This window comes from Cynocephalus volans, chromosome 12 (assembly GCF_027409185.1).
Source record: "Cynocephalus volans isolate mCynVol1 chromosome 12, mCynVol1.pri, whole genome shotgun sequence".
Lineage (NCBI taxonomy): Eukaryota > Metazoa > Chordata > Mammalia > Dermoptera > Cynocephalidae > Cynocephalus > Cynocephalus volans.
Genome location: NC_084471.1, coordinates 9,099,050 through 9,151,592, shown reverse-complemented (window position 1 = coordinate 9,151,592; position 52,543 = coordinate 9,099,050). Strand labels below are relative to the sequence as shown.

The 52,543-nt window shown below is 44.0% G+C and overlaps 2 protein-coding genes across 3 annotated transcripts; one reads left to right on the top strand and one right to left on the bottom strand.

Moving 5' to 3' along the window:
* Positions 1-4,769: 4,769 nt before the first annotated feature.
* Positions 4,770-24,970, bottom strand: DESI1 (desumoylating isopeptidase 1). Its single transcript, XM_063076070.1, has 6 exons — positions 24,627-24,970; positions 12,994-13,015; positions 12,403-12,472; positions 10,034-10,143; positions 9,082-9,204; positions 4,770-7,322 (listed from the first exon to the last, which is right to left on the bottom strand). Exons 1-6 carry the CDS (start codon positions 24,712-24,714, stop codon positions 7,229-7,231), a joined length of 507 nt encoding a protein of 168 aa, XP_062932140.1. The 5' UTR covers positions 24,715-24,970; the 3' UTR covers positions 4,770-7,228.
* Positions 24,971-25,144: 174 nt separating this feature from the next.
* XRCC6 (X-ray repair cross complementing 6) lies at positions 25,145-48,940 on the top strand. Of its 2 annotated transcripts, none has more exons than XM_063075058.1 (13): positions 25,145-25,229; positions 25,819-25,912; positions 26,343-26,455; positions 29,936-30,074; positions 30,352-30,606; positions 31,016-31,199; positions 32,102-32,288; positions 34,007-34,175; positions 34,900-35,061; positions 37,234-37,363; positions 41,669-41,769; positions 45,464-45,577; positions 48,539-48,940. In XM_063075058.1, the coding sequence occupies exons 2-13, from the start codon at positions 25,834-25,836 to the stop codon at positions 48,733-48,735; spliced, it is 1,830 nt and encodes a 609-aa protein (XP_062931128.1). In that variant the 5' UTR covers positions 25,145-25,229; positions 25,819-25,833; the 3' UTR covers positions 48,736-48,940. The 2 variants fall into 2 exon arrangements, with proteins under 2 accessions (XP_062931128.1, XP_062931127.1); XM_063075057.1 differs by lacking the exon at positions 25,145-25,229 and adding an exon at positions 25,249-25,644.
* The last annotated feature ends 3,603 nt before the right edge of the window (positions 48,941-52,543 follow it).

Here is a 52,543-nt window from a genome sequence, read left to right as displayed (position 1 = left end):
ATGCACAACTGGTTTACAAAGAAATGTGTTGCATACCCCCAACTGGACCTGACCAAATTATTGGTCAGGGAGCCTGACCAAATTATTCTATTTTTCCCACATTGCTGAAACCCGAGTGGGGTGGGGGGTGTGACCTGCCCTGAGGCAAGTCACTCGCCTCAGTCTCCTCACCTCTCAAGCCTGGGTGGGGAGAGGAGTCACACTGGGAGGGAACTTAGAGACTACCTGATCCATAGTTTCCATTCTATGGATGAAGAAACAGGCTCAGAGTGGGGAAGGCCTTAAGGCCTCAGAGTTAGGGGTTCACTTTTGTCAGGCCCTGCTATGTAGCGTGCCACGCTGGACCCAGCAGGACCAGGTGAAGGTAGCCCTTGTGGCCACCCCTATGTACCTTTAAGAAGAAGACATCCCTGGCAACTGGTGCTCAGGTGGGACCATGGGGAGGCCCTGGGGAAAGGGAGGAGCAGGGCTAGGAGGAGGGGAGGACTAGCTAGAAGGTGACTTTGAGGGAACCAGAGGAAGCCAAGACTGAAAGCAGAGGGCCTGAGACCCCATCCTGGCAGGATTCTGCTCAAGAAGGCAGGCCCTGGGCTCTTCTGGGCCAGACGTATGGCTGAAGTTTGGAGGTTAGTGACTTTCATGTTGGTTTGGGCAGTGTAGGTCCTATCCTGGCTGTTTCACTTTTTCCAACAGTTCTCTGAGGTTAGTACCCTTATACTCAGTTTCCAGAGGTTGGTACTGACACCAGAGAGGTGCAGTGACTTTCCTAGGGCCACACAGCACAGTCAGGATTCCTACTCAGTTCTGTTCCCCCAAAGCCCATGCTTTTTCCTGGCTCCTGGCTATTGATAGGCCACATGCCAACATGGCCAGTTAATTGACCCTCTTTTTCTCTACCTGGAGTGTGACCTTTTGAGGATGGTCAGTCCCAGCTAGGGGGCAGCCTCTGGTAGTGGGGCTTACAGTCAAACTGACAGTTCTTGGAGCTGCTCTTCCCCCACACAACCCTCACCCCTGTGATCTTGACGTCCCTCCCACTCTCTGAGTCTGTTCCTCACCTCTAAATGGGGCCAACACTGCCAGCCTAGCTGGGTTGTCAGGAAGATGAGGTGAGCAGGGGAGGTGTGGTTAAAGAGGCTCTGCAAAGACCAGGTGCAAGGGCTCACATTGTTTTTACAATAAACACATCCATTGAATTTAGACCAGCTAAAGGGCGCATGCTCAAAGATGGTGTTTACAGGAGGGGTGGAGGCTGTTGCTGGGGTGGCATAGGCCCCCTTGGGGATCCCTCAGCCAAAGTCAGTGGGGACAGAGATGGCGCCGCCCACAGTACTGCCCCAGCTGGGGGTGGGTGCAGGTGTGGCAGCCCCCTGACAGCTGGGGTCAGTGGTCTGTAGGTCAGAGCTCAGCCCCGAGGACTGTGAGAACTTGGGCAGGTCACTCTCCTCACCTCTCAAGCCTGAGCAGGGTGAGGAATCACACTGGGAGGGAACTTAGAGTCTACCTGATCCATAGTTTCCATTCTATGGATGAAGAAACTGAGGCTCAGCAAGAGGAAGGTCTTGATCAAGGTCTCAGAATCAGGGGATCACTCTGTGCCAGGCCCTGCCGTGGAGCGTGCTGGGCTGGTGAGAATGTGCCCAGAGGCACCCACAGCAGGGAGAGGTCAGTTCTGGGGTGGGGAGAGATCAGGCAGGCTTGTAGAGGACATGCTGGTGCTAGTGCGGAGTTAAGGATCGGGAAAGGGGATCCAGGTGGAGCAAATGGTGAACCTCCTGCCTGGAGGTTGTGGGTTGTGAAACCTCCTGGAGGAGGTGTGAAACCACCAGAAGTGACAGGGACTAGGACCAACACTTGGACCAGGAAGGGTGTGGGGGTTGCACTGGTGTGTCCAGGGACGAGCTTGAGAAGAGACTTGATAAATGTGAGGACAAAGAGCTTGGCTGTTACTTCATGGGCTCTTGGAGGGCCACACAGGCGCTAAGGTGTGTGGGGAGCAGGGCAGACTTACTGAGGTGGCCTGGGGGTACCCAAGACAAGCCCTGATTTGGCAGTTGCCTGGGCCAGGTGTGCAAGTCCACAGTGCCACCTGCTCTCCATCTCTCTCACTGCGGTGTGAACTTGCCCAGCTCTTTCTAGCCAGGGAAACAGTGGGGGCAACCTTGTGGGCCAGGACCAGTCCCACAACCACTCTCTGACTCCTTCCAAAGCAGCCAGGCTTTGTGGTCAAGGACTCACATTCAATGGGGTGCCAGACCCTGCTGGACTTCTTGCCTGCCCTCTCATGGTCCAACTCTCACATCAGCCTTGGCAGGCAACCTACACCGTCATTCCACTCCAAAGTAGGTCCTGTCTCCACGCACTTCTAACAGCTCCCTCAGACTTTGGGAAACTTTGCTAGAACATTCTCATCAAGCTTCCTCTATCCTCCCCACCGCCCACTGCCACTGGGGCTGTACAGATCTTCACTGCATGTTGGGAGAACAAAGCAAGGTACCAAAGGACGTGTAGCATGTGTGTCTTCAAATGCACAGAAACATCTGCAAGGATGTTTGCAAGATGCTAGCAGTGGTTTCTTAGGATGATGGAATTTCAGGTGATTTTTTTCCTTTTCATCTTTTTTTTTTTTTTTTGTGGCTGGTCAGTAAGGGGATCCGGACCCTTGACCTTGGTGTTACTAACACTGCACTCTAATCAACTGAGCTAGCAGGCCAGCCCTTCTTTTCATCTTTGTACTTTTATTGGTTGCTTAAATTTTCTAAATACATATTACCTTTATACTCAAATAACAAAAAAAATTTCCATTTTGAAAAAACCAAATTGAGAAATGTAGGCACACCGCAAATCGAAGCTAGAAGGGACCAGCAAATGCTTGTGCGGCAGGGTAAGTGGCTGACTGGCTCCACAGTCCCTACAGCTCGTCATGGCATGTTCCACAGGGGCTGTTCTGTCCCCTGGGCACTCTAAGCTCCTGAAGGGCAGGAGCCGAACTCATTTCCAGGCTTCTCCACAGATGTGGGCACATAGCAGGTATACAGTGTATGCGACCTCTTACCTGGCATCACCAACCCCCTCGCTCGTTTTCTGATGCCCTGGCAGTCTATTTACGACACAGCAGCACATCAGATCCTATCATTCCCCTGCTTCCAGACCCTCCACTGTCTGGCCCCACCAGCCCCTCCGTCTTCTGCTACACCCTTTGCTCTCGCGCTCCAGCCGCTGCGCTCCTTTCAGGCCCTCCAGGGTTCTTTTCCCTTGCTGTGTGGGGTGCTCTCTCTGCAGACCTGTGCTCCTCATCATTGAGGTCTCAGATCAAATATCACCTCCTCAGAGAAGCCTCCCCCCACCTCTTAGCACATATTTCCCCTCACACACTATGCCACCACCTGATTTTATTTCTTCTTTGGCACCATGACCATCTGAGGTCACCTAACTTGTCCCCCTCACCTCCAAGCCTCCTTAGAGTACCATCCCTGCCTGGGCAGGGCCTTACTGGTCCAGTTCACCCGTTTCCCTAGGAACCGGTGGGAGACAGAGCCCAGCGCTGTTTCACACAGTAGGCTCCCAGAGAAACACCTGTGGGGTTGAATGACCTCACCCCAGACTGACTTGCCATGAGTCACAGAAGCAGGTGGATGCAATCTGCAGCACTTAGTTTTGTAAATTGTCTTCAGCAGAGAGGATTGTCCTGGGCCTCCGCATGGGGCTGGCTTGCAGGAGTCCCCAGATAATGGCTGTTGAATGGATTCTGCCCTCTTAGCCTGACAGTCATTGAGCATTTAATCTGTGCCGGGCACTCTTCATCACCACCCTGTGAGGTGGGCCTACTTCTCCCACTTTACAGATAAGAGACAAACTGAAATGGACAGGCCCACAAGGGGCAAAGGTGGGACTTAAGCCCAGGCTGTGTCATCTCAGAGTAGGCACTCTTAAGGACTCCTGCCTCTGAACATGTCAGCTCTCAGGAAGCAAATATGTATGCCAAAGCCACGAGCACTCTGTGTCCTCTGGAGAGAGCCAGAACCTCTTGTTTTAGACTTAAACTAGCACACTGGAAAAACACAGTGCCTCAGTCATGAGGTTTCAGTGATGTGATGGTCAGAAACATGGCCTGGATTCAAGGGTAGGCCCAGCCACTTGCTATCTGGATAACCTAGTTTCTCTGCACCTGTTTCCTCCTCTGTAAAATGGGATCAATACCCATATCTCAAGTCCGTTGTGTGTGAAAGCAACTAGAACAGATCAGGCCCATGGAAGGTGCTCACTCGAAACTGGCCAACTGAGTCTGCAGATACCTCTAGCCAGGCTGGCACATCTGCTAGTACTGGGGGCACTCAGAGAGCTGTCCTCCAACCCCAACTCTTGTTCAGTGAGGTCACTGCAGCAAGGTGGGGAGGGATCCCTAGGGCCATAGACCTAACTTATAGCCAAGTTGAAGCTAGAAGAGGTCAGACACCCCCTGATGTCCAAGGCCCTCTAGGGAAGATCTCAGAATCTGAAGCCACCAGATCAGGCTTCAAGTCTTACTCCACCACAAGCTTGGGCAAGTAGTATTCTCTCTGGGCCCTTTCCCTCACATTTATAAACCAACGGACAAAGTCATACATTCTTCCCTGCTAACATCACCTCTTATCCACAAGGCTGACAATCAACCACAGGGGGCATATCCAGACTCAGCAAGGTTAAGCTCAGAGGGAGACAGATTGAGAAGCCCGGGGCTGCTTCATGTTGGATGCATACCCAGACCTGATTCAAGCACTACACAAATGCAGCAGGCAGAAATGAGTTTATTGCATTAGAAAAAACACCAAAGAAAACCAGCAAACACCCCCATAATGGACACAGTTATCAATTTGACTTTTCAAGGGCATAAAGGAATCTCAAAGGTACAAGCATTACTTCTGGGAGGGAGTAGCGATCTCATTCCTCCCCTTCCCTGTCCCTTTAAACCAGTGGACCTCTGTGGAGGAGTCCACTGTGTGGTACTAGTACACGACTCACTTCCTATCTAGCTTGCCTGTTACACACCCACGTGGAGTTAGCTGGTCACAATGAACATGCTCCTGAGGTTCCAGGATAGACAGAAATATGAGGGTGGGGTTGGGGGGCTCCTGGCCTCAGCTTCCACAGACAGCGATGGCATGGGGGGAGGGAGAGCTTGTCTTGCTGCAGAGCTCTGGACTGCTCACTGAACCCTTCATCTCTCCCCACAGACCCTAGGGCACAGGCATTGGCACAAATTGCTTGCTGGGCATGAAGGGGGTACGGTTCAAGGAACCAAGTGACTCAAACTCTCTCAGGGGAGATACTTAGACTAACTTCTCAGAATAGCCCTGGGTCTGAGGGGGAGGAGCAAAACCAGCTGAGCCTGGAAATGGGAGAGGAGAAAGAAGAGTTGTGATGCCCAACACCCTTGGGAAAGAGATGAGAGGTCCGGGCAGAGAGGTCTGGAGCAGGAGCCTGGAAGAGAGAAAGGGCTGGGCCAGGCAAGCTGGAAAAGGAAAGAACACTGGTGGGAAGCACAGCGATGGCCTCGACCAACTTGCTGCCCTCCCAGAAGAAACCCAGCCTCCAAAACGCATTCTCCTTGGGCCAGTAGATCAACATTAAACAACAGTCCCTGCTATTTTCTGCTCTAATTTATTACTGCCATGCACATTGACAAACCAGTGGGTCTTGAAAAGAACTGAACTGCTCACTCGTTTGGACTCCAATCTTAAAGTCCCAAAATGTCACTGGACATACCAGCTGCACATGCCCCTGGTTAGGTCACAGGCAAACATTAAGGCAGAATGACATCTTTTCCTCTAGCTGAGATCCTGATGATGCCAACTGCCGTGGCTAATGGCAAAGATAGCAGGGGATGGGGCCAGATGTGAGCAGCAGCTTTGTGGAGAAGAAAGGCCCTTGCTGCAAGGCGGACCCCCAGGAAGAAACAACATAATTCAAGTCTGAGAAGTGGCAGGGAACCAAGGCAGGAGGGGCCCACAGCTGTCAGAGCCGAGACGTGGGCACCTGGCAGCTCTTAGTCTTTTCTCCGCACTCACTTCCCCAGAAACTAACTAATGGGAGGCTCGTGTGAAGAAAGGGAATCTGAAAGCCTCTCCAGATCAGAGATTCCAGACTGTTCCCTGACTGTAATCTCCTAGCAGCAGATCAGTAGGAAAATGCCCACTTGTGCCCCAAGCAAGCTTCCTTAAAATGAGAATGACAATGGAAATAATGTGTGCCTTTAAAACACATTTAGGATGATCTAAAACTCCCTATCAGAAACAACTCTAAAATTTTCTTGCCACCCTGATTCTCCACCATTATTCTTTCTACATCAGGGTTATTTTCCTAGAGCAGCAAATCATGTCCCCTTGGTCCTTAGCCAAATACGCATATTGGTCTGGGTGGGTGGTTATAGTGACTGCAAATAACCTTCCCCATTATTTGAAGACAAAAGGCCTGGTTTCTGCCACTCCAGCCCAGACTTCCATCAGTTACGACAGGTCAGCTATGCTGAGAAACAGCAGCAAGGTAGGTTTCCCAAAATTGATGGCAGAGGATTGGCAATCAGTGGAAGGAGGAATGGCTTTATCCTGTTTTCTCTGGCCTGATACTTGCTGTCACTGTCCCTTGATCCTGAGGCTCTGGCTGCTCCAGCCCTGGCCCCCCTGGCCTTGCTTGGGGTAGGGGAGGGAAGGTGAGAAAGGCTGTAGCTAAAGAGTTCACTTAGGTTGGATTAGTCACCCTGAAACTGGTCCTATGTGCACCAAATCCTTTGGTTCATTTAACACTAGAGAGTAACTACTTCCCCGGTCATGGACATTATAAAACTCACCTGGGTCCCACAGGTGGTGGCAACCTGGGTAGAACTGGATATTCTCTGGAAAGAGGTTTTAGGTTGGGGCTCCCCCAAACTGTGCCTTTTGCTTTCTGCTTAAACAACCCCCCTCCGTTTCTCCAGTGTGGAAGACGCTTAGGAAACAGCGTCAAAAGTGAACTCACAGACAAGACAGCCTTAATAAATTAGTGTAATACTATTAGAAGGGGTGGCACTTTGTTCTGTTTCTTAACAGCATTGTCCTACGTACAGCCTGACGATCTCCTTCCCTGGAAAATTTAAAAGGCCGTCCCCTGGTTGTTAGCTCTGATGTAAAATTATAAAATAGAAATCTGGTAGGGTTTGTTTTGTTTAAAAAGGAAAAGCCCTGGTGAGGCAGAGCGGTCCCATGTAGTCCTGTTAGCTCTGGCCGTTGGGTCCGCCCATGGTGCTCCCTCCAGGAGGCTGGATCAGGATGGTGTCCAGGAAGCGCCGAAGTTCCTGTCCAAAGCTCCTGTGGGGAAACAGAGACGTGGGCTGGGTGGGCTCTGGGATGCAGTCTACCTACAGGTAGGGAGGAGGGGTGGACGGTGGTTGCACCAGAACTGTCACACCAGGACAGAGGACCCTGTTGCCTCATTTAATTTTCTCTCCCTGCCCACACAGCAGTCTTTTTAGAGGGCGTATCTGAAACAGTCTGCTCTGCGTTTTCACGCTGGGAGTCTCCCCCTCAGCAGGTGCCACCACCCTACTACCCTTGCCTTGGAAGCCTGGTTAGCTGCGGTTTAACAGGCTGTCTACCTATAGGGAACTAGAGCTTTCTGTACTTTATGCACTAGTATTCTCATGAAAGAGAAGATAAAAAATAAAGTTTAAGTGAGGAAGCTGAGGAAAAGGAAAAAGGATATGAAAATGACAATAAAGTCAGGAGTGAGGATGGCACACAATTGGATTCTTCCAGGAACTGAGGTCTTCGAAGAATACGGGAAATATTCAGGAAAAATGACAAATGCCAGATTGCCATAGGGTGTTAATGCCACTTTCTAAAGGGCTCCCAGTTTGCTCTCACAGTAATTTAGCTGAAAAAAGCACTGCAAATACTGGCATTTAGAGGCTTTCCAAGATTACTACAAGGTTGCCCACACACATCTCAGTCACTGGTGTTTTCTTCAGTAGATACTGCCATTTTTGAAAATCATCCTCAAGTTCAAAGGGAATGAAGTACTCCAAAATGTAAACAGATGCAACCTAGGATTATCAACCCTAATTCAGATAAGTCCAGGAAATCTACCTATCAAATAATAACAGCAAGAACATTCTAGCTACTCAAGGTAGCTCCGGGCCCCATAACCTAGATCCCTCAGTAGGGCTGTGGGGTTTAACACACCCACTAAGGGACAGAAAGGCAGGGCTAGGGCTGGGAGATGGGCTCCTCAGCAGCCTTGTTTCCTATGCAAGTTTTTCCTGTGAGATTACTACGCAGGTATGAAAAACAGCTCACCCTACTGAGCCTGCTAAACCTGCAAGGATTCCTGTTGGACAGGGCCCTAGTTCAGAAGAAACTGAGTGAGAGTCAGCAAATGGACGTGGTCCTAGAGTGGGCAGAGGTTGCCGGAAGGCAATCAACAGCAAAGGGAGTGTGGGGGGTGAGATGGCTTTGGGAGTGTGTGTGTCCTTACAGGTAACAATGCCTGGATGATGGCCCACCAGGCACTTCCAAAGTTTGGACCCCATCAGGGCAGAAGGGGCTACAGAGTATTCTTGGAGAAAACATGTACTGAAGGCTGACTGTGCACTAAAAGGAATGAGGGCAAGTAGAACATTGTCCTTGAAGGAGTCAAAGAGCTCATGGTGCAGTGGAAGAAAGACAAACCAACAGTTATAAAACGAGCCACCCTCCTGTTTCTCTGACCTCCTCTCTGCTTGTCTAACACTGTATTTTAACGGGGAGGGGCATGCCTTGTGCACAATGGAAAAGACAGACGACAGGATTTTGTACAAACACCGAAGCCAGTGTCAAGTGGGTTTCCAAGTTCTGTGGTTGCACTGTGGCCAGGGTAGAGTTGGCCTAACTCCAAGAAATACTACAGGTGCGCATCAGTGGGTGGAGAGAATGGTGGCCTCTGTGTTAGAACTTGCCATCAGGGCAGGCCCACCTGGGAGGTTTCTGGTGCAATTGAGAGGGCAGGTATGGTCCAGAGGAAGGGCACTGACTATGAATGGGGATTTTCAAGGTTGGCCATAGCAGGGGCAGAGATAGAGAACACACTTACGTGGAGAGAACTTCAGAGGGCAGGTCAGTGATGTAAGAAGGAATCTTCCTCCCGGTCAGGAACTGTGCCACTTCGTTGCTGAAGGTGTTACAGTTGTGTTCAAACAGGTTGTAGGCCTCACCTCTGCACATTGCGAGAAATGTTTGGAGGACAGATATGAGAAAGCCAGCGAGCATCTATGTGGAATACTCAAACCAGATGGTAGAATGGTGAGCACAGCTGAATTGAGGACTGTGATTTCCCCCTCTCACATGCCAAAAGGACTGCTTGATTTGTCACTGTGGACCATTAAGAACTGATTTTTAAGGGAAGGATAAAATGAAAATATATGGCTCCCACAGTTTCAGGAGAATCCTTACGCTCACAAAGTCAGAGCTCTAAGACAGAGTTTAGGGCCGAGCCCGTGGCGCACTCGGGAGAGTGCAGCGCTGGGAGTGCAGCTACGCTCCCGCTGCGGGTTCGGATCCTATATAGGAATGGCCGGTGCACTCACTGGCTGAGTGCCGGTCACGAAAAAGACAAAAAAAAAAAAAAAAAAAGATAGAGTTTAAGCCTTATTGAAATTGCCTAAAACTTCTTTAAGAGAAAGTCTGCTCATTTGTATTCCATCCCAACCCCTCTACAAACCCTGTTTTTGCTGTTAAGGACAAAGCACTCGGCCAGTACAGGTTGAGAACAGCATTTGCTGATTTCAATCAGAAGGAATAAATAGTCCCTCTTTCCTCTAAAAGTTTCAGCAGGAAGTATTCTGGGATGGAATACCTGCCTTGGAACAACTCTGAGCACTTTTTTTTAGCATGATAATTGGGTTCTCTTCATATTCATTCAGCAAAACCTGGGCCAGGCCTTGTGCTGAGTGCTCTGGGGGATATGATATAGTGTTGCCCTCTGTGGGTCAATTACCTAGTGGGGGAGACAGACACAACTAACCACCACCCCTGTCTCCACTCACCGGAACAGGGACTCCCTCAGGGAGGACAGGTACTCCCGAAAGATCTCTTCTGTGACTTCTGTGCTCCCCACATCAACCACAGAGTCTGGGGGCCCAAGCAATGTCCCTCCCTACAAGAGCCAACCCAAAGAAAGTCATTAAATCATCATCTGTATTTAATTTTTTAATGTGGCTTCTCACAGAAGACCACAACACTCTTTTCCAACAACATCATTTTTAACTGTCAGAGCACCCTGGTCAGATGAAGAGTGTTATTTCCTGTTTGTATCAAGGTTACAATGAGCTTAGAGCTTCCTGGTGACTTTCCATTGGCACATACTGGCAGGATGGCTAAGAAGTCAGTCTTCTTGTTTTTGGTGGAGTCCTGGGATTCTCTTGCAGGTCTGATTCCTTACACTGTTCACTCATTCAGTTGATAAAAGAAACAAACCCAGAATCTGAGGTCTCCTCTTTTCCCCGACATGCCTGATCATGAAAACAGAACAGATGACTAGAAATGGTTCACACTTGATAGGCCATCTATCCATGCCTGTATTCATAAAGTATGCAGCCAGTTTTTCTTGTGACACACTTGGTTATCTCTTGTGACAATGGGAAAATGTGAAAGACCATGAGAAATCTGGCAGGTTGGCAAATATTTCCCCAATTCAGTTCTTTTTGATAGTGACAGGGCTAGGGTGTTAATGGCCCCTAAAAGGCCTACAGAAAACCCTCAGCCATGGGGTTAGCAGACTGCCACAGGAGACTAACATAGAGACTGAGGTCCAGTGTGGAAACCAGTGGGGAAACAAAAGGATTACCCAGGAGAACACTCCAGAGCAGACCTCTCTGAAAAGATCGTTAACTCATAGCTATTGAGCACCTATTATGTGGATGACATTGTTCTAGGCATTAGGGAAAGCCTGCGGTGCAGGATAGATAATTATGGTACTTGGAGAATAATTATCTCAAAGTTGTAAGAGACAAAAGGTCACTATTTGAGCCCTATTATTCACTCATATAACACTCATATAACAAATATGCATAGAGAACTTACTATATACTGTGCCTTATGCTATGCACGGTGGGTACAATGTGGACAAAACAGATGAGATTCTTACCCTCAAGGAGCTTATAGGCAGAGAAAAAAAATCCCGCAAACCATTGTATAATTACGAGCTGCAATAAAGGTCGTGCTGGAACAGTACGGAATGTCAACAGTGTATATGACGGGGATCTTCCCAGTCTGAGGAGTCAGGGAAGACTTGCCTGAGGAAGTGACATTGAGCTCAAATCTGAAGGCTGGAGAGGCAAAATCATGTGAAGGATCAGGGAGGTATACTGATGTCAGAGTACAGAGTATAAATGTCCAAAGTGTGTTCGAGTAATGAGAAGAGAGTAGTGGTGGGGGAGGGCACCACCTGAGAAGAGGCTGGCCAGAGACCTGATCAGATAGGGCCTAGGAGGCCATGCTGAGCTTTCTGGTTTTACTCCAAGAACCACAGGGAGAATTCTGACTTAAGCAGGGGGAATACAATGATCAGATTTTCATTTTGAAAAGATCACTTTGCCTCCTGTGTGCAGAACTGACTGAAAAGGAAGAGTAGATGCAAGGAGACCAGGAGGCTATTGCTGTGCTCCAGGATAGACAGGAGGGTGGCCTGGACTAAGGTGAAAACTCTGGAGAAATGGGCTGAGATGAAGAGAGCTAGACTGATTTAAGATATGGTTGCAAGGTGGAACTGAATGGGCTTTATGAAGGCTTGTTAGACGAAGTATGGTGGGGGCCGATGAGAGAGGAAGAACTCGAGCATGACTTCCTGTTTATGTGCATCAAACAGCTGCTCGATCTGTGCTTGTGCTCCTCCCATGACAGCCCTTAGATAGTTCTGACAGAAATGTTTTGTAAAAGGACTTGGGCTTTAGAGTCAGAGAGATCTGAATTCCAGTACTAATGCCTCTTATTGGCTGTGTAACTTTGGGCGACTCACTTTACCTCTCATCATCAAGATGAACGTCAGCTGAGTTCCTACTAGGAGCCAGGCACTGCATGGTGATGGGGGTGTAAAAGTAAGACATAGTCTCGGCCTGCAAGGAGCTTACACACAGTTCCCTGTGGAGACTGAGAAACAGCTTGTTTCACTGTAACATGCTCAGTGGGAGACAGAGGGACCCACGGGTGCCCTGGGAGCAGAGAGGAGGGCAACTGGCTGTGGTGTCTGGGAAAGGTTTTCTTGAGCCGAGTCTTAAGGTAGTTATGAGGAACTATGCCACAGGCCTCCATACACTAGGCTAGAAGCCAGAGGTACACAGTAGAAGCAAAGTTCCTGGTCTGCAGGGACCCCCAGGAACTAGAGGCTGCAGGACAGGGTGTGGGAGAAGACACTCACCGGGGGACAGCTGGAGATACCACCACTGCAGAAGAAGAACTCATCCTTGTGCACAACTATGGAGGTATGCCTGCCACACAGAGAGACACCATGAGCCAAAAAACTTAAAGCTTGTCTCAGAAAAAGCAAACACTACACTGCAATGAGAATAATTTCTGCCTAAGGATATGACTGTGGTGACCAGCCTTATAAAACAAAGGTATAAGTAGGAACAGTGCCATAGATCAGGGTTTCTCAGCCTTGGCACTACTGACATTTGGGGCCGGATAATTCTTTGTGATGGGGGCTGTCCTGTGCATTCTAGGATGTTGAGCAGCATCCCTGTCCTCTACCCACTAGATGCCAGTAGCATCTTCTGTCAGTTGTGACAATCTAAAATGTCTCTAGACACTGCCGAATGTCCGGCGGGGGGGGGGGGAGCAAAATAACCCCTAATGGAGAACCAGTGCCTCAGGACTTGAAGATTTACAACACAGAGAGCTAGGTTTCAAGCTGGAAGCCACAGACTAGAACCTGAAATGTGTAGGGTGCTGCTCTGTTTCATAAACTAATCAGTGTAAGGAGTCTCCCCCCTCACCCCCAACAACTTACCAGATGCCTTCCAGTTGTTTCCCTGTGGAGAAAAGAAGAGATTTAGCCACTTGGGACTAGACTAAATTCAGAACATCACTCAAACCCAGAGTAACCTCTTATAACCCTCCTGGGGGACTTTCTAGGGATGCAACTTTCCTCCAATAAGGTCCTCAGGTCGTGAAAAGCATGTGTTGTGTTAAGTTGAAAAGTAATCAGGATCCAAAAAGAAAAAAAAAAGTAATCAGAGTCCTTTATCAGAATGAAAGACAAAAAACACTGGTATAAATGTACCTCAACTTTATGCCTGCTCTTTTTCCTTTATTGACCTTTGGGGTCAATTCAACTTTGCCTTTTTAATTTTTCTGTATCATCTACAGTAAGACTACAGTAAAACAATAAAAGCCATTACCCACTTCTTCACTGAGGTGAAATCCTTCAGAAAATGATAGAACAAAACTTTGCAAATGTCTTTCATTTAAATAGTCAATGCACATTTACTCTACACCTCTGTGTACCAGAAACAGTGTTAGGTGTGGAAATGCAAACATGAACAGATCACTGTCCTGCCTTTAAGGAGTTCAAAGTCAAATGGAAAGACACACACACACACGTAAGTAATTAACTAAAACACAATGTTGATAAGCTCTACAACAGTGATAAAAATAAGGTGCTATATATAATAGAGATAAAGAACTACCTTCATGAACTCCAATTCAGCCAACGAATGAGTGGGGGCAGGGATGGATGTTTCTGCAGAGAACAGTATGAGCACATGCACGGTTGTAAAAGCTGAAGGCCCTGCAGGGCAGAGCTAAGGGTGCAGTGCTGGCTATAAGAGGAAGAGTGGCCAGCAGGGCTGCTGGCAAAGTGGGTGGGTCTGGCCCAAAGGAGGCTGTTAGGCCACAGAGTGCCTGGATCAGATCCACTTTTGTAAAAGATAACTATGGGCACGGTATAGAAGATGAACTGGAGGGAAGACAGTAAAGAGAGCAGACCAGAGGGAGGAGGTCATTGCAATAGTGCAGGGGAGATATTGTACACCAGTGCTTAGGAGCAAAAGATGTAGGAACACTATTAAACATGACTTGCTTACCTTTGGTTATAATTCCACATTTCTGGTTTACTTTTGCTACCTGCTACAGTTTGCCCTGTGACTTTCTATTTTTTTTGGTGGCTGGCTGGTGCAGGAATCCAAACTCTTGACCTTGGTAATATAACATCACGCTGTGACCAACTGAGCTAACCAGCCAGCCCTTGCCCTGTGACTTCTTAAAGGATGAAACTCTCAGCACTGTGTGGAAGGAGGAAGTATGAATGAGCTTCTCCTTTCGCATGCCTTACACTGTTTCCTTTCCTAAGTAGATTATAGGATTCCAAATAAATATCTTGCCCTTTAAGAAGACTTTTATTTTTATTTATTTATTTATTTAAAAAGATGACCAGTAAGGGGATCTTAACCCTTGACTTGGTGTTGTCAGCACCATGCTCTCCCATGTGAGCTAACCGGCCATCCCTATATAAGGATCCGAAACCATGCCCTTGGTGTTATCAGCACCACACTCTCCCAAGTGAGCCACGGCTGGCCCCTTAAGAAGACTTTTATTTTTTATTTTTATTTTTATTTTTATTTATTTTTTTTTCTTTTATCCGAACCCGGGGCCTTGGTGTTATCAGCACCGCACTCTCCCGAGTGAGCCACGGGCCGGCCCTTAAGAAGACTTTTAAATGATATAACATTAACCTAATTTTCTTCTCTGGAAGAGACAGAAGGAATCATCTCCCATTCAAGACAACCTAAGGCTCAGCAGAGGTGTCCGTAGAGGTGGCTAAGAGTATGATTGATGTAGGTTCAGAGATCTTGGGTGAGTTTACCCAATCCCTCTATGCCTCAGTTTCTCCAATGCAGAGTTGTGTGACCAGTAATGATAACGTACATAAAGTGTTGCAGTATGTGGTACATAGAAGTTTGATAAATGGAAGCTATTATCAGGTATAATGACCTCCTTAGGGAAAAGCGTAAAGACATCCAAAAGATAAAATAAATTCTACTTCAGGATTGGTGGGTATCTAAGAACAGATTTCAGCATCCAGCAAATTAACATGAAATGCTGTATTTATTTTATATATAAACTTTCATTCTTTGCTGTTAGTGTTGCCAAGCTGAATGGAATAACAAAGGAAAATGAGGTGTAGCAGAGTTCTGCCTCCCTGCCAATTCCAGAGACCAGTCTGCTTTTCACTAAGAGATCTGCTGCTCTGGCCAGCAAGACCACAAATGGATAGAGGGATTCTGGCCTGGGGTTCCTGGGGTAGTCCCTTAGTGAATGTGGGGCAGGCTATGCCCTTATCCAAACTGAACTAAAATTCCAAAGGGTTGATCTGAACCAGACTGGACGTCAAAGGGGAGTGGTAATCTAATCTATTAACAACAAGCATCTTCATTTCTTTCTTTCTTTCTTTTTTTGTTACTGGCCGGTACAGGGACCTGAACCCGTGATCTTGGGGTTATGGGGCTGCACTCTAACCAACTGAGCTAATCGGCTAGCCAGGACAAGCACCTTCAAATGCTGGGCTTTACTGGACTATAACATAAACTGAGTTGGCTTCTGATCTCTTCCAGCTCACTCTAGAAGACCACACTGTCTCCTTCTCCTGTTTACTATATGTAAAATAGGGAGACACTGCATTTTAGATAGAGCTGATGTGCTCTTCTAGACTGCCACTTATAAGGCAGCTAGTTGTCTAAAAGGCAGCTGTTTATGTTTTTAAAGACACATAATGATTCAGTGAAACCAGACAGACTAAGGATACTTGCTTTCTCTTATCTCTTCTTTCAGATGAAGCTTCTCTCATTCACTTTGAGAGGAACAATACTCTCACAAGGAGGAAGTTGTAGCGGTGAATAAGAACACAGGTTCTGGTGTAGACAGGCCAGGTCTGAATCCTACTAGTTTAATCAGGAGGATACAGTAATCACTACTATCTTCCAGACACTATTGTTGATACTAGGAATATATGGGTAAACAAAGAGACAAAAAAATCTTCATGTCACTTACCGGGTGGGGGGAAGGAACAGTTAATAATAATAATAGTAATAAAAATCATAACATGTTAGCAACAGCAAGTGATACAGAAAAATCAAGAGCAGGGTCAGGGAGATTAGGAGTTTCAGGGATGATTAGGGTGGGCCTCTTTGAGAAGGTGACATCTGAGCAAACACTTGAAGGAGGTAAGAGAGAGAACCATGCAGAAGCAGGACACGCCACTTATATCTGAAGGACTGCAGGGAGGCCGGTATGGCTAGAATGGGTGAGCGAGGAGAATTAGGAGATGAGCAGAGGTAATGGAGGCCCAGATCATACATAATCTTACAGAGGTCGAAAACTCCAAGCCTAAGCTGTCCAGTAGTAGCTGCTGACTACATGTGGCTATTTAAATTAAAATTTAAATGAAATAAAAGCACACAAAAAATTAAAGGAATTGGGGCCGGCCCGTGGCTCACTTGGGAGACAGTGGTGCTGATGACGCCAAGGCCATGGGTTCGGATCCCATGTAGGGATGGCCGGTTGGCTCACTTGGGAGTGTGGTGCTAACATCACCAAGTCAAGGGTTAAGATCCCCTTACTGGGCCGGCCCGTGGCTCACTCGGGAGAGTGCAGTGCTGATAACACCAAGGCCCCGGGTTCGGATCCCATATACGGATGGCCGGTTCGCTCACTGGCTGAGCGTGGTGCTGACAACACCAAGTCAAGGGTTAAGATCCCCTTACCGGTCATCTTTTTAAAAAAAAAAAAAAGATCCCCTTACTGGTCATTTAAAAAAAAAAAAAAAGAAAGTTTTATAGCTACTCTAACTATGCCTTGGCTTTGAAATTATTTAGGTGTCTTTCTCTCCATTTAGACTTTAATTGCCTCAAAGACAAGGATGGTTTCTTATGCATCTTTATAATTCCAGTACCTAGCAAAGTACCTGGACCAGAGATGCTACATGAAAATCTGTTGAGATGAGCTATTCTGTTTAGTTAGCTCTGTTGGATAACACAGTGCTACTGAGGCTAAAGTTCTTAACCCCAATCTTGGCTGCCCTAGCATATTATTCAAATGACTTTGCAACTCTGGCATATTGCATTCCTGGTCTGCTACTGTCCTCTCAGATGCCCACACTCAAAGATCCAGGAGGACAGCTGGCAGGGACAGATGCATCTACTCAAACTCAGTACTACTAAAATCTGGATTTCTGGAGACAGGCCTTAAGAGATCATCCTGTCAGTTATTTTATACCTGAAAAACAACTCAAAAGTTGCAGGATACTGGGCCGAGCCCGAGCCCGTGGCGCACTCGGGAGAGTGCGGCACTGGGAGCGCAGTGACGCTTCCACCGCGGGTTCGGATCCTATATAGTAATGGCCAGTGCACTCACTGGCTGAGTGCCGGTCACAAAAAAGACAAAAAAAAAAAAAAGTTGCAGGATACAAGCTCTACTTAATTCTCCTTTATATTCTCTTTACTGATCACTAAATGTTACTGTAAGCTAGACATCACACCTCCTCCCTATTTGACTGCAACAGGGTACATTTAAGATCTCATTCATCTGTAGACAAGGGTTCGGATCCATGTACTGGCTGGCCACCAAAAAAAAAAAAAAAAAAAAAAAAAAATCTCATCCATCCATAGAATGGTTATGGGGACTACACAAAAAAGATTCTCTTATTTATTCATTCTTTCATTTAATTATTCATCTACCAAACACTTGGAGCCAACAATAACATTTAAAACGGATTGATTGGATTTAAATCCTTTCTTAATTGAAAGTCCTTCATAATTATCCTTAGTCATACAACATCTTTCAGTGGAGGGTAGGGCAAATATTTATTAACACCAACAAACAGGTAAATAAAGATGCATGGCTTGTCCAGTATAAAAACAAGACAAAGCAAGATATTAAGATGAACTTGTCAGAGAATCTTAGGTAGAAATATACAGTTGCTGCTCTGCAGCCTAACTCTTGGGAGAAAAAGAGCAATGGCCATGGCCTTGATAGGATGACGGGCATTGGAAAGTGGGGCTGGAATGACTTTAAAATTTTTTTGGCCAAGGGCTGGCCTGTGGCTCACTTGGGAGAGTGCGATGCTGATAATACCAAGGCCACGGGTTCGGATCCTTATATAGGGATGGCCAGTTGGCTCACTTGGGAGAGTATGGTGCTGACAACACCAAGTCAAGGGTTAAGATCCCATGACTGGTCATCTTTAAAAAAAAAATTTTTTTTTTTGGCCAGATTAAGATGGGAGTAGGTGTGTAGGGGGTGGTAGTTTGGGATTGAGTTAGGGCACAAGGCCATTTTGGGAAATGAATTAGTCTCAATGGATATTAGCACACTATAGAAATGGATTATTTTTCTACCCAAATTTCCTCAGCAAGGTGGAGAGTGGGTAGGTCAGATGACTGCATGTCTCCAAGCTTGTTGGCAGATCCAATGCATTCACTGAGGCCTATGAGGCCTATTCATGGAAAACAAATGGAAGACATGGATATCAGCCCTGTTCTGCATGAGTCAGCCTTCCACTGATGGTAAGAGTGAAGTGAGTACATAAAAGCCAAGGGGAAAACATCCCATCCCCCTCCTCATCAATTAAGATGGATGGAGCTTATACCTATAGACATACATGCTGGTTACAGGACATGCTCCAGATCAGAATCTGGTATACTTCTGGTGCTAAATAAATGTCTATGAATAAGCATAAAGTGGATGATGGTGATGGGACTCCAGGGGCAGGGGCCTCTGTGCAGGCAGCATTTTGTCTCAGATGACAGGTAAATGAAATGCATTAGCTCACTGGTATAAATTAAATGCAGCCCCAGCTTAGCTCACTCATTCACCCCTGCCCCACCAAACCATGGTAAAGTGGAGATTTTTGTTTTTTAAAGATGATCGACCGGTAAGGGAATCTTAACCCTTGATTTGGTGTTATTAGCACCACACTCTCCCAAGTGAGCCAACCGGCCATCTCTATACAGGGATCTGAACCTGCAGCCTTGGTGTTATCAGCACCACACTCTCCCAAGTGAGCCACGGGCTGGCCCTGAGTGTTGTGTTTTTAATTGGCAGTTTACCACTGATATGAGAGGCTTAGTTTTAATTTTTAAAAATCATCTTATTATTCTCTGGAGGCTACTGGATAAAAATTGAATCTAGGTGGGAAAAAGTAAAAGGAAACATTTGTACAACATAAGTGGGTTTCTGTAGCCAATACTATAAAAAATGCCTACTGGCAGGAGGGCTTGCCCCTCCTTTGGGCAGAAAAAAGTTATCATGAAATCAAAATGCAATACGTTGTTAAAAACTGAGAGGGTATTTTAATCCTCAAAAAAGGTAGGATTAAAACTACTTAATATTCTACTGCTGTGATTCCCTGAGTTAGTACAGGATTCTTTCCTATCATGAAAACAACTGACTCATGAGTTCTTTTCCTCAGTACTGAGAGGGTCCCCTCTTAATTACTGCTTGTAGTCAGGCCTTGTAGCAATGTTTTGAGGTAAGTCTGCAACATCCCACAATTCACCCGGTTAGTGTTTACTGCATGCCAAGCACTGAGCTAGACTGTGGGAATAGAGTCAAGAGTTCTTGCCCCCATGGACTTTCCAGTCCAGTTGGGAGTGGGGTTCAGGGTTTGTGGACACAGATGAGAAAACAAGCAATTTAAAACAGAATGATGAATGCTGTTAAAGGAGAGTACAGGATGTTATCAGCACATAATAGGGACACATGACCAAGACTTGGGGGGTTGGGGTCTAGGAAAGTTTCCTGGAGGAAGTAACAATTTAGTTGAGACCTCAAGAATGAATAGAAGTCAGGCCAAGAGATGGAGAGAAAAAGTATCCCTGGCAGGGGGCATGGCCTGTGAGAAGCCTAGTGGTAAAAAGGACAACTGTAGGTGTCCTATACTGTTGGGGTGTACATCAGTCCTTCTGCACTGTGGCTCTGCAAGAGTTAAGCCCCAATGCTCTAAGGTACCTATTGGGAGAATTGAGGAAGTAGTCACAGAAATCATTTTCCCTAGGGCTTAATTCCCTTGTAGAACCCATCCAGGGTGTTAAGCAGGAGGTGGGAAACGGTGAGGCTGGAGAGAGTAAGCAGGAGCAGTATCAGGCAGGCCTTGTAAGCCACATTCATTTTTGTCTTGCCATAACAAAATTGCATGACTACTAAATTAATTCAGTGGATGAAGACAAACCACTTCACACAATGAACCATAGAAATCTAAAACAAAACACAAGAGATGGCATTAAAACAAACAAAAAAAACTCCCTCAAATTTGAATAAATTCTACTTAATCTTCAAGCTTGAGTTTAAGTCTCAGTCATTCCTATAATCAACACCTACTGAGCACATGCTCCGACCGGCCACTGGGACACACAGAGGAATGAGACAGAGTCCCTGCCTTCTAGGGGTTCAAGGCTCTAGTTGAAGCCTTCCTGACACATACAGCCCACCATGCCTCTCATTTCAAGGCCTAAAAGCTGCTGCCCCACTCACTCATTTTGGCATCTAATCATAATCTCTTTTGTACTGTTACCTAATGTTGTATGTGTACATACATTATTTTTAGGGAAATAAACTTGAGGACAGAGTTCATGTCTTTTATTTCATTACTATTTGTACTACAGAATTAAGCAAGGAACTAAGCAGAGAATAAAATCTCAAATATTCGTTAGATTGTATTCTACCAAGAAACATATATATTTTATGTCTCCAAGTCTTTAAACCTGAGAACAATTTTGAGAGGGGCTTGTAAAGAAAAATAAATGTGATGTACGCATACAAAACTTCAGATTAGAAAATATGAAGTACCTTTTAACACAATTAAAAAAAACCCACACACCTCTACATTTATCTGTATGTACTTTGGCACAAAAGGAGGTCAAGAAATTTAAGAACAGCCAAAATTATTAAGCAGAGGAAGTGAAGGACAATTATAATAGCTAATTATCTTAGGCAAATGGTGACTATGAAAAAAAAGGTACAAGCAGGATATCTGCTCAATTAGAAAGCTACAGATAATTCTGCGATAATTTTCATGGTGAGTGAATAACTGTGGAATAAGAAAACCTTCATGGAAGGCAATTCTAGGAGACTGAAAACAGGACAGGGTAAAACTGTGTTGTCTACATTGTTTTTGGGAAGAGGGGTATTACCTTGGGCCTTATCTAGTCCAATCTTGAACTGTAATAGAGCTAGCAAAGGTCTTGCAATGGAGAATAACATAACTGAAGCATGAGAGGGTACTGCTGATGAGGTTACACGAATTTAGTTTGAGAAAATGAAAGCTAACTGGGCTGCCCAGTTAACTCAGTTGGTTAGAGTCTGGTCTTATAACACCAAAGTCAAGGGATTGGATCCCCATACTGGCCAGCCAGCCCCCCCCCCCAAAAAAAAAGAAAAAGAAAAAAGAAAGGTAAGAGGTACAATCATAAGTTTAGAAGATTATGAATGGCACATACACATTGAACCCCGTCTTTTTTTCTCATCCAAACTTGAAGCATTTGGCTAACAATGCCTTTATGAACTTGAAGAAGGTACCCACTTCACATCAATTATAAGGGAACACATTACACAGTAGAGGTGGTATAGCCAAATGACTGAGAACATGAGCTCTGGAAATCAGACTCCCTGTGGTCACAACCCCCCTCTACCAACTACCAGCTGTGGGACCTGGGGCAAATTTCTTAACTCCCTATGTCTCAGGTTCCTCAACTGGAAAATGGAGGTAATAACAGGACCTTCTCACAAAGCTGTGGTGCTGATTATAACACACACAAAGAACCCGGAAAAAATGGTCTGGCACATGGTAAGAATTTACTATAAAAATCAGGAAACAAATTGATTTTTTAAGGCTCATATATATTCAGCAATGGGAAATGAATGTATGGCTACTAATAGAAGTGGGACATACCCAACTTTAAGGTTAGTGGAGTCTGAACAGGATGAACCAGTAAGGTAGTGCCCATTTTCCATAAGTTTTCACCTCTAGAAAGTAATGACTGTTAGCTTTCCTAACCCTTTCTTCATTACTTTTGCAAAACGCATAAAAGCAATCCGGGAAAAAGAGATAGAAAAGAGATAATTAGATTTGCAGGCAAGGTGATGTCCTCAGAAACGCCACTGTGATCCAATGGGACAAACTGGTGATGTTCCCATCCTTCTAGGATTTCACATCTATTTAGAAGAGTGGGGGATGGGGAGGGGACAGGTCTATTACTTCACCTTCAGTTATGGCACTTTTTCCCCTTCACTCCACTGTACTCTACAAAGGTCTTCATAGTTTCAGTACCAGGCCAGGTTCTTGCCTGCCTCAGGGCCTTGGCAAGTTGATCCCCCTTCAACCTGGAACACTCACTGTAACTTCCTCACCACCCTCCTGTGGCTGCTTCTTCCTCACCCTAAATTCCCAGCTTAAAAAGTTGCCACCCGTGATACCCTTGTTTAAAGTAGGTCTCTCTTGTTATTTTCTATCTCAGCACCCAGTTTGTTTCCTGCACAGCATGGCATTTATCACAATTTGTAATTATTTTCTTTGTTTACATATTTATCTATTTTTAATGTCACCTCTATTAGTTCTATGAAGTCAAAAAACAACTTTGTTCATTATGTCATCCTCAGTTAGCTTAACACATTGACTAGCACAGTAGGCACTCAAATATCTTTGAATGAGTGAAGCAATGAGCCCTAAGGCCCCTTTCAGCTAAAACCAATAATTATTAAGTAACAAAACAAAAAATATCCATTGTAAAGGGGGAGGCTTTTACTTCTGGGTCTAGGAAATATCCAAGTGGCGCCTTACTATGATCAAATTAACCAAATGGCTTCATTCCAAGAAGTTTATTTAGAACTTGACTGATGTAATCTATTAATGAGTAACACTCTCCCCAAACAGTGACTTTGTAAGTTTTGCTTTCAGATTTGCCTTACTCATTTTAACAACTGGTTATTTAGGCCCAAACTTTTGTCCAATAATGGGATGGTTATATAAGAATTATCTGAGAAACTTATTAAAAATACAGATTTTTCGATCAAAATCCAGGAGATTTTGATTTAGTATTTGTGAAGTAAGGCTCTCGGATCCACATTCAGTTACTTAAAATGTTTCTTATTTTGAACAGATATTACGTTTAAATAGTACACAATCCAAAAGGTAGGAAAGGGCTGGCCTTTAGGTCACTTAGGAGAGTGTGGTGCTGATAACACCAAGGTCAAGTATTTGGGTCCCTGTACTGGCCAGCCGCAAAAAAAAAAAGGTAAGAAAAAGCTTACAGCAAAGTTTCCCTTCCACTCCTATCCCCCTGGCATCAAGTTCCCCTTTCCATAAGCTACCACCGTCAACAATTTCTTGTGTATTACTCCAGATAATTATCTGCCTAAGCAAGTGCATATATATCCTTTGATTTAATTGCACACCTGCATATTTAAAAGACTGTTCTAACCTTGTTTTTTTCTACTCCCACTTAGCAATATATGTTGAAAATAAAGTTATCTGTATTTTTAACAAGCACCCTAGATTATTCTGATGTGAAGCCAAATATAGAAACCACTCACTGGCCCAGGGTTGAGAGATTAAGTTCAACTCACTAAGATACCTTAGAAACTCAAGAACATTGAAAAGATGCTCTCAAAATGAGCCGTGCTTACTTGACCTCTCCCTCCTTTCTCACCGGGACGAACTAAATCATTCTCCACTGTCTCCATAGAAACCAGGAAAAACTAGCTATTCAAATAGATGTTGCCAGAGCTGTTCAATTTAATTCCTGGAATCCTTTCCTGCCCATTATTACCTGAAATCACAAACTTGACAATTCCTATGTCACACATATATTCTGGTGTTTGGGTTGAAATGAGGTTTGATTTACACTGAAGGCTGATTTTCTCTCCTGGCAAATTAAGTAGTTTAAGGGAGCACAACTTCCCTTCCTAATCCTTCCTGGCACAACAGCATCCAGTTCTCCCTCGGAATCGCTTTCTTACCAACTGGTCAAAAGCAATAACCTTAGAAACTGGTGAGAGAAGACAGCATTGTCAGGCCGAACTTGGTAAGTTCTGGAGTTCGGGCTCCTGTTGACCTGACTTGACCTCTACCTGGGGGCGTGGGCTGGGCCCCCCGTGCAGCTCTGGCTCTCTCTCCCCTTCTACCCCAGGGCCTGCAGAGGGAGTTTCCTTTTGGCACGGACAGAAGGCTGTCTGAGGATAACCAGCCAATCTCCTCCGCAGTGTCCCCTTCATCACGAGGGGCACCGCGCGGCAGAAATCCTCACCTCTGCTCACCGCGCCAAGGAAGGCATGTGGAGGCTCCCCAAGCGAGGAAGGGAGCCCGCCAGGATCCAGCGCTGGCTCACCCCACCCCCCAGCTGAAGGGGCTCTGGAGGTCTCTACCCGAGCCCCTGGCAAGGGGAGGGCGTGACTCCTCCATCCCTTCTCCCTGGATCCAAACAAGAAAATCGGAAAGCAGGGCTCAGGGAGCCCAAACTCCAGACCCCTTCTCCTCTCGCACTTTTCTTCCATGCTCTGGGCTCTTCGTGGCCCAAGCCTTCCCACTTCCGCCGGCCGGCACCTTCGTGCCTGGCCCCCGCCCTCCTTCCCACCTGACCCCAGTGCCCTCACCCAGCACGATGTGGCTGAGCTGCCGGGCCAAGCCCTTGGACAGGTCGTATACGTAGAGCTTCACCGGATAGAGATTCGGCTGGTCCATCGGGACCTGTGGCGGCGGCGGCGGCCACGATGGCCCTCGGGCACCCGGCAGCGGCTTGGACCTTCCGGTGCCCAACAGGGGTGGGGAGAGGAGGGAGCGGGGGGACCGAGCCCGGGCCCGGCCTGTAGGGCGGGGGAGAGGCCGCTCTGCTCTGCTCGCGCCCCCGCACCCGCACCCGCTACCGGCAACGACTACTGTGAGGTGACAGAGAGGGGACAGGGAGGGTCCGCACGGAAGAGGGGGCGGGGGCGGGGACGCAATTTCGCGCATGTTCGTACAGTTCTGACGGGCGGAGGGGGTGGGGCTTTGCAGAAAGGGGCGGGGCTTTCTCCGATGCGGTTGGCCTTAGTTCCGGACGTGTGCAGGAGCTGGTTGTGGAAGTGGGCGTGTCAGCCTGCCTGAAGACGTGCGCACTGAGCGTGATGACGCAAGGAGCGTTGATTGGGAGAGAGGACAGGAGCCCGCGCGTGCGGGCCGCACCTTCCGTCCAAGTTGGTCTCGTCCCTGCGCTGGAGGTAGGCGGGCTGTGCTCTGTGTGTGTTTGTTGTTCCCGACCAGGGCTGGCCACGTCCCGCTTTGCCCACTTGATCTCGTGCGGCCCCCTAGCCTCACCGCGGGGCAACGTCAGCCGGAAGTGTGCGGACCCCGAGGGATAGGGACAGCATCTGGGCCCCGCTCTGTCCTCCAGGGGGAGGCGGCCCCTGGACTTTGAGGCCCGCCTGCGTGTGAGACCTCAGTGGGCGTGACTGGCTGAGAAGGTGGGGGAGATTCTGGGGTGGGTGAGTCCGCTAGAGAACGGAGTATCCCCGAGTCTCTCACAGTCCAAATGGCGCCAAAGACCGGACTGGACCTCAGTGTCGCCTGCCCCAGCACACCTATCAGAGCGGCCACCCCGGGCCACCACTGAAGAATCCGTAAGGGGTAGCTAAGGTGAGGCTGCTGCTGGAATATCCCTGTGCCCGTTTACCACCGAGAGCTCTCGAGGCAGCAGGGTCCATCACTCACTTTCCTGAAAAGTTACCCCGAGCCTTTAGAACAGATCTCAGAAGAGCCAGAAGTCGGTTTCCGGTTTAAATTTGTTTGATCTTAACTTTTTTCACCTAGTAAGCAGTAACCAACATGTCAGGGTGGGAGTCTTATTACAAAACCGAGGGTGATGAAGAAGAAGAAGAACAAGAGGAGAGTCTTGAAGCAGGTGGTAAGTGACTTTAACATATTGTGTGTGTGGAAGTGAGATCTTCCCTATCTCTGCTGGGTGGACTTTGCTGTCTATGGCCCACCCTTCTCTCCGCAGATAGTCTAAAATACTTTTTCTCCCTTTGAACTCTGCAGAGCTACCCTAGGCTCTTTTATTCAGGTTCTATTCCAGACTCAATTTTTTTCTTTTTTTTTTTAAAGATGACCGGTAAGGGGATCTTAACCCTTGACTTGGTGTTGTCAGCACCACGCTCTCCCAGTGAGCTAACCGGCCATCCCAATATGGGATCCCAACCCTTGGCCTTGGTGTTATCAGCACCGCACTCTCCCAAGTGAGCCACGGCTGGCCCTCTATTTGTTTTATATGAATGATAAACATGATAAATATGAATATAAAGGCAAACATTTCTTTCTATTTTCTTTCCCCATAGGAGAATATAAATATTCAGGAAGAGATAGTTTGATTTTTTTGGTTGATGCCTCCCGGGCCATGTTTGAATCTCAGGGTGAAGAAGAATTGACTCCTTTTGACATGAGCATCCAGGTAAGACTATCTTTTTTTTTTTTTTTTTTAAAGAATAAACCTGAAAAATGTATTAACACCACTTAAAAAAAATACGGACTTTTTGAAAATTTTGTTTGTAAATGATAAATGGTGGTTAGCCTCTCAGGATGGCTGCCTATACTTGCAGCTGAAAAGAATAGCAATGTTGGAGAACAGTCCTGTTTTATTCTGGGTTTGAACCTTGGACTCTAGGAATACTTTGCCCCACTTTCTATATTAGTCCTGGTAGTAGAAGTGGGCTCCTTCTTCTGCAGACATGGGAGTATAAAGGAAGAAAAGAAGTTCTGGCAATTATGGTGTGGAAAAGAGTCCTCTTGTAAGTGATGTTTGGGAGTTGAATACTACCTGTAGTTGAAAAAGATTACTACAACAAAAAGATAAACCCAATTTAAAAATGGGCAAAAAGACTTGAATAGACATTTCTCCAAAGATATAAAAATGGCCAAAAGCACATGAAAAAGATGCTCCACATCTTTAGTCATTAGAGAAATGCAAATTAAAAACCATAGGGAGGTACTATTTCACACCCACTAGGATGGCTATAATAAAAAAAACAAAAATGAAAAAAAAAAAAAATGGAAAGTAAGTATTGGCAAGGTTGTGGAGAAATTGGAACCATTATACATTGCTGATAGGAATGTAAAATGGTGCAGCTGCTGTGGAAAACAGTTTGGCAGTTCCTCAAAGACATAAACATAGAATTCTATATGACCCAGTAATTCCACTCTTATGTATTTATAACCAGTAGAATAAAAACCAGGTACTCAAATCATGATTCTGCCAGTTACCAACTGTTGATGTTAGAGAAGTTGTTGAATCTCTTGGTATTTGTTTCTTCATCTGCAAAATGGTGAGAATAATACTATTACCTGTTCAGGTTGTTATGAGGATTAAATGTTTTTGTTTCTTTAAATTGAGGTGTAATTCACATAACATAAAATTAAACCATTAGAGCTAGGTGTTACAACACCAAGGTCAACGGTTTGGATCTCTGCACTGGCCAGTCACCAAAACAAAATAACAAAAATTAATGATTTTAAAGTATACAATTCAATGGTATTTAGTACATTCACAGTGTTTTGGAACCACCACGTCTATGAAGATTTGATACATGCTACAAGGTGGATAAACTTTGAAAACATACTAAGTGAGAGAAGCCAGACACAAAAGGTCATGTGTTTTATGATTTCATTTATATGAAATATCCAGAATAAATAAGTCAATAGAAAATGCAGATTGGTGGTTATCAGGAGCAGGGGGTGAGGAAGAGTGGGGAGCAACAGCCTGATGGGTACGGGATTTGCTATTGGGTGATAAAAATGTTTTGGAACTAGGTAGAGGTGGTGGTTGAACAACATTGTGAATCTATTAAATGCCACTTAATTGTTCACTTTGTTTTTTTATTTTTAATTTTTTTTAAAGATGACTGGTAAGGGGATCTTAACCCTTGACTTGGTGTTGTCAGCACCACGCTCTCCCAAGTGAGTGAACCAGCCATCCCTATATGGGATCTGAACCCGTGGCCTTGGTGTTATCAGCACCCCACACTCTCCCGAGTGAGCCATGGGCCAGCCCTGATTGTTCACCTTAAAATGAATAATTTTGGGGCTGGCCCATGGCTCACTTGGGAGAGTGTGGTGCTGACAACACCAAGTCAAGGGTTAAGATCCCCTTACCAGTCATCTTTTTAAAAAATAAAAAATAAAATAAAATGAATAATTTTGTTATGTAAACTTCACCTTAATTAAAAAGATTTATTTCTTTTGTGTGCTTTATAGTGAAGACTTTTCAGAGATTTATTATATATCTCATGTTCTCATAGTTTGGAACCGAACAGAAACTTCTCATGTTCTAATCTGCATACAAACAGTTCTTGTACTTGGCAAACCAGAATATCTTTCATCTTAAAAAAAAAAAGAATAAAAACAACCCTTACTTTAAAGCAGTGGTTCTCAAACTTGAACCTACATCAGGATCACTTGACAGCATTAAAACACAGATGAAGGACCTTATCCCAGAAAGAATTTTCTGATTCTGTAGGTCTACAGCAGGGACCAAGAATTTGCATTTGTAGTAAGTTCCCAGATCTTGCTGATATTACTGACTTAGAGATCACACTTTGAGGAGCACAGCTTTACCCTGTTTTGGATCTTGGATGTCTTTGAGGATGTGATGAAAGCTACCCTCCCCCCAAAAGATAGCACTCTCAGTTCCACATGTAATTTCAAAGGCTTCATGGAACCCTTGAATCCTAAAGACCCCAGAAGAAAAGGTAGTGTTAGGCAGCAAATAAATGAAATATTCACAGATGAGCACAATGTATTTGATAAGAAGCAATAAAAGAACATTTCCTCAAATTCTATTTTAGTTTTTATTTTTTGGTGGCTGGCTGATATGGGGATCTGAAACCTTGACCTTGGTGTTATCTACCAAGCAAGCTAACCAGCCAGCCCTTGTTTTTGTATTTTTAATTCTTAGAACCTAAAAGTAGCCCTCACTAAATTCTTATAAAAGTTTGTAGAGTGCTCATAGAGTAGATTAAAATATTTATAGAAATGACTACTTGCCATGCAATGACTAGCCAAAATATACGTTCTGCATTTAAGGAAATAATTGCTGTGGAAGAAAGCTAGTTACAGGCTCAGGCAGCGTATGGAGGGGGTCTCCATGGTTGGTTTATTCCTAAGCTCTGCAGATTCAAAAACTTAATTTTGTCAGTACTCCCAGAATTAAATAAGCCCCCAGGAGTGACCAACTCTGACAAGACCTGATTTACCTGACATTAGTTTATATGGGGGAATAGACCTTTCTTGTGACTGTAATACTGATATCTTTAATTGGGTAATTAAGCAATTTTATTTCAAAAGATGCTAATAGTAGTTACTGACTTACTTTTGGGTCACATATAGTTAAGTTAAACTTTGTAATTATCTTATATATATAAACTGTTTCTTGGTATCAGGATACTTGAGGAAAGATCAAGTGACCTGTCCAAACTCAAGTGATTAAGAAAGACATCAGTGGGACTCAGCTCCAGGTTTTCTGATTCCAGTGCTGGACTTTTTCCCTCTATAGCAGTTTCCTCCCTGAGAATATACATGTGTTTTTTTTTAAAAAGATGACCGGTAAGGGGATCTTAACCCTTGACTTGGTGTTGTCAGCACCACACTCTCCCAAGTGAGCCACAGGCTGGCCCAGAATATACATGTTTTTAATTCTCTGATTTCTTATAGTAGGGACTGCTTATGCTTCTACCGTGTATTGTTGCCTTTTGTTATAACTTGATATATATGCCTATTACTCACTGATTCATGAGTTACCTGAAGGTAGGGGTCATGTCTTATCCTAGTGCCATATATAAATTCAGCAAATATATATTGAGCACCTACTATGTGTCCAGCACTTACGGAGCTTAAGTTTAGTGGTAAGTAAATATTAATTGAATTTTTATTTTTTCAGTGTATCCTGAGTGTGTATACCAGTAAGATCATAAGCAGCGATCAAGATCTCTTGGCAGTGGTATTCTATGGTACCGAGAAAGATAAAAATTCAGTGAATTTCAAAAATATTTACGTCTTACAGGAGTTGGACAATCCAGGTGAACAATATTCTAAGGTCAGCTTTTCCCTTACATGAGAATGTCACTACCCTGAAGAAAGAGGGCTTTGGAGAAGGAAGCAGGTTGCTTCTTGTCTAGGAGTATGCTTTCCTGCCAGGGGGTTATTGCTGGCATGCGGACTTCTGCTATATGGGTTATAGAGCTCTGGGGTAAGAAAGAGACCCCGGCCTTTCTGTTAGCCTTTCTGTTAGTGGTAAAGGTGGCCACTGACATTCTTCTAATTTTTCTGTCCATTTGACTCCCTGCCTCTGATCAGGTGCTAAAAGAGTGCTAGAGCTTGACCGGTTTAAGGGGCAACAGGGAAAAAAACATTTCCAAGACCTAATGGGCCATGGATCTGACTACTCATTAAGTGAAGTGCTATGGGTCTGTGCCAACCTCTTTAGCGATGTCCAGTTTAAGATGAGTCATAAGAGGATCATGCTGTTCACTAATGAAGACAACCCCCACGGCGATGACAGTGCCAAAGCCAGTCGGGCCAGGACCAAAGCCAGTGATCTTCGTGATACAGGTGGGCATTTTCCCTGTTCTTTTAAATTGGCACTTAATTTTATTGCTTTCTTTATAGCTGATGTCAGCATTTGCTTTTCACCATTCAAGTAAAATGAAAGAATAAAATAAAGCCAGGGGAAGACACCTGTGTAACATTAACTCTGAAAACAGCCATGTTATTAGCTGTTTGAAGGACTTCACCAGAGCAAGCTTGTCTTGACTTTAGTGTTACCATGAATGATGGTCATTTGAATAAGTTGTTATAGGAGCTGATTGCCTTAGCCACTTTCTCTAAGTCCTGAAAATGTTAATAATCAATCTAGTTTTTTGGGAGCTTTTAAAAACATATTTGAGTTAAACTGAAAAAACTTCTCATTTGCTGAAAATTGTTTATTTTCCCCTCATTTTTTGTGTATTCCTTGCACCAGGTATCTTCCTTGACTTAATGCACCTAAAGAAACATGGGGGCTTTGACATATCCATGTTCTACAGAGATATCATCAGCATAGCAGAAGATGAGGACCTTGGGGTTCACTTTGAGGAATCAAGCAAGCTAGAAGACTTGTTGAGGAAGGTTCGTGCCAAGGAGACCAGGAAGCGAGTGCTCTGCAGGTGTGCACTAAGCCTATTTGCCTAAAATGTTGGTAAATACTCTGGAGCAATATGTCATAATGGAAAAGTACATGAACTTTGAATCAGATGTACTTGAGTTTGAATACTAGTTTTTATTAATTGTCTGTTTTTGAGCAAGTTATATAACATCTCTGAGCCTCAATGTTTTCATTTATAAAATGACAGTAATAATGTCCTTGGGTGGCAAGCAACAGAAACTGACCTTGACTAATTTTAGCATATTCAAATCAAACAGGAACCAGGGTGGCTCCAGGTATATAGATTGCAGGACTAATGACAGTGACTTTGGTGTGCCATTATCAGAAAGTTTCCTCCCAAACATGTCCTTCCTTGGTTACTGCTCAAAATCCAGACTACCCAGAGAGAAGGTCTGATGACCTAAGCCTGGGTCAGATATGCCCACTACTTGGCCAGGGGTGGGCACAGCACTTTGATTAATTAACATTCTAAAACTGCAGTAGGGGAAGGGTAGTCCCTCCCCAAAATGAAGGTTTCATTCTTGAAAGAAGGGGGAAAGGATGCTAGAAAAGCAAGAATAACACATAATACAGTACTTACAGGGTTATTAAGACCATTAAATGAAAGAATAGCTATAAAGTGATTGGTATAGTGCTTGGCTCAATAAAAACTATCATTTTTATTATAGTACAATCTTTATTATTTTAAGTAGTTAATATATTCTGAAACTAATTTTTGTGGTTTAAACCCTTAGCTAGTATTATAGCAAATTCCATTGTATTATTAAAATGCATTATATTTAAATCCTAAGAGCTTGCTTAGGATTATTGGAGAGAATAAAACAATAGCTCAGGTGCCATGAAGGGATTTTAGATAGGAAAGTAGTCTTTCAGTCCATGCTTTTTCATTTTTCTGTCCCTCAGGTTAAAGCTTAAGCTCAGCAAAGACATAGCGCTCACTGTGGGCATTTATAACTTGGTCCAGAAGGCTGTCAAGCCTTCTCCTGTGAGGCTCTATCGGGAAACAAATGAACCAGTGAAAACCAAGACCAGGACATTTAATGTAAATACAGGCAGTTTGCTTCTGCCTAGCGACACCAAGAGGTCTCAGGTAGGTAGATATGCCATCTTCCTGAGTTTTCTCTCATTGAAGAGTTAACAGGGAGGGTAGACACTGATCAGCCTAACCAGTTAAATTTCGTGTGTACATCTTTCTAGTCAAGCTCTTAAAACACAAAGTCATTACTGTTTGGAACTATGGCATCTGGATCAGTGATATCTTGAGAGCTAGAAAGTTAAATAGGGCCCATGTTTGGAAGAGACGTCAGTGAAAACTTTAGCCCTTGGTCACTCAGCACAGGCTGCTCTAAGTCTAACCATCTAATTCTTTGCTCAGGTACAATAGTACAAAATGCTTTCTAGTTAAATAGGGAGATTAGGAGCTGGGGAAAGTGTTAGGTATGAAGTGGACTCATTTGTTAGGGAGCAAATTTCTTTTTGCTAAACTACATTTTTTCTGTGCTTTGGAATGACACACTTTCCTTTCTGAACCTGAAAGACAGATTTAGAATACAGAACATTATCTTTCCTCATCCTCTCACCTTTGTTCAATCTCTAGAAGGATTTGACATCAAAATTAAAATTGACAAAAAAGAGAAAATTAAAATAGAATGAGTCATCTTTCCTTTTTCTTTTCTTTTCTCTTTGCTTCCGTGTTCCTAGGTTGCAGTCCTTCCTTTTTAATTGTGCAAAATGTGGGAGAGAATCTGAGATTTTATATTAGTTCAGGACCTAGAAGGATGACTAAAGTTAAATATTATTTTGATTCAACCCATGAGATGTTTTTTGGAGCACAAATTTTAAGTTGGTGTGTTTTGCCCTACTTTTTCTTTCTTTTCTTTTCTTTTTTTTGTGGCTGGAGGGTATGGGGATCCGAACCCTTGACTTTGGTGTTATAACACCTTGTTCTAACCAACTGAACTAACTAGCCAGCCCATTTGCCCTACATTTAGAAGGAGAAGAAAGTAAATTTTCTCTTCCATTTTTGTTTTTTTTGGCGGCTGTTTGTTTTAGGGATCTGAACCCTTGACTTTGGTGTTACAAGGTGGCTTTCTAACCACCTGAGCTAAGTGGTCAGTTCCCATTTTGGATGTGACTAGTTTTTCATGTTAATTTATTCATAGGCAGTAGCTCTTCTGGTCATTGAGTTTCTTCATCAAATGTGCATGAAAAAACTTTGAGGGCTCTTTTTTTGTTCATAAAACCCAAATTTGACTCTACTACTAAGTTCTGATTAATCACATATCCAGGATCAAAATGCAAACATTAATGTTTGGAAGTAGTACTTAGATATGTGTGTTTGTGTCTGCCTCCCGCACTAACTGAGACCTGGCACAGTACCTGATATCGTTCCTCTCATTCAATGAGTAGGTTATAGTTTGAGCATCCTTTGTTTGTCAGGGATGGTGCTGGGAGCTTAGTCATGTTAAATGAGGGAAGTAATAAATACCTGAAGAGCATGGCCGTTTGCATCATATAGGTCTGGTTTAAAGTCCAGTTCAGTTGTGTAACCGGGAGCTAGTTACCAGCCATTGAGCCTGACTTCGTGCATCTGTAAAACAGTTTTTAACTTCTACCTCCTAGGATTGTTAGAGAAGATAAATCAGATGACAAGTGTAAACCCAGACAGTCACTGAATAAATGTTAATTCCCTGCTGTAGGAGGAGAATGCTCCTCATGAACCATCTTCCTGCTCCTTAGAAGAGGTGATTTTAACTTGCTAGTGTCATGTAGCCTCTCTGTGTGGTCCTCATTGTGCCTCTCCTTTAGGTGTATGGGAATCGTCAGATTGTACTAGAGAAAGAGGAAACAGAAGAGCTAAAACGGTTTGATGAACCAGGTTTGGTTCTCATTGGTTTCAAGCCCTTGGTAATGCTGAAGAAGCACCATCACCTGAGGCCCTCCCTGTTTGTGTACCCTGAGGAGTCCCTGGTAAATGGTAAGTGGTACAGACCAAGAATAAATGAGTGATGCTAACACAGAATGCAATTAAACGGGTGCTGCCTGGACACTGTATTAGAGATATTAATGGAGTATTTTGAAAGTGTTTCATGCTCAAATTTTGGAAAGGTGGGACTAAAAGATTTCTTTAGAACCTTTAATATACTGATGTACATTGTGAATATCCAGGAGGGGACTATGGAATTTAGCATTTTTAGAACTTATTTCCTATGGAATTCTTTCTTTGAGGCATTGGATAGAGAACAAAAAACAAACAGAAAACATCCACAGCTGCTTCACTAGTGTTGGCAATTAAAGATGATGTGAACTCTGCCGTTGTGTTTATTTGTGCTGTCCAGACTTATATTCCTCTGTGCTGTAGCTCATGAACCCCCCGTATTTGAAATGATTGGTTTTCATTAGCATCTGGGGCTCATGCCACTAGCTTAATGTCAGTGAAAGTGAACTGCTATTAATAATTCACAGTCCAAAATGGACACTTTGAAGCCTCCAAACCTCTTACTCCTTTCCTTTCTCTTCCTTTCTATGCCTCTGCTGCCCCCACTTTCCCCTCAGCTCTGGGTCCCTCACTCCTTACCTATTTAGGTATCATAAGCCCTTTAAATAAAATGAAGAGAAATTGTAGGGTTATCCCATGGACTATAAGTGAAGAAAGAAGGAGGCCTCTTCAGGATGTAGCCACTGGGACATTTGTTTTCCAGGAAGCTCAACACTGTTCATCGCTCTGCTCACCAAGTGTCTGGAGAAGGAGGTCATAGCAGTGTGTAGATACACATCCCGCAAGAACATCACCCCTTATTTTGTGGCTTTGGTGCCGCAGGAGGAGGAGCTAGATGACCAGAAAATTCAGGTGACTCCTCCAGGTACGTGGCAGAGATATTTTCAGGGCTTCTGAACCTTGCCCATGCTTTGGAATCACTCATGGGAACCTAACTCAGATGTGCTGAACCATATTCTGCAGGAATGGGGCCTGGGAAATATGTACTTTTAAGGTTTCTTAGGTGAGTTTGATGCATGGCCAGGTAAGGCCACCAAATATGGTTGTACAGTCATGGCTTGCACAGCTATTCAAGGTAGGTCTGCAGCTAGGATTGAGAGTTGTCTGCATAAGGACTGTTTGCAGGTTGCTGACACAAGTTCATGGGGCCTCACTGCTGACACTTTTCTTTACTAAAAGCCATTGTTTGGCACCCACCTAATGTAATGTCTAATCTCTTGAATATGTCAAGGCAGTGGGGTATAGTGGAAAGACCATGGATTTTTAAGTCAGACTCATATCTTATGCTTATGTCTGAAAGCTTGCTTTTTTCTGTGTCAGGCTCATCTCTGCTACTTGTTAGCTGGCCAACTTGGGCAAATAATTTAACCTCTCTTTTTGTATTTCTTATTTACAAAGATGGGAATTCTGAAACACCTTTCCCACATAGTTGTTTTACATTTGAGATAAATTAATAAATATACAATGCCTTACACAAAGTAGTCAGCAGATGGTAGTCTTTCTTTTTCTCCAGCCATGCTAGTAAAAATTAATTTTATAAACTAACTCTTTAAGTATATTTTATTTATATATGTGTGTATGTATGTGTATTTTTTTTTTGGTGGCTAGCTGCTTAGGGGATCTGAACCCTTAACTTTGATGTTATAACACTGCACTCTAACCAACTGAGCTAACCAGCCAGCCCTCTGAATATATTATATTTTAACCCAGTCATCAGAATGGTCAGTTTTTAAAGTATGGTCTCTCAGCTCCAAATTCACACTTTTATGCTCTGTGCTGCTGAGGCTGAGACTCTTCAACCCAACTTCTCCTTTCTCAGCTGTGGCTTTCAGGCCATGTCACTAGTGGATGCTAGAGGGAGACTACAGGACAGACAGGAAGTAAGGGATTTGCTCCTTCCTGTTTCTCAGTGCTGTCAATATTGGCAGCAAGGGACCTTCACCTGGCAGCAGCAGTTGGTTACCATATCTAGATTTTTCCGTCCTTCTAGGACCAGCCAGTAACCGGACCAATATCAGTCTGATAATTCTTACCTCTTTCCTTTTAGCATGTGGTGAAGGGTGGAAGAAAAAAGGGGAGAGGTTAAAGCCTGGAAGAGGGCCTGATGGAGCTGAGACTTAGCTCTCCAGGGAGGGGCCACTGTCCAGCTGCCCCTGGAGGTATCAAAAAAGCTGGAGACTGGAACCAACTGCTGCTGCCAGGTAAAGAGTCCTTGCTGGGGCAGTACAGACAGGAACAGTAACTATACAGGAAGGGGCACCCGTCCTACCTTCCATTATCTGTGCACAGACTCCAGAGGAAATCTGTTAGGCAGATGCTAACAGGAATCAGATGGTAAAGGAGAAGTGAGGTTTGCAGGCCTCAACCCCAGCATCACAGGACATAGAAGGGTGAATTTGGAGCTCACAGGCAAATAACTGTGTTGCTTTGCCTCCCACAGATTTGTCATCCCTTTTCCCCTGGGTGACAGAGCTGCCAAAGATTACTCAAAGCCCATCTCTTCTGAGCAGTAAGACACCCCAGAAAGGGGTTAATATCCCAGAACTTCCTCAAGCACAAGGCATTCCTTCCATTTGGGAAATTAACCACGAATTGGGCTTCTCTTCCTGCATTTATTCTCTAGACCAAGAAGTTAAAGGAAGAGACATAGGTGGGGTTTGTAAAGTGCAGTTTAACAAGTTTAACAATAGAAGCTGGTAACATTCAGTAAGTCAAGCAAGGTGACCTTCTGTAATGAAATTTGCAACAAAGGCTTGATTTTAGCAAACATTCTCTTCTTACCGCAATTTCCCAGGATCTTAACATATCAATCAGTAACTTGTCTGTCTTTGAGCCAGCAACCTTGCTGTGTTACAATTCTTATCTTGCAACAGAGACTCAATAGCCTGGGGAAAATTTCCTGTCCTTTGCAAGGTCAATATTTGAAACTGCAAGGCTTTGGAAAACCAGGCCCTGTGAAGTACATTTGCTTTATGAATCCTCTTCATGACTGCAACACTTTAAGTCAAGTCTCAGAAAATTTATCTCCCCTTTTCAGGCTTCCAGCTTGTCTTCCTACCCTATGCTGATGATAAACGGAGGGTGCCCTTTCCTGAAAAAGTCATGGCAAACCCAGAGCAGATAGACAAGATGAAGGCTATCATTCAGAAGCTCCGCTTCAAATACAGGTGAGTATTGGGTCAGGCTTTCTTCTGGAACAGCCTCCTGAGTTGAAAGTCTTATTAGAAGTTCAAGAGTGACTCATGCAAGGTCATACTGGGGACAAATGGCAGAACTGGGATTTGAACTCAGGTATGTGCTATGCTAACCACTACATTGTCCCATTCTTTTTTTGTTGTTTTTTGTTTTTTGAATCACAGGTTATTATACATATTTTTGGGATTCAATGTTGACATATGTTGGTCAAATCAATATTACTAGTATATATTGTTACAAATTGTACTTATTTTTTTATGCCCGTTGGACAAGAGGGAGATAATGCTGAACAGCCCCATTTCTCAGACGAGGAAACTATGCTGGACACTGAGAGAAGTAACTCACCGGTCCAAGATATATTGCAAGTGCCAAAATCAAGACTAGATGCAGGACTGCCTGACGCCTAATCAATTCTTCTCAGTTCAACATGAACAGGGTCACTGAGAGGATCAAGATAAATCCCGCAGGCGCAGATGTTTGCAATGAGCTAAATATTACACACTGTTAAGGAGTCAGAGCCATTCACTGGTGGAGATGGTCTAGTCCTGGGTTCCAAGAGAACTGAAATGGACATGAGGTGCCAGCCTCTCCAGTAGCGGTCTGTGTTTACTGGTCACCTCTGTGTGCTGGGTGATGCATCAGGTGCCAGGGAGATACTGGGAATAGGAGAAGCTCCCTGCCCATGAAGAGTCCTCAGCCAGAGGTATCCCAATAGCCCAGAGGGCAGGAGAGAAGATGGGCCCACTCTGGTCCCAACCCCAGGAGCTCTGAGGGCCACTCAGCCTTAGAAGTTCCGCCTGGTCCAAGTCCTTCTGGTTTTCCTCAGAGCACATTCAGACTATGCCCCGGCTCCCCGCTCACCCTGTCCTGCACTGGACCAGGGAGGGAGCTAGGTCTCTAATTCTGGGGGGCCAATAGCAATAAAAAGCATTAATACCACTTCCCCCAAGAATCAAGTTAGGCATAGATCAAGAGAATTTGATTTTACTCTCTTCAGTTAGCTGATAGATTATTACATGTTATTGAGAGCTTTTAAAGAGAATGGAAGTTCGTAATTAAGACTCCGGGATTGTGCTGTTTGGCCTGTTGTACTGTACTTAGAAAGCCAGATTAGTTGGTTGAACAGGTTCAAAAAAGTAGCAGTAAGGTTCCTGTATCAGCCAGCTGCCCCCAACCCCCAAACACATGTAGCAGTAAGGGGAAGATTCTTAGTTGTCCTGCTCCTTGATTATATTTGTTGTCACACAGTGAATGAAAGAATGTAAATCTAATGTGATTGTTACAGGCTTAAAAGAATGATTATGCACTTCAAGTCATTCCCTTTTACATACATATTGGACCTCTTCCTAGAGCCTGCATAATGTGACACCAAACATAATGTTTTTCATGTGCCATCTTTTTATTTTTATTTATTTATTTATTTATTTATTTTTAAAAGATGACCAGTAAGGAGATCTTAACCCTTGGCTTGGTGTTGTCAGCACCACGCTCAGCCAGTGAGCTAACCGGCCATCCCTATATGGGATCTGAACCCGTGGCCTTGGTATTATCAGCACCACACTCTCCCGAGTGAGCCACGGGCTGGCCCCTTCTTTTAATTTTTTTAATTTTTATTTTATTGTGGCAAGAACACTTAACATGAGATCTACTCTCTTAATGGATTTTTGATACAGTATTGTTAATTATATGCACAATTTTGTACAGCAGATCTCTAGAACTTATTCGTCTTGTGTAACTGAAACATTATACCTGTTGATTAGCAACTCCCCATTTCTCCCTCTCCCAGCCCCTGACAACCGCCATTCTACTCTCTGCTGCTATGAGTTTGACTATACCTTATATAAGCAGAATCATGTAATATTTGTCCTTCTGTGACTGGTTAATTTCACTTAGCATAATGTCCTCAAGGTTCATCTATGTTGTTGCATATTGCAGGATTTCCTTCTTTTTTAAGGCTGAATAATATTCCATTGTATGTATACAGCACATTTTCTGTATCCATTAATCTGTCAATGGACATTTAGGTTGTTTCCACAATAGTGCTGCAGTGAACATGGGAATGGTAATATTCTTCAACATCTTGATTTCCGTTCTTTTGGATAAGTATGCAAAAATGGAATTTCTGGATAATATGGTAGCTCTATTTTTAATTTTTTGAGGAACCCCCATACTGTTTTCCTTAGTGGCTGCACCATTTTGCATTCCTGCCAAAAGTGTAGAAGAGTTCCAATTTCTCCACATCCTCACCACTACTCGTTTTTTTGTTTTTGATAATAGCCATTCTAACAGGTGTGAGGTGATATCTCCTTGTGGTTTTCGTTTGCATTTCCCAGATTATTAGTGCGGTTGAACATCTTTTCATATTCCTCTTAACCATTTGTATGTCTGCTTTGGAAATATGTCTATTCAAGTCTTTAGCCCATTTTTATTTATTTCTTTACTTTTTTTTAATTGAAACATAATTGATTATATGTATTTGTGGCGTACAGAGTTGAATATCAATACGTGTGTACAATGTATGATGATCAAATCAGGATAATTAGCATATTCATCATTAAAAAACAATCATTCTTTGTGTCCATTAACCAATTTCTCACTAATCCCCCTCGCTGTCTCCCTTTCCCATCTCTAGTAACCACAGTTCTGTTCTCTCCCTCTGCAAGTTCAACATGTTATTGTGATTGTTTTTACTTCCTTGCTTGCTTGTTTATTTTTTAGCTCCCGCTTATAAGTGAGGACATGAAGTATTTCTGTGCCCTTAGCCCATTTTTACATTGGATTATTCATGTTTTTTGCTATCGAGTTATAGTTTTTCATGTTCTATCTTTTGTCTCTAGGCTACTTTCCTACCTTTGCCTACCTCTAGGCAAAACAATACCTCTCTCCCTCAAATACAGCCTCCTGTTATATAGTCCTTAATACAGATGGAGAGTCTACCATGTGCCAGACACTGTTCTAGATAAAATACCAACATTATCTCATTTGTTCTTCATAAGAACCCTGACAGCTAGATTTTGTGCCCATTTTACAGATGAAGAAACTGAGACTTAGAAGAGATAGGCAGCTTGCTCATACTCAGCGAGCTAGAAAGAGATGGAGCCGGGATTCAGATCCACAACTGTGTGACTCTAAATTTATATTCTTTTTACTCCTATGCTGCTACTACTGCATATAGGAAGAAAGCATGCTCAGGGTCTGTTTCTCCCCATGTCCACCATCCCTCCTTCATCTTTTCTCTGTATTTATGTGACCCTCCCTTCTCTATTTCTGTCTCTGCCCCGAGCTTCCAGTGACAGACAGATGGGCAGGTTTGCTTTTAAATTAATTTTTGGGTCTCTAACATAAGACAATAAATTGGAAATTGGAGAGAGAGCAGTTGATTTGAGACAAAATCCCCAACTTGGAATATTTTTCTCAGCTGACCTTGGATTTGTGCTATCTCAATTGGATTTATTTAATTTTATTATTTAATTTTATTTTTTAAATGTTTAAATTTTTATGTTTTAATTTATGTTTTAAACATAAATTATGTTTTATGTGTGTTTATTTTTTTGGTGGCGGCTGGTACAGGGATCAAACCCCAGACCTTGGTGTTATCAACAGCACACTTTTTTTTTTATTGAATCATAATTGATTATACATATTTTTGGCGTTCAACGTTGACGTATGTTGATCAAATCAAAATTTTTAGCATATACATTATTACAAATCGTAATTATTCTTTATGCCCCTTATCAAATCTCTCCCCATCCCCCTTTCACTCCTCCTTCCCTCCTCTGATAACCCTAGATTTCTTCTCTCCTTCTGTAAGAGTAATGGTTACTCTGTTGATTTGTTGCCTAGCGCTGAGAGGTGTGTTCAGGTCCCCCAATATTATCATAGAGCAGATGCTTCTTCTGTCACTCTGGAATGGGCTTTGTGGAGGGAGATATCCTGTTCTTTTCTTTGGTCTCTGCCGGTGACTCTCCTTGTGTCAACACACTTGAGTGGTGGTGGGCCATCTGCACAGTGGTTGTGGTGTTTAGCCACTTTTGCGGCAGCCGTGGCTATTGTGGTGGCTGTGATGGGCCACTCACATGGAAATGTTTTTGGTGTGCTTCTTGCCTGGTTGTGGGAAGAGGGGTTGGTCCCTGGTACCATGCCTCCGGATCCCAGGTGGGCCCGTGGCAGCGGCGGCCATCAGCACCACACTAACCAACTGAGCTAACTGGCCAGCCTTTTGTTTTAATTTAACTTATATTTTAACATTTATAATAATGTTATTATTCTTTTAACAGAAGTGACAGCTTTGAGAACCCAGTGCTGCAGCAGCACTTCAGGAACCTGGAGGCCTTAGCTTTGGATTTGATGGAGCCTGAGCAAGCAGTAGATCTGACAAGTAAGAAGGTTGTGACTGAGTCAAGAAAAAGTTCTTTCCATGGGAGGCCTTCTTATTGTTTCACTCTGAACCAGTAATGTGGATGCATTTCCTAGCACTCTCTGATGTCTTAACCTCATTGTCCAGACCATCTGTGTTTGAGAGATTTTCTAGATCAGCTTAGACTACCTGACAAGATTTGGCTGGTTCTTTAATGAGCAGAAAAAATAATATATAACATTTGTTGAGTGCTTACTGTATGCCAGATACTGTCATCCTATGTGCTGACTCATTTAATCATCATAACTATGAGGTGGGGGCTGTTATTGTCCCTATTTTACAGAGAAGGTTGTGATTTGTCCAAGGTATTGAGTAGTAAGTGGTCGGTCTAAGTTTAGAACCCAGTGAGTCCCACCCAGAGCCCTTGCTCTGAACCATGGTGCTTACTGCCTCTCCATCAGACTGCCTGCTCTGCCCTGAGCAAATATCCACCTCATTACCTGGCATCAAGGAGCTGTGGCTGGCCATCCAGGCTGGGGTTCTCTGACCCTGCTGGTAGTCCCCTTCTTGATTGTGATTCTCTTTCATATGTTGTAAGAGGATGCAGCAAGTTTAGTGATGTAAGTTAATATCCACTGGGAAACAGATTGGGTTTAATGAAGATTCTTTTTTTTTTTTTTTTTAATTTTTTTTTTTAAAGATGACCGGTAAGGGGATCTTAACCCTTGGCTTGATGTTGTTAGCACCATGCTCTCCCAAGTGAGCCAACCGGCCATCCCTATATAGGATCCAAACCTGTGGCGTTGGTGTCATCAGCACACCACACTCTCCCGAGTGAGCCATGGGCCAGCCCTTTTAATGAAGATTCTTGACAGATGTTCAAACTGTTAGTTTGGCCTGCTTAGTCTCCAAATTATTAACAATCTCTTTTATACTAGACAAAATAGCCCCAGCATTAAAATCCTAAGAGTTATTGGACCAGTGTTATTGTGGTGACTGTCTAGCTGGGTCTGGTGGAAGAGAAACCCTTGAGTTAAGCTGCCCATCTCTTCCTTTAAGGCCTGCCTAGTGCCTAGTAAGGTGGTTAAAGACACAGGCTTAGGAGACAGCTGATGTCTATTTGAACATCAGCTCCGTCACTTACTATATTGAGTGGCTTTGGGAATATTAATTAATCTTTCTGAGACTTAGTTTTCTTTTTGGTAAAATGGGAATAGTGATATTGTTCTTATAAGGTGTTAACAAAGTATAAGCCCTGAGCATTTAGGAAGTGCTCAGAACACAGTCGTTCTCCTTAGTCCAGTTACTGTCCCTACTTCCTGGGCCTCAACCTTTTACATTCTGGCTTCTGGCCCTATAGTTTTACTAAAAGCCCTGTTTTCTATTTCTACCTCTATTTTCAAAACAGTTTTGGCTGCTCAAGTATTTCCTATAACCTAAATTTCTATCCTCAGCCCTCTCTGCCAGTTGTCTTATTCACTCCCACAACCACAGTCATCACCTCATGTTATCAACCACAGTTATATCCTCTCTTCTGGGCTCTAGACTGGAAATTCCAGCTGCCTGGTTGTCATGTACTGTAGGACCTGGATATCCTACTGCCAAAACAAAACATCTGACACCGTTGGCTCTTTTCTCTTTTACATCTCTCACTCTCTTTTTTTTTTCAGGTGGGTGCAGCTGGCTAGCATGGGGATTCAGACCCATGACCTTGGTATTATAAGGCTGTGCTCTAACCAGCTGAGCTAACCGGCCAGCCCCCTTATCCTCTTCTAATCAAATGCATGTCTGTTTCCCTCTAACAGAGTGATACGGTTTTCTTTTAATAAATACTTAATCAAAGACTAGAAGTTGATTTCCTACTTTCTGCTTTTGGCTTTGTGATGCCATCCTGTCTTGTTTTTTCTCCCTAAGACTCCCTTGCTGGATTTGCTTTTCTTTTTCCTTCTCTAAACACAGGAGTGCCCTGGGTGGTACTCTAGTATTTCACTTCTCTCTAAGTGGCGACTCAGGCTACACTAGTAATACTCAAGTGTGGTCCCTGACATCTCCTGGGAACTTGTTAGAAATGCAAATTCTTAAGCTCAGCCCCAAGTCAATTGAATCTGAAACTCAGGTTGGGGTCCAGCAACATGTGTTTTAAGAAGCCTTCCAGGTGATTCTGAGATATGCCACTACCTTTAGCACATTGGTTCTCAACTTTGGTTCTATGACAGAATCATTGGGGGCTTTCAAAAAGGTGGATGTTCAGGCCTTACCACAGACCAATTAAATCAGAATCTTTGGGGGTGGGATTTGGGCCTCAGTACTTTTTAAACCGCCCCAGGTGATTGCCAGGTTGAAAGCCAGTGCTCTAGCAGAAGGCTCCTACAGTCTGGAACATGGCGCTTCTGGCATGGCAGGAGCACAGTTGGCTCTGAACTTACACCATCTTCTAGGTACCAGAGGGCAGGAGCTCCCTTCAGTGCTTTGCAGATGTGGTCATAGGAAATGACAGATACCCATCTCATCACCCTTGCCCTTGATGTGACACAGCTCATGTCAAACGCTGTACAAACTGTGCAGTTGTGTTAACAAAAATACTGTATTATCTTCCCTCAAAAGCCTCCTTTTCCTATTGCATTTGTCTTGGGGAGTGCACTTGCCTTCCCAGCTGGTCATCTCCCCCACGCCCCCCACAGTCCATTAATAAGTTTTGTCAATTCTGTCACTTCTCATGTTTATAGGTCCCCTCCCCCCACTGCTTCAGCCATCTGTCTTTCCCTCCTGTGGTTCACACTCCACACAGCTCTCAGGGTGAACTTTTTTTTTTTTTTTTTTCTTTTTCTTTTTCTTTTTTTGTGACCGGTAAGGGGATCGCAACCCTTGGCTTGGTGTCGCCCGCGCCACTCTCAGACAGGGAGCGCACTGGCCATCCCTATATAGGATCCGAACCCGCGGCGGGAGTGCCGCACTATCCCGAGTGAGCCACGGGGTCGGCCCAGGGTGATCTTTCTAAATGCACATCTGATCTCATAGCTGCCCTGCTCATAGCTGTTCTTAGGATAAGGCCTAACTCCTTGGCAGATGTTCCAGGCTTCCATGACCTCACCACATCCGCCTTTCCAGCCTCTGTGCTGGCCCAGCCTCCTTACACCCCACCTTCAAGCTATATGTTTGTTGCCTTTTCTTACCCAGTATCTTCTCCTGCTTCTTATTTCTCCAGACTCTGCTATAGAAAGTCTTTCCTAACCCTTCCTGTGGCCCAGTGTACCTTGGACAGTCTCTTCTTTCAGGGCATTACCCAGCTCTTTTGCATTATGATCTTACCTACCTCCTTACTCTGACTAGAGTCTAGCCCAGTATCTCATCTCTACCACTTCCCAGCTATTTGACCTTGGGCAAGTCATTTAACCTCTGTAAAACAGGGAAACAAATTTACCTATCTTTTAGGTTGTTAGAAGGATTAAATAAAAATAAGTTTAAAGCATCTGGAATAGTACCTGGCTGTAGCAAGTGCTCAGTAACTGTGATTATTATAAGGTACGTGGTAAATGTTAGAAAAACTTTACTGGAAGTTTTCATGGCCAGATAAGCTGCCTCCCAGCTAACCCTTCCCCAGCCTCCTCCCACCCCAGCAGTTAGGTGCTCTCTCCTCGGTTCCCGTGGAGTTGGAACTGGACAGGAATCTGGGGCTTGTGACTTACCAGGCCACTCTTCTGTTTTGATTTTCTAGTGCCAAGGGTTGAAGCAATGGATAAAAGACTGGGCTCCCTGGTAGACGAGTTTAAGGAACTTGTCTACCCACCAGATTACAATCCTGAGAGAAAAGTTGCCAAGCAAAAACAAGGTAAGGAACTGGGTGTGTATATTCAGTGGGTTATTTTAAAAAGTTGCCTTTATGTATGGTCTTTTTAAAAAAAAAAAAAAAAAAGATGACCGGTAAGGGTCTTAACCCTTGGCTTGGTGTTGTCAGCACCATGTTCAGCCAGTGAGTGAAGCGGCCATCCGTATATAGGGATCCCAACCCATGGCCTTGGTGTTATCAGCACCACACTCTCCCGAGTGAGTCACGGCTGGCCCTTATGTATGGTCTTATCCATTAGTATAATGGCCCTTTAGAAATATCTGGCTGGCCAGTTGGCTCAGTTGGTTAGAACTCAGTGTTGATTACACCAGTGTTAAGGGTTCGGATCCCTTTACCGGCCAGCTGCCAACCCCTCCCCCCCCCAAAAAAAAAGAAATATGTATATGTGTATACATATTTCAGCACAAATGTAATAGTATTCACATTCTTTTCTTTTTTTTTTTTAAAGATGACCAGTAAGGGGATCTTAACCCTTGACTTGGTGTTGTCAGCACCACGCTCTCCTAAGTGAGCTAACTGGCCATCCCTATATAGGATCTGAACCCTTGGCCTTGGTGTTATCAGCACCACACTCTCCCAAGTGAGCCACGGGCCGGCCATCACATTATTTTCTAGTTTTGTTGTTTTGTTACTCATCTGTATATGTTGTAAAGTTATTTATATCCATACTTATATATCTACCTCATTTAAAAACATAAGGCTGCAGAGTACTTCATTGGATAGGTGTACTCCAGTTAATTTAACCAGACCTGTATTGATGGATATGCTGCAGTGAACAAGGACATTGTATACTGCTGGGTCAAGGTGTAGAAATTTAAAATCTTGATAAGTGAGCTGGCCAGTTAGTTCACTTAGTTAGAGCTTAGTGCTGATAACACCAAGGTCAAGTGTTTGGATCCCTGTACCAGCCAAAACAAAACAAAACTAACTAACTAAATAAATAAATTAATAAAAATAAAATTCTGGTAAGAATTGCCTCCAAAAAAGTGATACGTTTATACTCTACCCAAGAAGGGATGAGAGTATTTTCCTACACCCTCACCACTCCTGGACTTTATATACTTTTTTTTAAACTAAAAATAAGCTTTATTAAAGCAGCTAAACTTAACACTGAGTAACACTTTGTAAATGGCACACCTATGAAGAAAGAGTTTTAAATATAAGCATAGTCTAATTCCATACACTTCTGATTAATTGTGACAGTTCTGAGTTGCTCACTTATTTTCTGTTTAATTCAAGGGGCTGGCTGGTTAGCTCCATGGGTCGGAATGTGGTGCTGACACCACCAAAGTCCAGTGTTCAATCCCTGTTACTGGCAAGCCACTCCCCCCACCAAAAAAAAGTATTTGTTAATTCAGAGAAAAGCCATTTCATGTTTTTTTCTCTTACCTCCTTGTGTTGGTGTCAAACTGACCCTGCTTTGGGCTCCAGTTGGACCCCAGTTGAAGGTCCTCCCTGGACCTTCCTACCGAGAGTCCCAGCCCCCTCTCTGCTAACAGCGGGAGGTGTGCAGGGTGTGTTTGGCTTCCAGCATCAACACCCGCTTCAGAGCATCTTCCACCTTGGGACAGGAGAGGAAGCTAGTGCTGCTTGGGCTGAACAGATTTAAGGAAGTTTTATCACAAGGTCCTGAAAACTACCTGAGCCTACTTTTTAAAAAAATTTCTACCAGAAATGATAGAGGCAATATTATGTCCTGTTTTGATTTGTAATTCTCCAGTTATGAGTGAGATGTAGTTTTATTGAACTTTTTTTTCTTGTGCACTACCTGTTATTGTCCTTAACCATTTTTTCCTTTTGGAAGGAATGTCCTTTTTCTTATTGCTGGAACCAAAGTTCCCTTTCCTGTGACACTCTTGTTTTTCAGGTCAGCACCTCGTGTGCTGTCACCATTTTGGAATAGTTCTGGCTTAAGTTGTGTATTAGGGTTCTCCAGAAGAGAGTATCAACTGGATATGTTATAAGTATATGATGGGATTTATTAGGGGAGTTAGCTCGTGGGATTGTAAAGAAAGGTACCAGGGCTCAGTCCAAGTCCACAGCCTCAGAGCCAGGGAAGCCAATGGTGTCCGTGGTATAAGTCCTGGAATCGAAAAGCTGAAGTCCAACTCGAGTTCTGATGTCCACAGATAGAAGAGTGTGTATCTCAGCTCCAGCGGATAGAAAGAGCAATTTGCCTTTTTTCTGTTTTTTGTTCACTCTGGGCCCCCAGCAGATTAGATGCTTCTCACCCACACTGAGGGTGGGTCTTTCCCACCCAGTCCACTCAGGCTCTCATGCTAATCTCTCCTGGAAACACCCTCATGGACACACCTAAAAAGACAGCTTTACCAGGTTCCTTAACCTAATCAAGTTGACATCTAATATTAACTTTCACAAGTTGCAATCCTTTTGGCTGTCATTGGTCTAGTAAAGCCAGATTTGGCCCTTGCTTTCCTAAGAAATCTAAGAGGAGATGGAGCTGTGAGAGAGTAGGTTGGTGGCTATGGTACTGTCTCTCTTTTGCATCAGGAGTGATTCCCATGGTGCCCTGGCAAACTGCCATTGGAGCTCTTCACACACTGTCCACAGTGGAGTGATTTGTCACTCAGCCTGCACATTCTTATCATTGGGCATGGTGCATTGGTACTTACACAGTGTTTGTAAATGCTTTTTGAAGGATGGATGGAAGGAAGGAATGACCCAGAGTGAGCAACAGTTTTGGGTAAACTGATGACATTTACACTACTTGGAACTCTCTCCTAGGTGTTACACATTTTTTATTTTATACTTAAATGAAGCTGCCTTATCAAAACACCTGTCTTCCCCATGGGTTCTAGGTAGGCATCACACCTGAATGGAAAATGGTTAAGTGCAACTCAGATCATATGACAGCCCCCGTGCCATGTAGATGCGATGCCACTGGTACGTTTCTAATCACTCCCTCCTGACCTTTTCCCCCAGGTGATGAAGATTCCAGAAGCAAAAGACCCAAGGTAGAGTTATCAGAAGAGGAGCTGAAGGCTCATGTCAGCAAGGGCACACTGGGCAAGTTCACTGTTCCCATGCTGAAGGAGGCCTGCAGGATGTACGGGCTGAAGGGTGGGATGAAGAAGCAGGAGCTGCTGGACACACTCACCAGACACTTCCAGAAGGACTGATTGGAGACCATACATCCAGCCACCCAGGCTGCCTGGTTTTGTTCTTCTCAAGTTAAAAAATGTTTCTCCTGAGCTACGAAGAGACTGCCTGACAGAAGCTGAGGGACTTTATACATTTATGAGACTTTCTGTTGCCATGGAGACCATGTAGCTCTCCCACTTTACTATGCCTTACTCCACTGTCTGAATAAAGAGCCCTAACTTAGTGCTGTATACTGTTCTTTAGAGTGAAGGAGAAAGGTGTGTCCGCCCTGCACCCAAAGATTACTAGCCATTGGCTATTAGCTTAATTTTCTCTCCCACTGGGATTGCACACCATCACAATGGAAACAAAACAGCTGCCGGTGGGAGGTGGAGGAGAGTGTGACAGTTAAGGACAGGTGAACATATACTACTTCAGGAACTAGAAGCCCTAGCAGGATTATATTCTCCCCATCCTCTGTTTTCCCACCTGTTTTCCTTTAAATGTGTCATGGTAAGATCTAAAAATCAGATTTCAAAAGCAGTAAGAATGTAACATTTCTAATTCTGGTACCATTTGCTTCAGGAGTAAACAGCAATCCCCTAATGTTGCATTCCTCTTAATGTGACATTGGAGTATGTGAAGATATATACATTTTCTGTTGTCCTGAGAATCTGGATTCTAGTATAAATGAAGAGTTATTCCTCTAATTTTTCAGGAAAGCTATAGGAACTTACAGAAGTTGAGGAGAGGTCATAGTATTAGGAGAAGAGGTAAGTGTCTTTCCCTTGTATTCCTTCTCCCCGTCACTCTTCTACCCTCCCTGTCCATTCTGCTGCTACTGCTTTTGAAGAATTAGCCTACGTTAAGGAAGGAAAGCATCTGGAAGGTTTTGTATCTTCCGAGGGTGGCTTGAGATTCAGGGTCTGTCGGTCCTGTGTGTTTTAGGACTAGAATGAGCAGTACCTCGCGAGGAGGAGAGTGTAGGAGGGGCCAAGCTACTCTCTAAGAGATTTTCAGCTTTGGAGTCTTTGCTCTGAGCTTTATACTTTTTTTTTTTTAAACCTTTTTTTGCTGTTGTTTTTGTTTGAAAGGAGATGTTATATTCTTTTTGGATTTCCCTGTTTGGGCAAAACGGAGACATAATTCTCCAATTAGAAGAGATGCTTAGTAAGTGTTCATTCTTATTGTTGAGAAATTGGACCATCCCCCTTAAATGAAGCATGCTTGGAAACTCTGGATTCTAGAGGGGGTTAATCTACAAAGATAGATTGGGATCATGCTAGTCACAGCAGTCACCTGCAAGTAGAAGGGTAAGAATGAGACTATCTCTGAGCCCTTGGTTTTCAACCTGGATTTTCTGGTTGGTTAGGAGCCCTAGACTGAATTCTAGGCTGGCTTTTCTGTGCACTCCAGAGTGACTTTACCCAAGTCTAAGCTCCTTTTCCTCTGTTCTGTTTACAAAATGGAGAGAATGAAAGAGTTCAAGGGTCAAACAGTAAACACCTACCAGAGCCAAACAGATGTGAATGATGACCTGTTTCTCTGTAGATTAATGATGCTTGCCTTCTCTGGCTGTTGACTCCCCAGGAGAAAAGAAACATCATATTCAAATGAAATTGAATATGATGGAAGCTCACAAGTCAGATTTGGTAAATTTGCACCTGGGCTCCATCTCATACAAAAAGAATAATAACGCGGTTTGGTGAAAATAAAATAAACTTGTAAACTGACACAGCGTAAACTCGCTTCAATCCGCCAGGTGGCGATATAGTGCGGAGTGGAGACTTAGGCCCACGCATGCGCGCTACGGACGGGCCGGGCCGGGCCGGGGAGACACGGCCGCGGGGAGCCAGCTGCAGGGAGGTCCGTTTGTACAAAGCTGTACGTACCAAACACATATATGCACATATACACTTACCTCTAGGCCAGGTGCAGAGGGAACTTCTTGAGTGGTACTCACTGAACTGTTAACTGCAGTTACTTCTTGCGGGAATGAGCCTTTTATTTTTCATTGTGTACTCTAATGTAGTCTTGTTTTAATGTCTTACTAAAAACTAGAAGAAAAGCAAGGCAGGACCACAAGCTCTGGGAGAGGTTAGATCTACTTCCTCTCCCTACCCGTCATTTAGAAGTTCCATTTTCAAATGCACATTGTGGGGGAAACACACGCCTGTTATACTCGAGCAGGACTATTCAGCCTTTCTGGTTTGAACCCAAACTGCCCTGATTGTATAATAATCCTCGAATGTATAATAAACCTTGACTGCATCATATAGGAAAGCCAATCCTACATGGGATTTACTTCTGGGCACTCTGAGGCATCGGGGAGCATCTCACATCAGCTCATGGGCCCTGCTAGCCTTTCCAAGTGCTCTACATCCGCCCGCAATGTTGACATGACCATATTTATTGCTGTTTTGATCAGAGGATCCCCCTTTCATCATCTCCCCTCACCTTAGTTGTCTATTGCTGTGTAACAAATTACCCCCAAAACTATTGGCTTAAAACAATAATAAACATTATCTTTCCATTTGTGTGAGGAGTTTGGGAGCTGATAGGCTGGGTGGTTCTGGCTTAAAGTCAGTCATGAAGTTGCATTCAAGATCTTGGCCAGGGCTGCAGTCATCTGAAAGCTGCATTCGCAGGGAGGCTGTATGGCTGTATTCGTGTTTTTATTGTATCTTACATTTTGACATCTTGTGGGGCCTTATGCACCAGGGATAGACTGCCCCTCCAGGACTAGATAATTCCTAAAGATAGTTAACAACTTACTTGGGAAAATGGCTCACATGAATCTTTTAACTTTCACACACCAAGCCATTACTTTCCCTGTCCTAAATCATCCTAGGACCAGGTACCAGGCAACTAGAGACCACTGCTATAGCCCAGAGCCCACCGGAATTATTCAAACTAACCAGTCCTAAACTGTTCATTCTTCCCTGTCTTGCCTTTCTTGAGGAAACTCCAATAAAGGCTGTGGCCTAGGCAGTTCCCTCGCTCCTGCTTCTGCCTCCTGACCAAAACCCGATGCTTCCTTCTGTGGCATGCCCCCTTCTCTTGGGAAATATAAGTAATAAACTCTTCTTTCAATGTCATCGATCTGTGTCATCAATCACCTCTATTAATTGAAATCCTGCAGGTATAAATGAGACAGAGACTCATTGCCACAGCTAGCAAAGTTGGTGCAAGCTGTTGGCTAGTGGCCTTAGGATCTCTCCACAGCCTGCTTAAAAGTCTTCATAACATAGTAGTTGACTTCCCTCATAGTCAGTGATCTGAAGAGATGAAGGCAGAAGCTGCAATGTCTTTTATGAAGCCTTGGGAGTCACACATCACATCTGCCATACTGAGCCATACAGACCATCTCTGAGTTGGTGTGTGAGGACTACATAAGGGCATAAATCCCAGGAGGTGAGGATCATTGGTGCCCTTTTTTTTTTACAATTCTTTCAAAGTTTTATTTTTAATTATGAATTATTACAAGCACTCAGAAAAGACACAGAAAATAATATAAGACTTCTATGTACCTGCCTCCCTGATTGGACAGGTATTAATATTTTGCCATTTTAACTTAAAAACTCTCATGCTCTTATTTTGTTTTTTTTTTGGATCTTTTGCTGTGTTTATTTTTCTACTATTATTATTTTTTAAAATTTATTTTATTTATTGAATCAAAATTGATTATACATATTTTGGGGGTTGAACATTGAGATATGTTGATTAAATCAATATTGCTAGCATATATATTGTTACAAATCGTAATTATTCTTTATGCCCCTTGTCCAATCTCTCCCCTTCCCCCATTCCCTTCCCCCGCATTGCCCTAAATTTCTTCTCTTCTTC

Bases quoted from the DNA above. Each gene is read 5' to 3' on its own strand.
- DESI1 (XM_063076070.1), bottom strand. From the start codon at position 24,714: ATGGACCAGCCGAATCTCTATCCGGTGAAGCTCTACGTATACGACCTG. The intron at 12,473-12,993 runs GTAAGTTGTTGG...TCTGTGTGGCAG, and splicing joins AAACAACTGGAAGGCATCTG to GCATACCTCCATAGTTGTGC. The intron at 10,144-12,402 runs GTGAGTGTCTTC...TGGCTCTTGTAG, and splicing joins GTATCTCCAGCTGTCCCCCG to GGAGGGACATTGCTTGGGCC.
- XRCC6 (XM_063075058.1), top strand. From the start codon at position 25,834: ATGTCAGGGTGGGAGTCTTATTACAAAACCGAGGGTGATGAAGAAGAA. The intron at 30,607-31,015 runs GTGGGCATTTTC...TCCTTGCACCAG, and splicing joins CAGTGATCTTCGTGATACAG to GTATCTTCCTTGACTTAATG. The intron at 32,289-34,006 runs GTAGGTAGATAT...CCTCTCCTTTAG, and splicing joins GCGACACCAAGAGGTCTCAG to GTGTATGGGAATCGTCAGAT.